The sequence below is a fragment of the Nicotiana sylvestris genome, chromosome 9 (assembly GCF_000393655.2).
Source record: "Nicotiana sylvestris chromosome 9, ASM39365v2, whole genome shotgun sequence".
Classification (NCBI taxonomy): domain Eukaryota; kingdom Viridiplantae; phylum Streptophyta; class Magnoliopsida; order Solanales; family Solanaceae; genus Nicotiana; species Nicotiana sylvestris.
Genome location: NC_091065.1, coordinates 110,731,994 through 110,804,082, shown reverse-complemented (window position 1 = coordinate 110,804,082; position 72,089 = coordinate 110,731,994). Strand labels below are relative to the sequence as shown.

Here is a 72,089-nt window from a genome sequence, read left to right as displayed (position 1 = left end):
GGTGAAAAGAAACAATTTTACATCAATGGAAGTAGGGAGGAGGGGTTCGGGCTGATCACCAAAGACATAAAATTACACTTTAAGATATTATCATGAAGTTTTACTCACAAAATTTTAAAAATTCGACCGATTATTTTTTTAAAGATTACAATAGTGACTAGTAGGCAATATTTCTACAATTAGGTGGGGTTCACCGTCCTCCCAAAGTTAAAAGTAAAGGACAAAAATCGTAAGGAATCAATTGGGGTATAACAACGTAAAGCAATTAACCTAAACATGGATCTCCCCAAATCTTGGCACATAATAAATAAATATGTCACCTATCACTCAATTGTAAGAGTCACAATTTGGTTATGGCCTTGCTACCACGTGACATTTTGGTCTTTATCCAAAAGACCTTAATTAACTACTAATTAATAATTAATCAATTACCTACATAATTAATAATTGTTTCAAATTACTTAAATTTTACTTATTTTTAATACACTTTATACATCCTACTATCATGGTCATATGGTACCACATAAAATAGATACATATACTATTATTTTTATTAAAATATCCATGAAAAAAATACATATATTTTCTCAACTTATAATTTTCCTAATCTCATATAAAGAGTAAAAATTCTCGTACGCTTAATTCTTAAAATGGTAAAAAGATAACCTTCTCGTCTTGTGAGAAAATAATTTCTATCTTTACAATAAAGAAAATCTCATAAAATTTCTTATATTATGTGTATAATTTATCATATCCGAAAATAGTAATAATGGTAACTATCCAAAATTATATTTATAAAATTTTTACTAAAATACTTCACTTAAATGAAAATACCATACTAACATAATATCTAGCCATATTAAGGTTGTAAACTTACAAGGTCTCATAATAATAATGATGTCTTAAACTCTCTATAACCTCCTAATAGACATAATCCTTTCGAACTCATATAGATTACTACGACTCATCCTAATATTAAAATACGGGATGTAACAAAAAGAGTCTTTAGGGCATGCCTTGTTCAAATCCTTATAATCTACACACATTCTAAGTTTGTTCTCTTTTTAGGGACTACGACTACATTAGCTAACCATTCGGGGTATTTTACCTATTTTGAGGACTTTATTTACCCCGTCCTTTATGAATGCATGCTTTACCTTGGATTGGGGCCTTCTATTTTGTTTCACAGTTTGAACCTGGGGTCAAGGCTTGGCTGATACATTGTTATCTCTGGTGGGATCCATGTCATGTCTAAATGGGACCAAACAAAATAATCCATGTCATCGATAAGAAATTGAATAAACTTTTTCCTGAGTTCGGGGGTTTACCCCGTTCCCAAGTATATCTTTCGCTTAGGTAGGTACTCGATCAATATAACCTCTTCCAGCTCCTCGACAGTTGATTTGGTAGCGTTGGAGTCTTCGGTAACAATGAAGGTTCGAGGGGTAAGAAAATCTTCCTCTTCTTCTTCTATCTCCTACTTCTCGATTCGGTCGAGGCTGGTGGCTGTGATTGCTATTTGGTTTCCTGTTTACCTTTGACGCCCGACCTTCTGTCGACACCGGTACTACCTAGTCAACTGCAAATATGTCCTTTGCAGCATGCTGCTCCCCGTACATTGTTTTTACACCGTCTGACGACGGGAATTTCATCATTTGGTGGAGAGTTGATGGGACTGCTCTCATATTGTGTATTCGGGGCCTTTCGAGTCGGGCATTGTATCTCATGTCGCCCTCGATCACATGGAACTTGGTATCTTGAAGGCTTCCGGCCACGTTCACCGGTAGAGTGATCTCCCCTTTAGTGGTTTCACTGACCATGTTGAAGCCGTTCAAGATCCGAGCCACAGGCACAATTTGATCTTGTAGGCCGAGTGTCACGACCCTAAAATCGACCCGGTCGTGATGGCGGCTATCGTGAAACTAGGCCAGCCGACACAACTCCCAAATTAACCAATTATCAATAAGAATCATATTTAAGCCTTTAATTTAAACAAATGTTTCATAATATAAGTCTAAATGAACAGTGCGGAAATAATATAAAATCCCGACATTAGGGTGTCACAAGTCACGAGCATCTACTAAGGTCCGAATACAACAGAAAAATCTGAAAATGTACTAAATACAGTCTAATGAAAGAAAGAGGGAGAAAAGCTGGGCTGCGAACGCCGGACAACTACCTTGCTAAACTCCGATGACTCTGCCTCTGAGTAATTGACACCCGCTACCGGGTTCAGAAAATCCCTGAATCTGCACATAAGATGCAGGGAGAAATGTGAGTACTCCAACTAAGTAAGTAATAAAGGTAAATGAAAGCTGAGAAGTAAGAAACACGTAAACCACGCCAAAATGCTACAACAAAAGCAGGATATTTCCAACACGGTACAGAAATCATTTACTTCGTAAATCATGCTCAGTTTCGATAAACAAAACCCTCTTTAAAACAATTTTCAATCGTTTTCAAACGGGTGATAAAATAGTGAATAAACATGATAGAAACGTCAACAGCCCCTCGGGTAAAACATGTACCATAAACCGCCCCTCGGGCATAATATCAACAAAACTAGCCCCTCGGGCTACCTCACAATCACTCGTAATCAGCCCCTCGGGCATAACATAATCAAGAACCGCCTCTCGGGCAATAACAAGGAACAACATCAGCCCCTCGGGCTATATCACATAACACACTGGGTACCCACGCTCACTGGGGGTGTACAGACTCCAGGAGGGGCCCCTTACGGCCCAAGCGCATATCAAGCCACCTCGTGGCATAATCAATAGGCTCTCAGCCTCATATCAAGCCACCTTGTAGCGTACAACTCAGGCCCTCGGCCTTATAATCATAAATCAGTGTATTACTGCTGCGGCGTGCAGCCCGACCTAAAAGTATTCTCACAATACAAGCCCCCGACCTTACTCAATCAGAAATCTCTAAAAGTCACTCAGACTTAGTAAAATATGATGCTCAGCCCAAAATATCATTTAACGTATTAAAAAAGAGTAAACATGGCCGAGTTATAAAAATAGTAGAACATAGCATGACTGAGTACAGATATAAAAAAAATCAAAACAGTGAGGAAATAGCAGTAAAAATTCCCTAAGGGTTCAAAACAGTTAGCACGAGGCCCAAATATGGCATTTAGCCCAAAACATTATGATAGCAAATAGTTTTCAATCAAATAAGTAGTAAAACAATTATTCGGGACGAACTAAGTCACAATCCCCAATGGTGCACGATCCCACGCCCGTCATTCAGTGTGTGCATCACCTCAAAGTAGCACAACGATGTGAAGTCCGGGGTTTCATACCCTCATGACGGACATTTACAATCATTACTTACCTCTATACGGTCCAAACTCTAGCCCGCGATGCCTTTGCCTCTCGACTCGGCCTCTGAATTCTCCAAATCTAGCCAAAAGCAAATTCATACCATCAAAATTTGCTAAGGGAACAAAGCCCGTTCAAAAATATCCAATTTATACCAAAAATCCCGAAATTGGCCAAACCCGCCCCCGGGCCCACATCTCGGAACTCGATAAAATTTATGCCAAAATGATCCTTATCCTCCCACGAGTCTATCCATATCAAGAACACTAAAATCGGAGTTCAATTGACCCCTAAAATACCCATTTTAAGGTCTCTTAATCTCAAGCCCTAATTACCCATTTTGCACTGATTTTCCCTAATTTTTTACCACTAATTAGACCTTTAATTACATATAAATGAGTTATTAAGTCAAGAATGTTACCTTTAAGTGATTCCCCTTTGGTTTTCTCAAAAGTCTCCCTCAAAAGCTTCAGTCACGATAAAAAATGGTGAAAAATGAAGAAGGGTCGCTGATTGACTATTTAAATACTGTCCAACTATTTAATCCTACGCGGTCGCAGAAACACCTATGCGATTGCGTAAGATAATTCCTCACAACAATGCGATCGCGACCAGCTCTATGCGATCGTATAGGGCAATTCCATCACCTCACTGCCACTCCAAGTCCTTCTACGTGAACGCAAAGGTCTTCACGCGAACGTTGTGACCAAGACTGCTCACCCTACGCGATCGCACTCCTACCGTCACGATCGTGATTCACAAAAATCTTCCTAGACTCAACTTACTCTATGCGATCGTGGATGAACTCACGCGATCGCGATGAACAAACCACTGCTGCTAAAACACTAGAAAACCAGCAATCTCCCAAAGACCAAAAGTGCCCGTTTGAGCATCCGAAATACACCCGAGGCCCCCGAGACCTCAACCAAACCTACCAACATATCCCATAACATTATTCAAACTTAGTCGAACCCTCAAAACACCAAAAAAATGCAAAAACACCGAAATCACATCAAATTCAAGCCTATGAACTTTGAATTTTCTAAATTCCATCAACGATGCCGAAACCATCCAAAACACCTCCGATTGACCTGAAAATTTGCACACACATACAAAATGAGATTACAAACCTGTTCCAACTTCCTGAATTCCATTCCTACCCCTATATCAAAATCTCACCTATCAACCGGAAAACGCCAAAATCTCAATTTCGCCAATTCAAGCCTAAACCTTCCGCGGACCTCCAAAATACATTCCTATCACGTTCCTAAGTCCCAAATCACCTAAAGGATCTAACCAAATCATAAAAATTTGAATCCGAGATCATATACTAACAACTCAAAACTTGGTCAAACCTTTCAAATTTTAAGCTTCAAACTGAGAACTGTTCTTCCAAATTCATTCTGATTACCTTGAAAAACCAAAACCGATGATTTACATAATTCATAATACACCATACGGGGCTAGTCATGACCAAGAATCAGCGAGCGAAGTGCAAAAGCTCAAAATTACCGGTCGGGTCGTTACACTGAGTTGCTCTGCGACCCTCGATCGGATGATATTTACCGAACTACCTAGATCCACTAAAACACTCTTAACTTGAACTTTATCCAATAATATAGAAATTACCAGAGCGTCATTGTGTGGTTGAGAAATTCCTTTTGATTCTTCATCGTTGAATGATAAGGAGCCCTCGGGCACGTAATCCCGGGTCTGCCTCTCCCTACTAATTGACACCTTAGTGCGCTTGAATACGGGACCTTGTGGAATATCGACCCCGCCGACGATCATATGAATGACATGTTGTGGTTTTTCCTGTTCATTTTTCATGTTAGCATCTCGGTCTCTGAAATGATTCTTGGTTTGATCGCTAAGGAACTCTCGAAGGTGGACCCCATTGAATATACGGGCTACCTCTTCCCTCAATTGCCTGCAATCCTCGGTCTTGTAACCATGAGTGCCATGATACTTGCACATCAAATATGGGTTTCTTTGGGAAGGATCAGTATGTATGGGTCTGGGCCACCTAATATCTTTGATCCTTCCGATTGCCGAGACAATGCCTGATGCATCGATGCTAAAGTTATATTCCGATAACCGAGGTGCCTCTATGGGATCAACATGCTTATCAAAACCACTTTTGCTCGTAAGGTCCCGAGAATTTTGTCGTCGATCGCTTCTTCGATCATTTCGAGAAGGATTGTGCCCCGAGCCACTATTTTTTCGATATGCGGTGTATGGTTGATATCGTTCTCTGTTTGACCTTGTCTCCCTGTCGATGTCTCTTGGGGTTTTAACTGCCAACCTTTTTGGATGTACTGAACTGGAAGGGGCTCCTAATTGATCATCCTTGAGCCTGATTTTTGATTGATATCGATTGTGCACATCTGCCCAAGTTACAGCTGGATACTCGACCAAATTTTGCTTCAACTGTCGTGATGCTATCGAACTACGCTCGTTCAACCCCTAGGTGAAAGCTTGAATAGCCCAATCGTCTGTGACCGGCAGTAACTCCATGCGTTCCATATGAAATCGAGATACGAACTCCCTCAACATTTCATTATCCCTTTGTCTTATCTTGAAAATGTCCAATTTTCTTCTTGCGACCTTTATGGCCCCGACGTGTGCCTTCCCAAAAGAATCTGCTAACATGGCAAACGAGTCGATGGAATTTGGTGGCAAATTGTGATACCAAATCATCGCTCCCTTTGATAGAGTTTCCCTAAATGTTTTCAACAAAATGGACTCGATCTTATCGTATTCGAATTCATTTCCCTTTATCCTGCATGTGTACGAAGGGATATGTTCATTAGGATCGGTGGTCCCATTGTATTTAGGTATATCCGACATACGGAACTTCTTAGGAATGGGCTTCAGAGCCGCACTCTGAGGAAAAGGCTTCTGCACGAACTTCTTTGAGTCCAAACCCTTTAAGATCGGGGGTGCCCCCAGTATCTGATCAACTCGGAAGTTGTATGTTTCCACTTTTTTTGTCATTATATTCGATTTTCTATTCTCCGGAATCAATTCTTTTGGTGTGTTCCTCGAGCATTTTCATAATTGTACGATTAGTCCCTGACCCATTACCATTCGACCTTTCCGGCACTGGCTCGGTACGACGAGTGATTTTCGGCTCGACCACACTCGGAGTTCTATGTTGACTCTGAAGCTGAACAATAGCGGCCTGTTGAGCCTATAGTATCTCGAATATTACCTGGAGACTAACTCCTCATCTCCTACGCCCTGTGTTCCTTGCTACTAGATCAGCCTTCCCTGCGCACACTCCCTTCGGGGTCCGTGCCTAAATCCACATTTAAAGTAATGTGTGAATTGATATCGACGACCGGTACTCCCCCGAGATTAGCCGGTGGCACCCCGGCTTCTGGAGCGATTACATTATCATTTTTCCCATGAACTCCAAGACCGTCATTGCCATATACGGGTGCGTTTTGTGAGTTTGACATGTTTTAACCTGAGAACAAAAATTCTTGACAAGAACAAGTGTAAAAATAACATGTATTATGAGAATCAGCATTGAAACAACTACTATTATCCTTATCCCCATAGTGGATGCCAAACTGTTTACCCTAAAATCTGAGTAACAATTAAACTTATATTGTGGTTTTAAGGATAGGTGATTTAATCCAATACCAATTGATAAAAAAGGAAATAAATATATAAATTGAAGAATAAAATAAGTCAAACCAGTGCGCAAGCCAAATCTCGACCTCGAGCTATGACAACCTCGAGGTGGATAGTGGGAATAGCAAGTTACAAAGCAACTCTGATGAACAATGAATAAAATAGCTAGAGAATAAAGTGTATGTGTTATCTTATTAGTCAAAATGTCTCTTAAAAATGAATGGGATCCCTATTATATAATAGGGGAATCCTAAATAAGGTACACTTCTAATTACAATAAGAAATCATATTTGACAGCTGTCTAACCGCCAAGGGTCAATCCATTCCACAATTTACGCCGTGATCTTTGGGCCGTTGCGGGTATCTAGCTTTTTCTGTTACTGAATCATAATGGTATTATCTCGAGGTATGCCCTCTTCCGACCTCAGCAAATGATTTCGAACTCGACCTCGATATTGGAAAGGAACTTCAACCCGAGCTCGGCGTCCTGGCCTCTCGACGTGGTATCACCTTTTTCATCAAAGAATGAAATCGGGTAGCCCCGATTTGCACCGTATACAATTCTTTAGGTTGACTTGAAGGAGACAACAAATCAAATTGTATGCGAAGTCAAGGGATTTATTTTTTTCAGTGCAAGATTTATGGACTCACAGAAATTTACGTATTCAATCTTCAGAAATATTTGAGTAAAAATTTGGGTGTTTATTAACTAAATATTATGTAATACAAATGCAGTAATTAAAAACTAACTATAAACTGGTTGTAAGCAAGAATGAGAATGGTCTAAGGTTATAATTTCCCCTCTTATCGGAATCATTTCTGCTATGTTTGCTATAAATTTGCCTAAGTCTTCTCTATTGATCATGAGCACTCTGACTATCGTAACTCTCTCCTGAGTAATTACAACAATATACTAGATATATTCTCCCGAATTACGCTAACTGACCTTACTTACAACTCACTTAGATCGCACTCAAGGTTTTGTTATCCCTAATCCCACTTTTAAACCCTTCGTATTGATCCCTCATATATGTTAGGAGTGATGTTGTTCAACAACTACCTAAATATACACTCTCTCCCGAGTACTGCATACTAAATAGGAACAACCGATTGAGGGCCCTTTAATCAACAACAATCACAATATAGTTGAACAAACAGAGAAATTATTAAGGCAAATCTATATTAACATATCAAAAATTCATCCTCCAAGAGGTTCCATCAAAGCCCTAGACTAAATGTTTAGCTACGCATAATCGTTTTCACAATCATAAGAGTAGAATTTATCATTAATGATCAAAACAAGAGGAAGAAAGGTAAAATTCTATGCCGAATCTTCTGTCTTGCCTCTTACCTCTTCTTGCCTTCAATAATCCTTCAAAAACCTTGATACCTTCTTTTTGGGCGAGCTGGACTTCTTATAGGTTAAGGAGAATTGCCCTAGAACTTACAAAATTACCCCTGAAAATAATGTTCCTCAAAGTGATGAGTGCGGTCGTGCTTGGACCACGCTTGGGCTGCGCATACCGCATTCTATTCTACCTGACGAGCGCGACTTGAGTGCGGCCGCGCTTGGCCCGCGCTCATGGAGTTTGTCCCACCTCCTTTTTCCGCCCCGCGAGGGTACAAGGAGTTTTTTCCAATTGAAGGACAATCGAAACGGGATTTATTTAATTATTTCAGAGTCGCCACTTGGGAGATTTAGGGTGTCCCAAGTCACCAATTTTAATCCCGAACCGAGGAAAAGCATGACTCTGTATTACAGTCAGCGAACCAGAAATCCGGATAAGGAATTCTGTTAACCCGGGAGAAGGTGTTAGGCATTCCCGAGTTCCGTGGTTCTAGCACGGTCGCTCAACTGTTATATTCGGCTTGATTATCTAATATAATACGTATTATAAACTTATGTGCAAAATTTATCCCTTAGCCGCTTTTATTATTATTATTATTATTATTTTATTTATTGTTATTATTTTACGAAGAATTGCAACATTGTGAAAACGTATTTCAAATCACGTCGCAATCAATGCACCCGTGATTATCGACACATTTCGACTCCGTTGAGATTTAGATTTGGGTTACATAAATGCACACCCGTATTTAAGAAAATAACATTATTAAATACGCGCCTAGAGCGACTAGCGTATCATTATTTTGGGTAGGGCCGTGAAATTTGCTAAAACGGCTCCTCCCTAATTCTAAGCAATTAAATGTACATTTATTGAGGGCCCCGCAATCTATACATTTTATTAAGCGAGGCTCATCTCATTTATTTTAAATGGACAAATCTTAAAGCGACTACATTTTGCTATTTAAAATTAGTCTCTAAAATGAATAAAGAAAATCCTAATTAATTACGTTTATTTATTTATTATTATTAAGAAAACATGACATGCTAATTGCTTGATTAATACAAATATTGATGAAAAAGGAATTTTATTCTTAATTTCGAAATTATAAATAAAATAAAAGTTCAACAACTAATATCCAAAAGAATCAAATACAACTCAACATTGTTATATAAAAAAAACTATTGATATTAATTATTCACAACCATTTGACACTAGATTTAGCTATAATTACTAAAGCTTATTAGAAAGTTTATTAGACTTAAACGTTCTTCTAATCTTGCTTGAACTCAAATCATGTCTTAATGCCTAATTTACGAAATTTAATTTAAATTCATGCCTTAGCTAAATTTAGCTACTTATTCATGATTAACCTACTGTTGATAATCTTGAAACCTTCCTAACTAGTGAGTTAACCTGTTTTGCCAAATTGATTCATTAAAGACTAACTTATGTTATTATTTTTTTTTCTTATTCCAATTATTATTTAGTAATACATGAAATAGCTTAAATACAATCAACAAAAGAAACAAAGAAAAACGAAATTAAAACTTCAAATTTTCATTCTTTATATGTATTCATGCTTCATATTTCGGATTGCAATAACCAGCGTGTCAGTTGTGTACCTGATATTGGAAGCAAAAAAATGAAGATGAGAATTCAGCAGCAGTAATAACAGTATAGCACAGCAGCAACAACCCAGCAACAGTAACAACCCAGGAAAAGAGTTTGCAAACCAGTAGAGCAGTAATCCCAAAAACAAAAGCTTCAAGCTTTGATGAAACAACAATTAATTCTGATTTCAAACAATGAAAGAAAGCAGAATTTTTTTTTAGTTTTTTTTATTTGAAAGTTTAAACATTTTTCGGAATTTTCTCTCTCTTAAATGTTCAGCCCTTTTCTCTCTCTTGTTTTCAGATTCGTTTTCTCTCTCTCGTTCTTATTCTTTCTGTCTATCTGTCTGTGTTTTCTCTTCTGTCCTCTATTTTCTGTCTATAATCTTGTTTCAAGACTTCCTATATATAACCCATCCCATAAATCTTTCAATCAATTAAAATCAACCCATTTTCTCTACCAAACCCATTATCTTCCCACTCATCCCCATTACATTAAATAAATATATCACACCACTCCATTATATTTTGTCCCCCATGCCTAACATAAACAAATACAAGATTCCCCCACACTAAAATTTGTCTTGTCCCCCCTTTATATTAAATAACTATATCATAACCCACCCCATTTCATTTTGTTCCCCATGCTTCACATAAAAAATTACAAAATATACAATTCCTAAACTACCCCTCTGACCTTATTGCAATTACCATTTTTCCCTCGAACGTACTACAAATTATCAAACTACCCCATCAGCTATAACAATCAATTAATCAAACTTAACCAAAATATAGACAATATGATCAATTTCTAACAATGTTTAAACAACAAATCACATGAACATGATTTCTTCAATATTTCAACAACAAATCACATGAACATGATTTCTTCAACATTTCAACAACAAATCACATGAACACAAATTGAACAACAAAGAACAACTAAAATTTGATTGAACAATATTTTAGCAACAAACAATCCTATTTTCGGATTCAACAACAACAACAAACAAGTATATTTAGATTTCTAAATTCAATCATATTGAACTTAAAATTAACTCTAACAACATTACAACCAACAATTCCTATATTAAACTTAGACAAGATTATGAGACAAATTCAAGAAATAATCATAAATGATAAACAAGAAATCAAACTATACAAATTTCGGATTCAAGATCAACCAAACAAAGTATGAACATGAATGAATCTATATTTTTTTAAAACAACAAACATGACGGATTAAATGACTAAACCAACATATTTCCCTAACACAACTAAATTCTTTTAGACAAATAATAGATTGACGAAGAAACAATTATGAACTTAAACTTGAACTTAACAATATTAACAATTTCTAAAAATACATAAACACATGAAACAAATTGAAGAAACAATTAATTAAACTTCAATTTGTATCTCACCAACATTAGACTAACAACTTTTACCTAAACAATAAAACAAACATGAAATAAACATGAAAAACAATTAATTAACTTTCCATTTGAAATCTGAAAATTAATTCAATCAAAACACATGAACACACTAGAAAATTATTTCAACGATGAACAACGAACAAAACAAGAATCAAATATTTAACGATTTTAACTTTGAGAAATATAAAAACGAAATATGGACAAAAATAAAACTCAAAAACAACTAATCGGAGATGAATCAACGACGAACTCGATTGTAAACAAATCTGTCCGGGCTTCGACTCAACGAAAGAAACTCGACTTTTGACAAAACGAAGAAGACTAAGGGAAGATGAAGCAGTGTCCGGCAGCCCAATGGCGAAGAACAACGCAACAGCTGTTTGGACGACGAAGAAGAAAGCAGAAGCAGTTGCGTGAGCAGCAGCGGTTGCTGCGTGAGCTTGGCCGTGACGGGGTAACCATGGCTTGGGTTGTCGCGATGGACGTTCAGCCATGAACGACGAGGCAGAAGCTGGACGAGGCAGCTCGGGGCTTGAAGTTTGAACCACGAAGCAGCAGCAGTTGTCCGTCGAGTGAGAAATAAGAAGAAACATGAAGCAGTAGCAGCTGGAAGGAGGAAGATGAGCAGCATCGCGACAGCAGGAGAAAGACGATGAAACAGCGGCGATGGTGGCTTCGGACGGGCAACAGCGGGCGAGGTAGTAGAAGCAGTGAAGAAGGAGCTGAAGAAAGGGGTCGTTTGCAGTGGGGTTTCCACCATGGGAGGGCAGTTATGGCGATGGGGTGGCAGCCATAGTCGAGCAAGCTTTGAGCTTGACGAAAGAGATGAAGCTATGGTAGCGACAGTGTTATGGTGGGTCGTTGGAGATCGAGGGACTTGTGTCGTTTGGTCGAGGAAGAAGAAGGCGGAAGCAGCTGGTTGAGGGCAGCCATTGATGGAGCTTGGTGAAGCTTGAGGAAGAAGAAGAAGATATGGAAGGGGGGGGGGGGGGGATGACTTCTTAGTTTTTTTTAGGGTTTTTTCTTCTTTTTTGTTGTTTTGTTTTTGAAAAATGTAAGATAATAGGATGTTGGGTTATGGACTGGGTCGACCCAGTTCGAAATGGACTGGGTCGTTTGGGAAGATTGGGTCATTTTTTGGGCCTGTGGCTTGAAATCGAAGAAGAGGCCCAATTCCGACTTTCTTTATTTTTTGCTCTCTTTTCTTCTTTTATTTTTCTAAAACTAAATTATAAAAATACTTAAACTATTATTTAAGAACTAAATTAAGTTATAAAAGCGCATATTAACTCCCAATAACAATTAACGCGCAATTAAGTAATAATTAAGCATAAAATTGTATATTTGGACCTTAAATGCTAAAAATGCAAACGATGCCTATTTTTGTAATTTTTTTTTGTGAAACAAACTTAGTTACTAACAATTGTATAATTAAATCCTACATGCAAAATGCGACATATTTTTGTATTTTTAATAATTTAACAAATAAACATGCATAGACAAACATACAAATAATTATTCAAAATATCACAAAATTGCACACCAAGAAAAATTATTTTATTTTTGAATTTTTTGGGAGTAATTCTCATATAGGGTGAAAATCACGTACTTACAGAGTTCAGCTGTTTTCTATCTTTTTCCTTCTTCTTTCATGCGCATTCACCTCTAATTGGCTTTCCTTGCTTCAAATTAGCCCCAAACACTGTTCAATGTGCTCATAATCAAGACTTGCTCCTGCAAAGCACAAAATTCATAATTAGAGCCATTTGTTGTCATTTAACCTTCATATAATAATAAAGTATAGCTAAGTTGGGGCGTAAATGGTCTCTAAACTACATGAATATAGCCTATTATCAACACCCCACACTTAAACCATTGCTCGTCCCCGAGCAATCAACCATACTCTACAGAGGTTCCTTCGCTAAGCAACTTCTCTAACGTATCACACCAAGAACATACCACAAGGATTGAGTCCAGTAGTGTAACATCTTTTCCTCAAGAGTTGACTCTCACATGCCATGCAATATTTCTAACTTACTCACTTACTCTACACAGAGGTCAAGATGTATATTTCCTTCATGAATCAAGTGCCCTCACATCGCAAACGAGAGTAGTTCCACAAGCAATAGACATTAAGAACAATTAGGAACTCAAATAGACAAAATTCACTCACTCTCAGAAAGAACATTCATATGCCACAAAATATGCACCATAGGCTTGCCCGTAGTGTACTACTCTACTAATCGAACTCATTCAGTCTAGGATCAAGTAGGACTTTATTTGGTTGTAATGTAGGCTAAGGGACAGGTAGGATACATTTTGAATACAAGAGTGACTACACCTCCCTAAGCACTTTAATACATATACTTTTATATTCATAACCCCGCGCTTATGTCGAACCATGACTCCACCTTTTACATCAATATATTAACTCCCTGCTTCTTTAAGCACACTTAATCAAGAGCCACTACTTATCAAAGACTATTTTTCACAACAATATCACTATTTATTCTTTTTTTTTTCAAGTGGCTCTTACTTATTCAAAACCGTGCACCTTTCTCCTGATTTCATTAGTTCCACATAAAAGACAAACCAACTAATCCACACTTTAATTTTTAACAGTGCATCACAATGCAAGTGCTTATGGGAGGTGAAAAGGTTCAAACAGATGGTACATTCAAACAATTGGGTAAGCCTTGTAATGTGGTTGCCAAGGAAATATGATTACAGGCTCAAAGGGATTAACTATGGTACATAACAATTAGGCGGGTAAAATATACATATCTGGTTCAACAAAGAAACGCCTATATCACTTCCAAGACTGAATAAAACTAATATTTCGCTTTGCAAACACACAGGGCAAGTTCTAGGCATCAAATGCAGTGCACAGAATACAGTAAATCTCATACACACATGGCACATGACTAACTCCAGATTAGATGATCAAAAACTCGTCTGAGTACTTAAGTGAAGTTAAGAACATACAATTTAAGGCACTCTAACAAGAATCAACAACTGAGACTAAGCGTCACACTAAAGTGTCTACTATATTCAAGGCGTAACAACATTAAGAGATCCTCTTTCCATCTTAGCTCATAGCCCATAACTACCTAAAAAAAATAAAAAAACTAACTACACCCGGTTCAAATAAAACCATTAGAAAAGAACCGCGGTCCAAATAAAAACCAAGGGGAAATTGATACACTACCAACAAAAGAAAATCTTTTCTTGTATTTTTTTTATATATATCGACTTAGACCCTCAAGAAACCCGTCGAGTGATATCCATCGTCGGGACAAGTCGAATCACACATTTAGACAACTAACTAAAGACCAAAAATCAAGCTATGTTCCTATATATACAACATACAAACGAAGCATCCCCCACCCTACACTTAAAAAGATGGCATGTCCACATGTCATACAAAATAAATAAATGCGAGGTAAAGGAACTTCCCTGACAGATCAGTCCTGATCGGAGACTGATAAGTTGGTAATTTACCAACTTATCTTGTCTTTAAACCTATACTTTTGCTATGTTTGAGTGATAAAATCGTGTTTTTAATGTCATTTACTTCTGTTTTACAGGTTGTATGTGATTTAGAAGTAATGGTGAAGAAACCAAGCGAAAACAAGTCAAAAATGAGCTAAAATGGACAATGAGAACATGCCTAGTGATTTACTCTTCGCGAATGTGAAGAAGCACGAAACTAAACCTTCGCGAGCGCAAAGTACCTACCGCAAACACAAAGCAGCAAGACTCAAACCTTCGCGAACGCGAAGCTCAAGGAAAGCAAATCTTCGCGAACGCGAAGAAGAAAATGGGCGAGAAAACTGGGCAGTTCTGAAAATTCACATTTTTCACCCCAAACCATTTAATACCCAAACCCGCTCATTTGTAAATATCTTTTGGCATATTTTCAGTTCCAAACACTAGAGAGAACAAGGTTGGAAGCTAGGGTTTTGTACACACACTTTGGTCTTGAAGATTTGAAGCTTGTGGTTGAGAATTTCTTACCCATTTATGTTTATTTCTTCATTTCCTTGCTTTGTATTGTATATCTAAGTGTGTAGTATTTTATCCAACACTTGAATCTTATTTATGGGAATATTCATATTTAAAGTGTGGATTAAATACTTTGTTGTGCTTATGTATTGAATGATTTTTATCCTTTTATGAAGTGAGTTATTGTTTCTTTAATTATTCTCGTTCTTTAATGTTTCCAAAGAGATTAGCTAACCCTAGGACTCGCCCATTAACTCCGAATTAATTTTGGGAAAGATTATTTGGGGTTGGGAAAGATTAATTAACAAGAACTTGAGGCTTTAACCCTAATTTTATAGATTCTACCTAGGGATAGGATTGAACTACTTGTAGCCATATCCGGGTGTGCTAAATCTCTTAATTGTTTTAGGGACAATTCAATTAGGAAATCTTGTTAGTCTTTGGAAGAAGCTAATATAGAATTATTACCCGTGGCTATTAACATAAACTCGCTCATATTTGTAAAATCGTGAAATACATTGGATCGTTACTTGAGTGTAATTCCCGATGCATTCATCCTTGTAGCCATTGATCATTTTACATGATTTCTAGGTTAGTTTACATTTCCGCATTTAAGTATAAATCTTTTCTCAAACTAATTCTTAGTGTTTGGCATTGGATAACAAGTGGTAATTCTCTTACATTCCTAATCACCTACATATTGTTCTCTGTGGGATTCGACCCCGACTCATAGTTGGGTATATTATATTGCATGCGACCGTGTCCATTTACTTTTTAGTGGTGGATTTGGACGTCATCAAAGACAGTGCCAGGGTCAAGGTGACATGCCCGACCCAAAGCACGTAGCCAGCCCATGATCTTCTTATCTGATTTAGCATTCTGGGTGGCCAAAGCATCAACTCTCATCCCCAAGTCAGTGACCGTAGTACGCAACCCTGCCATCTCCTGCTCTAAGGCTGCTAACCGAGTAATCCGACCGACCCTAGATGGTCCTGCAGCTTCCGCAACATGCTCATGGGTAGGCGACTTAGCTCCCACTTCCTCCTGCTCATCCTCCACCTCCTCAGGTGCATCCGAGTCATCACTATTATCACCACCAGGTGCCACAGGCTCCTTCCCAATAGTCACCTTATCTGCTCGAAACTTTGCCTTTCGGCACTTTTCCATCTACGCTCAAGTTTTCCGACACCTGAGTTGTGCGGCATAACCTAGTGACTAGGGAAGGGAAGAAGAAACCATACCTCTTCACCGGACAACGAGTAAACATCTCCTCGTGAATAAGCTTGGCCACGTCAAAATTGTGGCCATTCATAAAATACCAAATCAATGCATCTCGAGGAGCATTTACTTCCGTGGTGTTGGAGGACGGGAGCAGACGGTTGTTGATGACATACAACCAACACTTCCCTTCAAAGGTTAGTGTCGCCGAATGGAACTTACGCCCATGTTTCATCCACACAATTTCCTTGCTAGGCACATATATGGTTTCAAATAATACCTCCTACAAGGTCCATCGTCTACCATAGGCTTCATAGTAGTCGTCTGCCTCTGCCACAGGTGCGGCCAGTCGGTATGCTCTCTGAATGGCCTCAACAGAGACGTCTACATTCTTCTTGCGCAGCGTGCATACACCATTCACATGTTCTTTAACTTTTGCATAAAATTCGCGCACAACCATCAGATTTGCGTCATTCGGTTCTTTAAAGAAAATCTCCAACCCATGTCGGACCAACTTATTGTAAAAGTTGGGACAGCCATATTGGAGTGACCTTATATCCATGTCCCTCTCCGGTATGGGCTTCTTGGCTGCCTTGTCAGCAAAACGGTCCTAAGCTGCGGCGAAGACAAACTTGTTACTATCATAAGGACGAGCAAGAGTTGAAGCGCGTGCTCTGGAGGATCCAACTTGGCCGCTGGATGAATCACCGGTGGTTCGGTGTTTCTTGGAAGGTGCCATACTACCTTAAATAAAGAACATTATCAGTGAAACACAAAAGATGTGAATCAAAGGCGGTTACTCAAACTTCATCCGCATAATTGGTCACAATTAACATTAACAACTCATTGAAGCATTTTAACAAACACTTTGTATGCACCATTCACCGGAGTCCCCAATTGACAAAGTTATAAGCCAAACACAACCACAACTACCCCAATGTGACCCACAGATGTCAAGAGATACATCTACAACAACCTCAACAAACCCACTAACATACAAGAATATACAACAAAAAAAATCTACTAAAGAAAAGAAAGAAAAACTACTACCTCACCAAGAACTCAAATATCCCAACAAGAATTGAAACAATGGATCTTACCTGGTAGAGATGTGGTTAGGGTAGGTGAAGGGGCTGTCAAAAAAGAAAAGAGAGTGGATTGCGTGTGATTTGAGAGTAAAGGGGGATTATGAGGGTTGGGGTTCTTTGGGGAGAAGGGGAAGGGTTGTGAGTTATTTTTTTGATTTGTAAAAGAGGGTTTAGGTGTTTAGGTGTGAATAGATTAAGAGGGAGATGGAGGGGATATCAAGTTGGGGGAGGGGGGTAGGTTAGAGTGTTATAATTAAAATAACAAAACAAAACAAAAAAAAATAAAAAATAAATAACAAAACTAAAGTGGCAGGCGGAGCGGTACAAGCGCGGTCCGAGCGCGGCCGCGCTTGCAAGGCAAAACACTTGGCGATATGCGTGGTCTGAGCGCGGTCGTGCTCCTGGGAGAAAACCTGAGATAGAATACTTTGCATTTTGCACGGTCTAAGCACGACCACACACCTAGACCTCGAGATTTATCAAATTGTTACCTATCCCTTTAGCGTCTAATGGACTTATCAATCACCCAAGCTCACCTACACTTGTTAGTACTTACAAAAATCAAAATAACAAATTCTAACTACACTAAAATCACTACACATTGGGTTGCCTCCCAACCAGCGCCTTAGTTAATGTCGTGGCACGACAAATACAACAAATCAATGGGTTGCCTCCCATGAAGCGCCTGATTTAATATCGCAGCACAACGTAGATAAGCGCATTTAAGGTACGCTCAACTTTGGTGGCTCGATCAAATGGGTCACTGACACTTTCTTTACTTCCTCCATGCCTACATAATATTTCACTCTATGCCCGCTGACTCTAAATGTGTGAGAGAAATTACTCGCAGTAATCTCTACTGCTCCCGAGGGGTGAATTTCAACCACACAAAAAGGGCCTGACCATCGTGATTTTAATTTGCCCGGAAACAACCTCAGACGAGAATTGTATAGCAATACCATATCTCCAGGTTTAAAATTCCGCTCAATAATATTCCTATAATCTTCGTTCTTTCCTTGTATAATCTTGTGTTCTCAAAAGTGTGATATCTAAACTCATCCAGCTCATGCAATTCTATTACTCTACTTGTTCCAGCTGCTTCACTATCAAGATTTAACTGTCTCAATGCCCACCAAGCTCTATGTTCTAACTCTACAGGTAAATGAAACGCTTTTCTAAACACCAATTTGTATGGAGACATGCCAATTAGAGTTTTGAAAGCTGTTAGATACGCCCAAAGTGCATCATCGAACTTCCTTGCCCAATCTATTCTAGTTGCATTCCTAGTTTTTGTCAGCACATTCTTTATTTCTCTATTCGAAACTTCCACTTGCCCGCTTGTTTGTGGATGATATGGGGTGGCCACCTTGTGGAATACATCATACTTCTCCAACAACTTTGTAAAGGCTCGATTGCAAAAGTGAGTGTCTCTGTCACTGATTATTGCCCTTGGGGTGCCAAATCGGGTGAAAATGTTCTTTCTCAAAAAACCAATTTCCCCCTTGCATCATTTGTAGGGAGTGTTGCAGCTTCTACCCATTTGGCCACTCATTCCACATCGACGAGTATGTACTTGTTGCCATATGAGCTGACGAATGGCCCCATGAAGTCGATCCCCCATACATCAAACACTTCTACCTCTTGAATTGGGTTCATGGGCATCTCATGTCTGCGGGAAATGTTCCTGGTTCGTTCTCATTCATCACACCCTTTATCCATAGATGTGCATCTTTGAATAGTGTTGGCCAATAGAACCCCGACTCAAAGACTTTCGCAGCTATCCTTACTCCCCCGAAATGCCCACCATATGGTAACACGTGACAAGCCTTGAAAATAGAAGACTGTTCTATCTCGGGGATACATCTCCGGATCATGTTATCAACACAAATCCTGAACAGATAAGGCTCATCCCAATAATACATGCGACAATCATGAAAGAACTTTTTCTTTTGAATAGAGGAAAGGTCATAAGGAACAATACCGCTCATCAGGTAGTTTGCAATGTCTGCATACCATAGAGTTTCCTCGAGACTCGTGGCTAGTAGTTGTTCATTTGGAAAAGTTTCAAGAATTTCTTCTACCTCAACCTTCTTTTCAGCTCCTTCTAGCCTGGATAAATGGTTAGCTACTTGGTTCTCCGTTCCCTTTCGGTCACGGATCTCCAAATCAAATTCTTGGAGCAGTAGCACCCATTGAATGAGGAGCGGTTTCTCAATTAAGTACCTGAGAGCAACATGGTCAGTATAAACAATTACCTTTGAGCCTATCAGGTATGACCTGAACTTGTCAAATATGAACACCATTGCCAGCATCTCCTTCTTGGTCACAGTGTAATTCAGCTAGGCTCCACTCAACATTCTACTTGCGTAGTATATTGGATGCATGATTTTATCTTTTCGTTGCCCAAGAACTGCTCCCACAACATAGTCACTAGCATCACACATCAACTCAAATAGTTTCTCCCAATTGGGGGCAACTATGATAGATGTTTTTACCAGTCTCTTTGTTAGTTCCTCAAAAGCTACCCTACAGTCATCAGAAAACACAAAAGGGTGATTTTTTTCAAGCAATTTGCACAAGGGGTTAGCAATTTTGGAAAAATCTTTTATAAATCTCCTATAGAAACAAGCGTGCCCCAGAAAACTTCTGATTGCTTTGACAGAGGTGGGTGTGGAAGCTTTTCTATCACATCAATATTTGCACGATCCACCTCAATACCTTTACTTGACACTAGGTGCCCCAAGACTATACTTTCCTGTACCATGAAATGACACTTTTCCCAATTGAGTATCGGATTTGTCTCGATACTCCTTTTCAAAACTCGCCTCAAGTTCATAAGGCAATCATCGAATGAATTCCCCACTACTAAGAAGTCATCCATGAAAACCTCCATTATCTCCTCTACCATATCTGTGAAGATGGCCATCATGCACCTTTGCAATGTGGCGGGTGCATTGCATAGGCCATATGGCATTCACCGAAAAACATAGATTTCATAAGGGCAGGTGAACAACGTTTTCTCCCGATCCTCAGGGGCAATGAAAATCTGATTATACCCTGAGTACCCATCCAGGAAGAAAAAGTGAGACCTCTTTGCCAATCTATCTAGCATCTGATCAATGAATGGCAGTGGGAAATGGTCCTTCCTGGTGGCCAAGTTCAATTTCCTGTAATCTATATAGATTCGCCAACCTGTGACTGTTCGGGTAGAGATCAACTCGTTCTTTTCATTTGTCACCACTGTCATACCTCCCTTTTTTGGCACATACTGCACTGGGCTAACCTAGTTGTTGTTAGAGATCGGGAATATGATTCCCGCATCTAACCATTTAATCACTTCCTTTTTCACCACTTCTTTCATGTTGGGGTTCAGTCTTCTTTGATGTTCTCTGGAAGGTTTGTGCCCATTTTTAGCAGAATCTTATGCATACAGAAGGCTGGGATGATCCTCTTAATGTCTGTAATGGTCCACCCAATTGCAGTCTTGCACTCAGTCAGTACCTGCAAAAGCTATTCTGCTTGCACATCTAACAAACTGGATGAGATAATAACTTCAGTTCCAACTTCGGTAGTTCTTCTATTGACGGCTTAGCTGGAGGAGTTTTTCTTTCCTCCAAGTGCAAAGGTTCAAATTCAAGCTCCCTTTTCCATAAACCTTGGCCTTCAATAGCCAGTACCCACTTTGCCAAGTCTTCACCATTAGCTTTTTCTAAGTTCATGAGACAAGCTGCTAAGGGATCTTTAACGTTCAATGCTTTATCGTCCTCCTCCAACACTACATCCACCGCATCTATTAGAGAGCAATTGGCAAATTCACTGGGTCTGCGCATATATTTCTGCACGTTGAATGTTATTTCTTCATCGTTTAATCTCATCTTGAGCTCTCTGGTTTCACAATCAATTAAAGCTCTCCAAGTGGTCAAGAATGGTCTTCCCAAAATTATGGGAATTTCCTTGTCAACCCGACAGTCAAGGATGACAAAATCTGCTGGGAACACAAACTTCCCAACCTGCACCAATACATCATCTAGAATCCTAGAGGGCCTCTTCACTGTTCGGTCAGCCAGCTATAATAGCATAGACGTAGGTCTAGCTCTTCCAATGCCTAGCCTTTTGTAGATAGCTAGGGGCATAAGATTTATGTTTGCTCCCAGATTACACAGTGCCTTAACAAATGCAAAGTTGCCTATTGTGCAAGGGATTGTGAAACTCCCTGGCTCAGACAGCTTCTCAACTATAGGTTTCATTACAACATCACTGCAGGTCTGAGTCAGTGTAACCGTGGCCAAGTATTGGAAGTCAAACTTGCGGGACATCAAGCCTTTAATCATCTTTGCATACCCAGGCATTTCTTTTAAAGCATCGATCAATGGAATATTTACCTGAATTTGCTTCAACATCTTCAAAAATTTCTTGTATTGCTCATCTTTTTGATACTTGGCCAATCTCTGTGGGAATGGTGCTAGAGGTTTCTTTTTCCTTGTAATTTGGTTTTTCTCTTGTTCAGGCACTGCTTCTACTGTCGGTTTCGGCGCACCTTTAGTCTCTTTCACAACCTCTTCTTCTTTGTTGGTGTTCTCTTGTGCACTCTGTACCGTCACCTCAGTTAAACCTGCCGAATCATCTATCTCAATGGGTACTTACACCAGTGTCTCAGCCGGCCTACTTTCGCAAGCAATTTCTTGCTCCAGATCTAAGTCCCTACCATTTCGGAGGCTTACTACCATCAGCTGCTTCGGGACCTGCTCTTTTGGATTGATTTGGGTGCCTGCAGGTAACGTCCTATGAGGACTTATTTAGGGCCATGGAAATCTGTCCTAACTGGATCTCAATATTCTTAATCGCTGACTCATGTGAGTCTACTCTGTCAGCTAGTTTTCTAGTGGACCCAATCACTTGTTCATCCTACCCTCGAGTTTAGCAAACCCATCTACATGTCTTACAATATGTTGTTGTAAAGGTTATTGATAGGCCTGCTGCTGATTTTGCTGGTTGTACCCTTGTTGCCTTTGGTAAGGCACCATTTGCCCCTGTGGTCGTATAGCCCCATGATTATTGTTGTTATTGTACTACTGCTGAGCTGGTCTGTATTGTTGATTTTGCTGACCCCAATTCTGATCACCTGGTTTTGGTCCCCCGTAGTTAGCCACATAATTCATGTTCTCCTAATATTGTTGACTATCACCTTTAGCACTCCATGAACAGACATATGGTTGATTAATGTATGATGTACAGAGATCCCCATTGGTTGCATCAACTATGTGTACCTGCTGCTTCTGGCCTGATTCTTTCACCATTTTGGTGAGGATCCTCATTTGCGTCAGTAGAGTGACCATATTTTCAGCCATGGAGTTAGCCAGATCTAGAGCTACTGAGTGCACCACATGAGTGATTGGAGCGTTCCTTGTTGTCCATCCTGAGTTTTGTTCCATCTTGCCAAGCAAGATCTTGCTCTCTCTGAATGTCTTGCTCAAAAATGCTCCACCTGCTGAAGCATCAATATTGGCTTTCAAAGTATCTGCTAAACCCATGTAAAATCTCTGCCCCAACATCTGCTCCGGAATACCATGATGTGGACATGTAACCATCAGACTCTTGAATCTCTCCCACGTTTCATGTAGCGTCTCAATTGGTCTCTGTTTGAGGCTCAATATCTCATCAATTTGCTGAACAGTATTCTTGGGCGGATGAAATTTGCTCAAATATTGCTTGACTAATTCCTCCCAAGTAGTGATGAAGTTGATAGGGAGTGAATTAAGCCAAGTCTGGGTTGCTCTTGTCACTGAGAATGGAAACAACAACAAACGTATTGCTTCTGGTGTGACATTGTGTTGTCTCTACGTGGCACAAATTGAGAGGAAGTTCTTTAGATGCTGCTGAGGATCTTCAACATATGATCCAGAGAATAATCCCTTGTTCTGCAACAGATGTAACGTGTTATTTGTGATCTGGAATGAGTCTGCTTGTATCGGAGGGACTACAATAGCAATTGCTAAGTTGTCAGTTGTGGGTTGTGCCCATTCATATAGTGTTGTTTCTAGCACAAGAGGTGCCACACCCTGATCATTTGGGTAATTTGCGTTGTTCCTATTGTTTGGATCATTCATGTTATCTCTATTGTTTAGATTATCGTCTTTCATGTCTGGTTCAATTCTTTCGGTTGAGTTCTGTTGTTGTACCTTTTCTGTTTGCACGGTTCAATGCCTTGAATACCTTCTCAGGATCTGATAATTCTTCGAATAATTCTCCAGTTCTTGAGAAGTTTCTAGGCATGCACCTGTAACAACCACGACTACAAATGTTAGAATTTCAATGATCAGTTTAAATTGAAGAAAATTGACTACACTAAAAATTTCTGCACTTCTTTTTAACTGCAATCAATAACACCGTTAATTCCCGGCAACGACGTCAAAATTTGATCACGCCTAACTATGCCTTATAGAAAGGATAAAGTGGTCATTGCAAAATATATTCCGGTTAACAAGTCCGGAGTCGAATCCCACAGGGAATTAACCTATCGATCGCATCTATTGGACTCACAGAAATTCACGTATTCAATCTTCAGAAATATTTGAGTAACAATTTGGGTGTTTATTAACTAAATGATATGTAATACAAATGCAGTAATTAAAAACTAGCTATAAACTGGTTGTAAGCAAGAATGAGAATGGCCTAAGATTATGATTTCCCCTCTTGTCGGAATCCTTTCCGCTATGTTTGCTATAAATTTTGTCTAAGTCTTCTCTATCGATCATGAACACTTTGACTGTCGTAACTCTCTCCCGAGTAATTACAATAATATACTAGATATATTCTCCTGAATTACGCTAGCTGGCCTTAGTTACAGCTCACTTAGATCGCACCCTAGGTTTCGTAATCCCTAATCCCACCTTTAAATCCTTTGTATTGATCCCTCATATACGTTAGGAGTGATGTTGTTCAACAACTACCTAAATAACACTCTCTCCCGAGTACTGCATTAAATAAGCACAGCCGATTGAGGGCCCTTTATTCAACAACAATCACAATATAGTTGAATAAATAGAGAAATTATTAAGGCAAATCTATATTAACATATCAGAAATTCATCCTCCAAGTGGTTCCATCAAAACCCTAGATTAAATGTTTAGCTATGCATAATCGTTTTCACAATCATAACAGTAGAATTCATCATTAATGATCAAAATAAGAAGAAGAAAGGTAAAACTCTATGCCGAATCTTCTTGCCTTCAATAATCCTTCAAAAACCTTGATACCTTCTTTTTGGGCGAGCTGGGCTTCTTATATGTTAAGGAGATTGCCCTAGAACTGACAAAATTACCCCTGAAAATAATGTTCCTCGAATTGATCATCGCGGCCGCGCTTGGACCGCGCTTGGGCCGCACATATCGCATTCTATTCTGTCTGACGAGCACGGCCGCGCTTGGCGCGCGCTCATGGAGTTAAGCTGTTTTCTATTTTTTTTTCCTTCTTCTTTCACCCGCATGTACCTCCGATTGGCTTTCCTTGCTTCAGATTAGCTCCAAACATTGTTCAATGTCCTCATAATCAAGACTTGCTCCAGCAAAACACAAAATTCATAATTAGAGCCATTGGTTGTCATTTAAACTTCATATAGCAATAAAGTATAGCTAAGTTGAGGCGTAAAAGATCGCTAAACTACATGAATATAGCCTATTATCACAGGGAAGACTCTGTTTCTCTAAAACAAATTTGATGTGGGTGCCAAATTATAATAATTACAAACACTAAGTGTTGGCATAACACAGAGATCGACCTCGATAGTTTCAGATTTTGACTTCTCAAAAACATCTTTTGAAAAAGTAGTATGAAACGTTGAAAAACAGTAGTCTCAAATATTACTACAGAACTCCGTGACTACTACTTAAAGCTTTACAGCTGTTTGTTTTCTGGAAAAAATCTTTAAATTTTTTTGATTGACAACTATTAACGGATGGTTCCAGGGTACCATATTCTTTTATAACTTACACAATTTAGTTGACTAACACAGAGATATATAGACTATAGTGGTTGATGCATTAATTAAGTTGACAGAAATTTCCAAAATAAAAAGGAATTAGGTTCAGTGATTTGGTACCTCAGACTTAAATATTCTTTCTAGTTACATATAGAGCTACAGTAAAGTTATCTTCGTGTGACCTATAGGTCAGAGGTTCGAGCCGTAGAAACAATCACTAATACATGCATTAGGGTATACTATCTACATCCAGTGCCGAAGCCAGGAAATTCAATAAGGGTGTTCAAAGTCTATTTTCTAATCAATAACAAATAATATTTTACCTTATATATAGTATAATTTTTCGGCGAAGGGTGTTCAGTTGACCACCCTGGGCCAACATAGTTTCTCCCCTGTCTACATCATCTTGTATTAGGGTATGCATCACACCCTTAGAAGTGCGATCATTCTCCAAATCCTGCGTGAATGCAGGATGTTTTGTGCCTCACGATGCCCTTTTTGCATATAGAACCATAGTAATGATTCAGTTAAAACTTACACGTACCGGGTATTTAATATGTGATATTCACAGTCTAAGTATCAAATGCCAGACAATCTTGTCATGAAAATTCTAGTTGCGTAAAATACTAAAATTGCGATATATTTCTTATATTTTGATTAACCTATTAAAAGATTAATACTTATGAGTAGTTAGTTACTTCTGCGGTTCCACCTCCACCACTAAACAATTCAGGAAGAAAATTGGGTAATTATAAACTCAGAAAGTCATAAGGGGACAAAAGGAGGGTTATCCGTGACTAAGACGCATTTCCACAAAAGTTTCTTTTAGAAAATCCCCTTCAAGGCTTTAAGGGGAACATCTTTTGGTTAACAGATAGATATGTTTCTCATTAATTAGGTTCTCATTTAATAACAGAATTTATTAACAAAAGACAGTAAAAAAAGAATGTAATTATTTCTCGGCTTATTATGCTTTTGCTAAGTTATATTATAAACAAAGTCAGTAAAAAGTCATAAATTGATTGTCCTTAATTAATTATGGCTTAAACTTATAAGTACTTTTAGTTTAACTAAGCCACAACCATTTTATTTCTAATATTTTTTGTAAGTTTCGAAATATAAAACATATCAATTATTTAATATGCATGTAACGACTTATTTATAACATCATGTTCACCATTTAAAAGAAAACTTTTTAGTTTTTAATTATTATCAACTACAATAGTTAATTAGCTAATCCAAACAAGCGCTAAATAAACCGAGTATCTGAACATGTACGTGAAATTTTGCAAGAAATAGCTCATAAAATAATCTTAGTCGACATATAAAGAGGGAAAAGTTAGAGGGAAGAATGGATTTAGAAAAAAAGTAGAAGTCAAAATCCGCGTATATAATTTCATGGAAATAGCAAGCAATTACGCGTCATTTATAACGTGTTGAACACAAGAATCCAATCAGAAGAAACAAATGGCCGCTGGCACACATTTTTAATTTGCTCTCAAATCAAATGTAAAACTCTCAGCAAAGCCAGGGGAGGGGTTGGCCCAAAATTTAATTGTCATCCCCTCACCTAATGCCGCCATTTGCCGCCCTTCCCCATCCTTACATTTTCCCACTCCCCTACCTATGGACACCATCCCCCTTCACTATTTTCCCCTATTCCCTCCCCCCACACACATTAATGGTTTTTTTAAATCATTTTGAATTGAGCGGGGATCATATATGAAGACGGAGCTAAGATTTGAAGCTTATGTATCCATATTTATTCCTTTTAAGTTACGAGTTATAAATTAATAATTTAAACTTATTTCACGAATTTCTTACAATAAATACAAAGTTTGAACTTTGGATACTACCTATGCTCTAGCTCCACCTTGACTATGTCGCTAGTAAAATAAGATTTATTGAGAGATGAGATTTGGTGCGATGAAATCTAATATTTTTTTTAATCAGACCATTCAATATTGAAAATTCACTAATCTGACTAATTTAAAATAATACAATATACTATACTTAACTCATTAAAGGGAAATATTTCCGAAGAGAAGTTTAATTTCTCCCTTCTCCAGGCTCGAATTCCTGTATCTAAATATATATTTAGGGTGTTGACTTCAAATTTTCGTCTTGTTAGTATTGGTCCTATTGGAGATGTGGAGGATATGTATTTTTTCATTTTCAAAGCACTAGACTGTTGTTTATTCTCTTTGATACACATGCGATACCATTGTCTTAAAAGTTAACTTATATAAGTTATGGGTGTTGGGGTCAATCGTTTTCCCTTGTCTTGAAGAAATTAAAGTTTGCCTAGAAATACATCAAATTTGAATGAAGAACAAAAGATAAGTTAGGTACAAGTTTTGCTGCGGACCACATTTAAAAAAAAATTGAATAATAGTGGAGTAGTAAATTAAATAAAGTTTGTCAAAGGTCGTGGCAACACCCCCACGCTCCCCTTCTCCTAGTCCTACGGCCCCCACCTCACCTTTTCTTGTTCCTCTCTTTTTTTAGTCCTTTAAACCCTTTCGAGGGTCCCTCTCCTAATTCCCTCGTTTCCATCTAGTCTAGCTATTTATAGGCGTGTCCGAGAGAGCTTAGAGCATTCTAGCTCAACTCTTCCATTCTATCACTCTTCAAAATCATATACTTATCCAAAGGCAACTTATTAAGCTTACAATACCACCCACACATTAAATATTCTAGCCATCATAAAAAATAACATGGTAGTGGCAACTCCAAATACGCTGAGGCGTGGTAACAAGAAAACCACAGCTTTCGGAATTCCAACAATTGACTTATCTGAGGAGAAGTCCAAGTCGTCTGAGATGATAGTGAAAGCATGCGAAGATTACGGTTTTTTTAAGGTAACAAACCACGGTGTTCCCAACAAGGTTATTGCAAGAATGGAAAGGGAAGCCGTCGACTTCTTTTCTCGTCCGGTTTCTCAGAAACGACGTGCTGGACCTGCAACTCCGTTTGGCTATGGTTGCAAAAATATTGGCTTCAATGGCGATAAAGGTGATCTTGAGTATATTCTCTTGGAAGCCAATCCTCTTTCGCTTTCTCAACGCTCCAAAACCATATCTAATGACCCTTCTACTTTCAGGTAATTTATTTATTTCTATCCGTCATCTTATCTAAAAGTTTAAGCATTTACTTAATTAATTATATCTTCTAATTTACATGATCTTGGACTTGATTTTTTAATGAGCCAAACACGTGAAAATTCTTCTCATAATGGGTGTTAGTGAGATTTGAATTTAGGACCTCTATCTAATTGATATCATATTGAATTGTCATCTAAAAATTTAAATGGTTAGAAAAAAATATTTTTATTACTTTATTAGCTGTTCCATAATCCAAATTGTAAGTGGTTCCTCATAATTAGCTCTAATATTTCGTACTTGATTGACAGCCACTTTGTTTTACGCCTTTGAATTTTATTTTTACCTCTTTTCCTTCAAGAATAACCACATTTCTGATCTGATTTTAGAAGACCTTGATATCACATATGCACATTAATTCAACGGGCACGTAGCTTTTACAGCTTTTGAACATTAGTCTAAGTCTAAGTCATGGAAACAAGCGTAATTTGTTCTTCTGATTAGCATGCTTGCCCCACTTAACTAAATCAAGTGGGTATTTATATAATAATACCTTTAGTGCATTAATGAATTTACGCCGCATTCGTATTGTTCATCTCATGTTCACGTAATACAATATTATACAATTTGGTCCGATTACATCATCAATGTGTAAGCTGGAGGGAAAGAATATTTACTTCTTTCTTGAAGATATTCTTCGAGGAGACATTAATAAGTCTTCTCAAACTGTAGCAAACTTTTCATCAAAACTATCTACAATTTTAAATATTGTAGCAAAAAGATAAAATGTCTGCATTGGGAATCTCATCAGCCGTATTATTAGTTATTCCGAGGCTAATGAAATTAATGGTTACTTCTTCGGTTCACAATAAATGATCTATTTATTTTTTTATTTTGGTTCAAAATGAGTGTCCAGTTAGGTAATTAAGAAAAAATTCAGTTTGTTTTTACTCTTTTACCCTTATGTGCATATCCCTAAAAAGTTTTCACACTCCTCACTGTAACTATGTGACCAATATTTAATAAGGGTAGTTTAGTCATACTAGGTATTTTTGTATAGAATTTAGCATTTTCTTAATGGGCGTGCTAAAAGGAAACTGATCACTTATTGTGAATCGTGCCGGCCTTCGGAATCAAACGAAGGTCGAAGGACCATTCGATTCATTAAGGGGCATAGCGACGCCCTCACCCGGCACCATTTCCGGACCTAGCAGCAGACGGGCGGGCCGTGCCTGAATTCAAACCGGGACAGACTCTTCTTTGTTTGAAGGCGTACCTGGAAACAGGCTCAAAAATATTTTTTAATAAGGATGGCAACTCCTTTTCAGAGGAACAGATAGGTTGTCAGGTATTAATTAAAATATCTATGTTACCTAATGCTTATTGTGTGCTAGCTAGCAGCTGACTATTGACCAGCCAAAGGCCATTGATAAGTCTTTATAATTCAAGTCAAATGGTATATGTTTACACGTACGTGCATGGACCCCCTTTTTAGGTCAATATGGTGACTTTAGTTGGATGGAAAAAACTTTTCAGATAGTAAGTACATAGACACGACCAGACCACCCTTTTTCGAATTTTAGGTGTATCAGATTATCATCTTCCTAATCCCCAAACAGTTGCACTGTCAATTGCAAACTTGTAGCATATGTTTCTTTTATATATATATATATATATATATATATATATATATATATATGTTAGACTACTAGGTTTCTCTAATAGAAAATTTTTATTATTAAAATATACTCCTACTTACAGTTTTTTCTTTTATTTTTTGGCGTTGACAAGCGTAATATATATATATATATATATATATAACGGCAAACAGGATAAGTCAATGCTAATAAAAATAATGTAATGAAGGAAAATTTCATATACGTCTGATGCCTAGGGCCACCTAACAAGAAAAAGTCAGAAGTCTTTATTTGATTTGGTTTTATTTGTTTAATACTTATAATCTCTAACTAATTAGCGATTTAGTAGAGGTAGCGCGCGGCTTGTTCTTGGGTACTTGCGCTGATGTCAATATCCAATTTGTCTTGTAAATTTTGCAGCTGCGTGGCAAATGATTACCTAAGTGCAGTTAAGAATCTGGCTTGCGACATTCTTGAATTGGTGGCGGAAGGTTTAAGGACCCAAGACAAGTCTATTTTTAGCAACCTCATAAGTGATTCCCAGAATGACTCTTGCTTCAGGATCAATCACTATCCACCACTCACTGCACCTAATCATCAACAAGAATTCAATCATAATTGGGACCCATCACCAGTAGAACAAGAACGACTCCACATCTCTCCTCCTCTCCCTACCGTTGGATCAAAATCAAGAATTGGATTTGGAGAGCATACTGACCCTCAGATATTGACCATCCTTCGATCAAATGACGTTAATGGTCTTCAAATCTGTTCCCATGACGGTTTCTGGATTCCCGTTCCTCCTGACCCCAATGAGTTCTTTGTTTTCGTCGGGGACTCCTTTCAGGTCTGTATCCAGTAATTATAATAAATAATTACTGATTAATGTGTGTTATACAAATTAATTTTATTACGTATCTGATTGTGTAAAAAAATTATTTTGTAATTAATGTTCATGTATATATCAAAACTAAAATTCAATGACTAATAATGGGAAAAATAATGGTTGCAGGCTTTGACGAATGGAAGATTTACAAGCGTGAGGCATAGGGTAGTGGCGATGAATTCATGGAAAACGAGAATGTCAATGATGTATTTTGCGGCTCCTGCACTTGACGCTTGGATAACTTCTCCTTCTCAAATCAAGAATAAGAGTATTATTTCTACAAATAATAGTAATATCTACAGGCCTTTCACGTGGGGTCAGTTAAAACAGATTGTATATTCCTTGCGTCTCGCTGATAGTCGTCTTGACCATTTCAAGAATCACACCCAATGACAATCCTCCTTGCTCGCCCAAGTTTTTTTTTTATGTGATTGGATTTGCACCAGGACGTTGGGTTAAAACACTTCCTCACAAAGACGACTTTATATTCAAGACTCGAAATCGTTAATTAAAGATGATGGAGTAATTATCACTTTATATACCACAATTCTTGTTGGTCTCGCCTGCTAGCTCTAGATATAATTCCCAACAGAATGCTAACTCGCTTGTCATGATCTTTTTTTTTTTTTTTTTTTTTTTTGCTTATTAACTTTTATATTTGCTCTCCATGAGTACCTAGCTATGGCGTACTCCAATGCGAGGAAAAGTCTTTTAGAGGGTTAGGAGGTATTGTAGTAATTTTTTAGATGCTGTATTAGTGTAAAAAATCTTTTGCACTTAGTCAATGTATAAAAGTTATATCATTTTCTTATTATAACCTTCCTCGGACCTTAATTTGTAGAATTATACTGAGTATGTTATTTTCTTATCATAACTTTGTTCTACCCGCAGTCCATTATTCTTATTCTGATAATTGATGGCAATTCTTTTTGGTGTCTTCAGCCAGCTAATAAAATGAAACCACCTAATCCTATATGTACCTCTTGTGGCACAATCTGGACTAAACAATTCAACCACAAATATGTTAAATCCACATTGCATCAAACACAATTAAGCTTAAAAGTGGAACTTGTCTATGTCAACCATCTCTTTGATATTACTTCTGCGCATGCTTATTGAAAGTCACATTCTATCCTGTCTAAGTGGCTATATATCACATCTTTAGTGATTAGTACGTTGGAAAGATTGTGCAAGATTAATTTAAGTGGAATGGAGAATTCCAGTTAAGCTAGCTAGCATTGTCTACCTCATATAGATTTCCTTTTGCGTGATGATTATGGACTCTCCAAATTAAGTTTAGTATGTAGGAATGAATCTGCTATAATGGCATAGCCAAAATGGATAGAAACTATATTAAAAAGACTTGGACTTATTCTTAAAAGAAATACAAAATTGAAGGGTAAATGTGTCGCAGTTCTACACACAAAGGTAATAATGCCAAGTGATGAAAATGACAAAAATACATGAAAAAATGAAATTTTATTGAAATCAAACCTAACAGCACAGATGGATATCTTGCTTAGGTGTCTTAATTTCTGTACAGCACTGCAGTCTAACACGTTAGGTGATCGAATTGGGTCTCCTGTCCTTATAGCTAATTGGGCTATTTTTGAAACTTTTTTTAATGCCTTTAGGCCGAAAAAGACTAATGAAATTGGGCTACTGATGGGTTGTTCAACTCCCATTGACTCATATATCTCACGTTATACGTGAACAGACCAACTATCTTAGAAACTACCATTACAGCTTCAAAGGTAAGATTTGCATGAAACCAAATTGTTGCCACTTTCATGCTTTGATTTTTATTAATTTTCTCTTGAAGTTTATATGAAATAAATAAAAAACGGCACTTCAACCTCCATATAATTTTTGTTTGGGTACATTGGAAATACTAAATAAAGTTGTTAAAATCTTCATAAGCCACACAACTCAAATCTGACAGGAGAAGAAATTCCATTCAACTGTAATAATATTTTACAAGCTCCGTTTTCTAGGTTATCAATAAATGATTACCTATAATAGATTTATAGCATAAAACTTATTTACATTGTGAAAGTATAAATGTAAACTCTCCTCACAGCATACAGAGAATTAATGTGAGAAGGGCCGGGCTAGGACGAAGTCTCAACTCTGATATGGGGCTATTGCAAATTACTACTAGCTTATTAATAAGTTGTTTACAGACACAGAACTTGCATTTAAGTAGGTAAAGAAACGTATACTTTGAAAGTTCAAATTTTTTTCGTGTTGCTAAATGAGTAGTTGGGGATCAACTCATTAATATGGTAAAGGCAGGCTATATTGCATTTTATAGGTATTTTTGTTGGGAAAAGGAGATTAAAGCACTTCTCCATTGGAAGAAATAGTACTCCCCCAAAAACCCCCTTCTATTTTCTGTCTTTTGTTACAGCAATTTGTTGGTAAATTAAAGAATGGCTTCGTTAGTGTTGCTTCTGGAAGCACTAATTGTCAGATCTCATGAGGACACCAATTTGCAAGGAACAGATGATGTGCTATTTTCCGATGATGCAGAAGCAGGCAACAATAATAGCAACATTAGTTTGGTTTCTGGCAACAAGGATTACTATTACTATTGTGGCTGGATATTTGAGGCTGAGGATGTTCCTAGTTGGAAGATCATATCTCAGGCCTGTATTTGGCCCTAAGAAAGAATCCCAAATACACACATTTCCAAGTGTATATAGCACTAGTATATGTTATGTAAGTTGTTGCTTTATCCATGCATTAATCATAGTGTCAATATCTAATGTCATTGTCAAGAAATGGAAGTCGGATCCTAGTGTCCAACTTAGTCCATAACTCCCCTGCAGCAAGCATTAAAATAGGGCCAATTGTTATGATATGAATTTGAATGTGATGTTAGTTGAAAGGGCAGTCTAAAATAAAAACAAATCCACTACTTGCTTGCTTCTCAGCTGTATACTAGTCTCCTATGCCTCCTCTTTTAATTTGAACTTCTTCTTGCATTGGGTTCTCTATCTATCTATCTATCTTTCTGTAAATTTTATTAATTGTGATTGACAATTGAGCACAATATTATTTGTTTTGGTTCAGAAGGTTGATATCAAATACTATATGATTGAGCCCAAATTAAGGAGATTAAAAACTTACAAGCGCAGTAACTAAGCCAAGAAGTCAGCTCGATACAACAATCAAACTGCAAAAACTAAGATTCTGATTAAAACAACTATACTAGAACTATTGGTACTCAATGTAACCCCTTCAGAAACAATATGGTAAGGACACCTCAAAGAATTAATACTCCAACAACATGTATATCTACAGCAAAAAAGTAAACTTGGAAGAACAACATATATCATACGAATAGCAGGGCAGGACAGGGGATACAACGAGGCTAACATTTTGGAGAAAATAATCAAACTATAAGATGCATCTTTTAAACTAAAAAGCAGTAGATAATGTATTCGTTATTCAAATTAATAAATTCGTTATTTGCCTGGCAACAACATCAACAACGGAGACAAGAACGGGTATATGCAATAAGAAAGTTCATACGTGATGCACACAATAGAGGTACTACTTAAAATTTAAGGTGGATACATATATAGAGGATACGTTAAATTTATTACTAGGGATGTATGAGCCAAGAATTGCCATCAATATAATAGGTGCCAATAAAAGGCATTGCCTCTTCATCGGTGAGTATTCGCGCCCACGGCACTCTTCCTGTCATGTTAGCTCCTGGTCCACTGCACCTGTACTCTCCGTAGTAAACTCTCCTACATCCATTTTTCACATTGTTTTTTTAAACTTTGGTAAATCAATTTGCAATTTAAAAGACCAACAAAACCAAAAAAAGACTTACGAGTCTCGACTTGTTTTGCCCCAATCGCTCCATCCTAGAGGAAGAACAATCTCGTCCATGTAAGTGTAAGAAAAAATTACTCTGGAATAATCACCCCAGGCTCTTCCCAAGTAAACCGAACCGGTCCCTGTTATGGTGCTGTTCTTGAACGAGAATCCACTTAATATTGACGAATTAGTTCGCTTCTGGGCTGTCAGGGACGCTACTTTCTTTGCCACCGAGTTCAAGTGGCAGTTCTATTCATATCATTAAAAAAATAAAAATAATATTGAGTAATTAATACTAAGTTTGGACCAGTGTTTTAAAAGGCGTGGGCGTAAACGAGCCGTTATACATATGCCTCAGCGAGGCGTAAGCCCCAAGGGCACGGGGCATAAGCCCCATAGGTATTTAATTTTTAATATTTTATAAAATTAATATAATTACAGTAAATATTTATAAACATGTAAAATTGCATAAAAATTGATTTTTTTTTTATAAATATGTGAAATATATATTTTTCATACACACACACGTTACTAATACGCTACTCACAAAACACTCTATGATACGCTACTTACAAGCACAAGTAACTTGAGTCTAAAAGAATAAAATTTTCTACATAGAGGAACAAAAATGATGACTAACCTGCAATTTGAACTTTAAACTTGCTGCTATGAAGGAGAATAGAGTTTTCTTTGTATTTGTAAAAACAAAATTGAATATTCATTGCTTTTAGGAGATATTAGCAGACTAGCGGACATGATAAAGAATTGGGAAAGACCATGAATTAGGGTTTTAATCAATTAAAAAGGTCTTGATTTTTAAATTTAATACATTTCAATTTCTTTTTAAAACTTTTGTGTAATTACCAAGATGACTTTTGAGAATTTGGGTATTATATGAAGGACTTATTCAATAAATTTTGTTTTAATTTGAAAAATCTCTGGGGTTTACGCCAAAATGTGCCTCAAACGCCGGGCATATGCCTTTAATGCCCGGGTGTACGTCCCGAATTGCTAGGGGTACGCCTCTTGAGATTTTTACTCCACAGCATCGCCTCGAGGCGTTTTTGGTGCGCCTTGCCCCAAGACTCACCCGAAAACGCCTTTTAAAACATTGGTTTAGACTTATGGTAAAAAAAGATGGTGAGCATTACATAACATGTGACTTAAAATCCTAGATCTGTTTTTGCTAATAATTAGTGGTGGTGTTTTTGTTCAAAATTGAGGTGAATGAGAAATTGAGGGAAAAATTAATTTTGATTTTCCCTCCTTTACAAATGTAACGAGTCGGCCGGTCGTTTTGAGAGTTGTAACCCCGTTCTCCCATTTCCTACTTCTTTTGTATTCTACAACTATATTATGATATACCAGGTTAATTGGTTCGGGTCTAGAGTGGTTTCAGAGTGAATTGAGACACATAGTCTCTTAATTGAAAGCTTAAGTTGGAAAAGTTGATAGGATGTTGACTTATGTGTAAATGGCCTCGGATTTGAATTTTGATGGTTCTGTTAGCTCCGTCAGGTGATTTTGGACATAGGAGCGCGTCCAGAATGTGATTTGGAGGTCCATAGTAGAATTAGGCTCGAATTGACGAAAGTTAGAATTTTGGCGATTTTGGCCGGTAGTGAAAATTTTGATATTGGGGTCGGATTAGATTTTAGGAAGTTGGAGTAGGTTCGTGGGGTCATTTATGACTTAGGTGCAAAATTTGAGGTCAATCAGACGTGGTTTAGTAGGTTTCAGCGTCGTTTGTGGAATTCAGAAGTTTAGAAGTTCTTTAGGCTTGAATCCGAGTGTACTTGGTATTTTGATATTGTTTTGAGTGATGCGAAGATTCGACTAAGTTTGTATAATGTTATATGATCTGTTGGTATGTTTGGTTGTGGTCCCGAGGGCCTCGGGGTGATTTCGAGTAGTTATCGGATTATTTTGAGTTAAAGAAGTGCAGCTGAAGCTGCTGTTTCTGGTGTGACCGCACCTGCGGAGGGGGAACCGCAGGTGCGAGGCCGCATAAGCGAAGGAGGAGTCGCAAGTGCAGCTAAGAAAAACTTAGGCAGAGGATGTAGGTGCGATGACATTTTCGCACCTGCGGTGGTCACAGAAGCTGACCCAGGGGCGCAGGTGCGTGTTTGGAGAGTGAGATGGTTTCCGCACCTGCGTAAGGCACAGATGCTGTCTTGAGGCCGCAGGAGAGAGGTCAGGATTTTAAGTGAAATCCGCACCGCAATGGAATTTCCGCAGGTGCGGCGTCGCAGAAGCGAAAAATGGACCGCAGGTGCGGTATTGCCAGGCAGAAAAACACCAGCTCGAGGTTTTGTGTTTCATTTTCGATTTTGGACTTGAGAAGCTCGGGAAGAGGCAATGTTTTCGAGGAATTTCAAGAAAAACTTTGGGGTAGGTAATTCTAACCCGTAATGGTCTAAATTTCGTGAATTCATGGCTTTATTCATCACCTAATTAGAGATTTGAGTTGGAAATTTGGGGTTAGGGCTTGAGAATTTGGAGAATGTATTTTGGGGATTTAAGTGACCAAATGAGGTCGGATTTTGATAAATTTAGCATGGTTAGACTCGTGAGTGAATGGGCTTTCGGGTTTTGTGACTTTTGTCGAATTTCGAGACATGGGCCCGGGGGTCGGGTTTGAGCCGATTTTGGATCTTTGGCTATAATTTGATATTTTCTTATGGAATTAATTCCTTTAGCTTATATTGATCGTATTGTATTGCTTGTGGCTAGATTCGGGACGTTTGGAGGTCGATTTAAGAGGCAAAGGCATTGCAGAGTAGGATTTTACTTGGTTTGAGGTGAGTAACGCTTCCAAACTTAGTTCTAAGGGTTCGAAATCCCTAATTATATGTTATGTAATTAGTATTGAGGTGACGCACATGCCAAGTGACGAGCGTGCGGGCATGCACCATGAGAATTGTGTCCTGGATGAGTCTATGGCACCGTTTAGTGACTCTACCTTGTTGATGTCCATGTTTTCATCATGGTGATAAAGTAATTAAGGTGTAAATCATGATAGATATCGTGTTTAGGCTTTATGCCGGTATTGTTGAGACCCTTAGTGGTCGTTTCTTGCTGTCATCTCACTATTTTTATTTATAATCTGTACTCAATCATGTTCATGTATTTTTATATCATATCTCAGTCTCAGTTATTTATTGATTCATCATATCATTGTTACGGGCTTGTTTTTATGATATTGTGAGCTTGTGGGTGAGACTGGAGAGGCTGATGACTGAGTGAGGCCGATAGCCTGGTTATGAGTGACAGTTATTGGATCGGGCTGCATGTCGCAGTGGTTATATTGATGATTATGATAGCGCTTGAGCTATAAGAGCCCCTCCAGAGTCTGTAACACACCCCTAGTGAGCGTAGATGATATTATTGAGGGATGGATTTCCCTGGACATGGATTTGTCCAAAGTACTTGATATATGGAGATGGATTTCTCCACAAGGTTGGATTGTCCTTTTTCCTCGGTAGTGGGTGGCTTACAGTCAGTGTTGTATATGTTTGAGGATGGATTTTCCTAGGCCGGATGGCCATATACAGTATCGAATGGTTGAGCACTTGAGAGTGAGATCACATGGTGCATTTCATACAGTTTGTGCATTGTCATGTAGATATAGCTGAGCTGTATACCTTACACTATTCAGATCTGTATTTACTTTATTGCCTTAAGCGGTCTATTTAACTTGAAAGCATGCCTACATTTATGTACAATTATTTCTATCATATCTGTTGCGGTTGAGTTCGTCACTACCTTTCAGTTCAAAGTTTGGACTTGTTACTTACTAAGTTGGTGTACTCACGTCACTCTTTGCATATTGTATGCAGATCCAGGCGATATCGGTCGCAACGACAGTTGCTGATTGAGGTTCCAGAGTTTGGAGACTATCAAGGTAGCTGCATGGCATTCGCGGGCCTTGACTCTCCTTCTTTATCTTTGTCATATTGTTAGTTTATTTCTCTAGACATTGTAGTCATTTACATAATAGCCGTTTTACGTGAACGATCATCTTGAAGAGTTGCACCTCTTCGTTTAAACCCAACCTGTTGGCTATAAATAGCAAGTCATTACCTCAGATTTTCCTTACGAAAATTCTGAATTCTCCTTCTTTCTTCTGCATTGTTTTAACTGAAAGAAAGCAACTGTAAGTGTGATTTGCTACCGATCATTTGTATTTGCTAAAACAATGGGGTTTGAAGTACCGCTATACCAGTGTGTAATTCGTTCTATTCTGGGAGAAAATAATATATCACTTCGGATACTAAGAGGGGATTAAGTTCCTTAAGGAAACACTGTAAATTCAGTGGGCTCGCATCAATATCTACTTCTTCTGCATTTATGTTTTTACGTTATTTTATTTCCAGATTTACTTTGCAAATACAGATTACTAACAAGCTTAAGGACTTAATTATATTCTGTATTTGTATTGTATATATTGTTCTAGAGATTTAAACCTGTGATTTTCTACTCCCGGTTTAGAGGTTAAATCCTTTGTTTTACTAGTTGTTATTTGGATATTAAAATCCTAGTGATTTTCTACTTCGATGGAGATTAAAATCTACATGATTTTCTACTTCAGTTTTATTCGATTTGAAGATATAAAATCTTCATTGTAGATTAAACATTTGTTTATGCCATTTTTTTTTACAGAAATGACGAATGAGAACGGAAACCAGCCTGTTCCAATGGTGACTGCCAATGCATCGACAAGTAGAACAACACTGGCATTGGCACCGGTAGAAAAGCCCGAAAAATTTTCAGGGATTGATTTCAAGCGGTGGCAGCAGAAGATGTTCTTCTACTTGACGACTTTAAGTCTAAAAAAGTTCATTAAAGAAGATGTTCATGTTCTACCTGACAAAACTCTAGAAAATGGACGCTTCCTCGTGACTGAGGCGTAGAAGCATTCTGATTTTTTGTGTAAGAATTATATTATTAGAGGAATGGAGGACGATTTGTATAACATCTATAGTAATATAGAGATGTCAAAAGAAATGTGGATTGTGCTGGAAAATAAATATAAAACTGAGGATGCCTGGTTGAAGAAATTTGTTGCCGCAAAATCTTTGGACTACAAAATGGTAGATAGCAAGTTTGTTACTACCTAAGTCTAGGGATTGCAAGTGATTATTCATGATCTTCTTACTGAAGGTATACATCAAATTAGTACTTTTGTTGAAAGTATTAGTTATATTATTATTATTATTATTAGTATAATTTTTATTGAAGATCTTGTCATTAATGAAGTATTCCAAGTTGCGGTGATGATTGAGAAATTGCCTCCTTTGTGGAAGGGCTTCAAAAATTACTTGAAACACAAATGCAAGGATATGTTGCTCAAAGAACTCATTGTTCGGTTGAGGATCGAAGAGGACAACAATGCTCCTAAAAAGAAGGGTCATGGAAACGCAACAATAATGGGAGCAAACATTGTTGAGGATGTTCCACAAAATAAGTAAAAGAGAAAAAATCCCTCTGGACCAAAAAGTAACCAAAGCAAGAAGCAGTTCAAAGGAAATTGCTACAACTGCGGGAAAGCTGGACACAAATCTGCAGATTGTTGTGCTCCAAAGAAAGACAAGAAGAAGGGTCAAACAAACATGGTTGAAAAGCATGAGGATATTGATGACTTGTGTGCTATACTTTCAGAATACAACCTGGTGGAAAATTTCAAAGAATGATGGATTGATTTTGGAGCCACTCACCATGTTTGTGCTGTTATAGAAGTGTTTGCTACATATGCTCCCGTTAGAGCCGAAGAGACATTTTCTATGTGAAATTTTGCAACGGTCAAGATTCAAGGATGTGGCAAAATATTTCTGAAAATGACTTCTGGTAAGGTGGTGACTCTGAACAATGTCCTTCATGTTCCTGAAATTAGGAAGAACTTAGTCTATACTGCACTTCTTGTCAAGAACATGTTAAAGTGTGTTTTCGTATCTAATAAGGTTGTAATACAATGTTTGTAGGAAAAGACTACCTTACTGAGGGCCTTTGCAAACTGAATGATCGTTGAGAATTATAAAATTTCAGCTTCTTCTTCTTACTTGAGTCAAATGATTTATGGCATACACGTTTGAGACATGTCAATTATAAAATTTAATTTGAAAGTATTGCCAAAGTATGAGTGGGACAAATCAAAATTTTAAATATGTGTAAAATCTAAGTATGTTAAATATTATTATAAGTCTGTTGAAAGGAATTCAAATCTTTTATACTTAATTTACATAGATATTTGCTACATGAACTCAATACCGTCTCGCGGTGGAAAGAAGTATTTCATAATTTTATTGACGATTGTACTCGCTATTGCTATGTCTACTTACTTAGTAGTAAATAAAAAGCAATAGATACGTTCAAGCAATACAAAATTGAAGTTGAAACACAACCTAAAAAGAAAATCAAAATGATAAGAAGTGATAGGGGTGGTGAGTATGAATCCCCTTTTGAAGAAATATGTTTAGAATATGGAATTATTCATCAAACAACGACCCTTACAAGCCCAAATCTAATGGAATTGCGGAAAGAAATAATCAATCATTAAAGAAGATGATGAACACTTTGTTGATAAGTTTTGGTTTACCATAGAACTTGTGGGAGGAAGCTATTCTTACGACAAACTGGATACTAAATAGAGTACCTCATAACAAAACGCAATCCATTCCATGTGAAAAATGGAAAGGAAAGAAGCTCAACTTGAATTGTTTTAAGGTGTTTGACAAAAGTTCAAGTTCCTAAACTCAAAAGGGTAAAGATAGGACCGAAAATCGTTGATTGTGTTTTTATAGGATATGCAACCAATAGTAAAGCATATCGATTTCTGGTTCATAAATTAGAAAATCCCGACATTCATAAAAATTTGATTATAGAATCAAGTAATGCTGAATTCTACGTATATATATATATATATATATATATATATATATATATATATATATATATATATATATAACCGTGTAAAAAGGAATGTGAGTCGATTAGTGAAATATCTAAATGACTTCTGGAAGAAGCCAAAGAAAATGCATCTAATCAAGAGGACCAAGACATAGTAAACCTCAAAGAATGTCTACTTTATTTAAACCAGATTTTGTGACTTTCTTATTGAAAATGAGCCTCGAACATTTAAAGAAGCTTTGTCTTCTTCGGAATCATTATTTTGGAAAGAGGTAGTCAATAGTAAAATATAATCCATATTAAACAACCATATATGAGAATTGGTTGATCTTCCTCCTAGAAATAAACCGTTGGGTCCTAAATGGATTTTTAAGAGGAAAATGAAAGATGATGGCACTATTGATAAATATAAAGCAAGACTTGTGATCAAAGGGTATAGACAACGAGAAGGTCTTAACTATTTTGATACATACTCTCTAGTTACAAGAATTACGGTCATAAGAACATTAGTAGCATTAGCTGCGGTATATGATCTTGAAATTCATCAAATAGACGTTTAGACGGCCTTCTTAAATGGAGATTTGAAGGAAGAAAACTACATGGAATAACCAGAAGGGTTTGTAATTTCAGGTAAAGAAATAAAGGTATGTATACTCTTTAAGTCGCTTTACGGACTAAAATAAACACCCAAATAATGGCATGCGAAATTTGACCAAACAATGTTGTCAACATAAATGCGACTAAGCGTATGCTAACTAGCAATTTTGATATGAAAGATTTAGGAGTTGCCGATTTAATTCTGGTATTAAGATCCATAAGACTCCTCAAGGCCTGGCATTGTCATAATCTCATTAGACTAAAACAATACTTGAAAAATTCAAGCACTTAGATTTTAAAGATGCAAAGACTCCAACTGACGTGAATCTTGCACTAGCAAAGAACAAAGGCCAAAGCATATCACAATTGGATTATGCCCGTGTGTTGGGATGTTTAATATATATTATGAATTGTACACGACCAGATATAGCTTGTGCTATAAATAAGTAAATTGAGTCGATACACGAGTAATCCAGGTCAATCTCATCAGATGGTAATGAAAAGAGTTTTGGGATATTCAAAACATACCCAGGACTTTACTTTGCACTACATTAAATATCCTGCAGTAATTGAGGATTGTGATGTAAATTGGATTATCGGTTCAACCGATTTTAAGTACACAAGTGGATATATATTCACTATTAGTGGAGGAGTAGTATCTTGGAAGTCGTCCAAACAAACTTGTATTGCCCACTCTACAATGGAGGCTGAATTCATAACTTTAGACAAAGTCGGTGAAGAAGCTGAATGACTCCGAAAATTATTGGAAGATATTCCATTTTGGCCCAAACCGTTGGCCCCAATATGTATATATTGCGATAGTCAAGTGGCAATTGGAAGGGCTGTGAGTGTTATGTATAACGGTAAATCTCGTCATATACGGCGAAGACATAAAACCGTTAGGCAATTACTCTCTAGAGAAATTATCATAATTGACTACGTAAGTCCAAGTGATAATGTATCAGATTCACTTACAAAAGCCCTAACTAGCGAGACAGTTGAAAGAACATCGAGGGGAATGGGACTATGGCCAAGGACAAGTCTGTTACACCCCATATTTTTGTACGTGAAAGTATGTCGCAAGTCAATTGATGTAAGCTAGGAAATGAGATCTTCTTTGAAAGTATATAAAGTGATTTAATGTTGTTACACCCTGTACTTCAGATGTCACTGTCATTATAGGATTATCTAATGTAAACTCAAAAAGGATGAAATCCTTCTACAAGGATAAGAAAGGTTTACTGATGTCTTAAGCAAGTTAAGATGAATATGAGACTTATTAATTATGATTTAAATGCATTTAAAGTCAAGATATAACTATATATGATGTTTGTATATGAAATATAAAGTTTGGGAAAAATCGGATTTAAGTAGCGGAAAAACCGACTAAGGATTTGCCTTGTAATGAAGCATTTTGAGCAATATATTTCATGTGTCATATGAGGTCGTTTTGGGACATATTATATACCAAAATGAAGGTCTTGGAACCTAGTTTTCAATAGTCTAAACCATTTATTCATATGACATCGGGGTAGCGAAATATTAATTTATATAGTAGGGTCGCCAAGTCATGTCGCCGCGCTTCAGAGAAATTGGCAGTTTTATAGGCCAGTTGCGATGCCGTTTTCTCCCAATCTATTGAGATTTACATGGAGATATTTATATGGAATTAAAGCCCTATGTGTCTAGTTTCCAACTCTTCAAACCATTTATCAATACGATATTGTATTAGAGAGATACACGCGTTTCAAGTTGCACTGCTCAAGCTACCAAGTAGGTAGCTTACCCACCTACTTAGAGAATTGAGGCGGTGGGCTTATAAGTTATCTTCTTCCTTGTATATCTCGTCATTATACATAGAAAACATACACCAAAACACTCTCAATTCTCTCTAAGAGCTGGTCCAATATCCCAAGAACCAAACTAAAGGGAAATCAACTCAAATCATCATCAAAGGTGTTAAAGACTACAATAGAATGCTTCAATGAGGTTGTGGTGTGATTGAGGGCTGTTGTGAGCTAAGTTGAGATAGAGTTTCGAGTTTTAGATGCTATCAAAGATATGCATAACATCTTCTTGATTGTGCCTTAGGCTAATCTTGTGTTGGTTGTGTTGTTTGAGTGAAAAACCATAAGATAGCACTTGAAAGAACATGAGATATGGTGTTCTCTTTGGTTGGGCTATTTTTTTGCTAAATATATGGTTTGTAGTGGCTGGAAATTGTGAGAAATAATTTGATAATGTTGCGGCTGCTGTTTTAAAGCTTTTCTATGTGTTAATTAAGTTGATTGAAGAAGAAAAGATGAAAAACAAGTGATTGGCGGTAAAAATTTAGGGTGCTAGACGTATGGGGTTGTTTTGGAAGGCATTTTGTGGATGTTTTAAACTAGAAATAATATGATACATATAAGTATGTTGTTATGAAGGATGTAAACTAATTTATGAAATAAGAGTTGGATTCAATTCATATCTTGTTATGAGTAAAAGCGAGCTTGCCGCTCAATATGATTGTTAAGATAATAAGAGAAACTCATATTGGATTGCATTGTTGTTGTTGCTATTTTTGGTTATAGTTGTTGTAGTTGGGATGTTGATGACCCTTAGTGGTCTTTGGGATGTATTAAAAATAGGGGAGGTTCTACCCGATTTTTCTTAAGCCATACGACTAGCCAAATACGATGGTACGACATTATATGTTAACGACAATATCATTTCACTTGTTGAAGATGCAGGACATTATGTCGAGCTTGGTTGAGTAATAAGGAAGATGTCATGCAGGTATGTTAAGGCTATCCCTTATTTCTTTTGGCATGATCCATACGAAGCAAACGAAACGAGCAAATACACAACTTCCATAAATGACTCTATTCATAGAAATGCTAGAGATGCTTATGTTCTTGATTCTCCGTGTGTTATATTATTCTTTCATCTGTTCATGTGTCTCAGAAAAATATATAAGTTGAAAGAGTTCACTTCATGATATTATGGTCTTATGACATTCCAAGAGATTTTATTAATGTACTTCTCATGCATTGCATTCATGTATATTGACCCATGACCAGATGAAGTTATATATGCGTATATATATATATATATATATATGTATATGAGATATGGGAAAAGATTATGGCGTTATATACGCACCACCACCTGATCAGTTAGTATACATTGATGATTTGCTCACAGTGGCCAAGATGATACAATGGGATGCCCTAAGAGGCTTGATGATGTTATTAACACATATACCCATGCACGATATGACATTTATACACATATGCACGGCATTATAATACTAAATGATTCACAGAGTTATTTAGATATACATGTTGAGTCGTTTACTCCATGTTTCTCTCATGTCTACTAGTTACTGATTTTCATTCCTTAATACTCGGTACATTATTTATACTGACGTCCCTTTTGCCCGGGGACGCTGCATTTCATGCCTGCAGGTCCTGATAGATAGGTGGAGAGTCCTCCAAGTACGCTATTAGCTCAACATAAGGTATTGGTGCACTCCATTTGCTTCAGAGTTGCTTCTTTGGTCAGTATGATTAGTACATATATAGATTGGTATGGCGGGACCCTGTCCCGACATTTATGATATTATGTATTCTTAGATGCTTGTAGACAGATGTCATGTATATGGATACTTGTATGGCCTTGTCGGCCTATGCTTTGAGTATATAAAGAATCATGCCGACCTTATAGGCCTGTACTTTATATGTGTAAGTTTGTATTTTCTCATGCTTTACTCCGGTTCATTTACCTATGATAGAATGATATGAAAGATACGTTATGTTGGTACTCGATTGAGTAAGGTACCGGGTGCCCGTCGCGGCCCATCGGGTTGGGTCGTGATAAAAGTGGTATCAGAGCAGTTCTATCCTAGGGAGTCTACAAGCCGTGTCTAGTAGAGTCTTATTTATGGGTGTGTTGTGCACCACACTTATAAGTAGGAGGCTACATGGCATTTAGGACTGTCACTCATTCTTCTTACTCTAGATCGTGTGGTAGAGCTCAGTTGTAAGAATTCAAACTTCTAGTTTCTATTTTATTTGTAATACAACGATATCTACATTCAGAAAGATAGCTGGTAAGAGATTGAAGGTGGCTGCGGAAGAGTTGAGTTAGAGGAACTCGATTTTGCATCATGCTTATGATGAGTAAATGTGAGGTCTTCAGCAAATCATGTGTGTACTAAGATGTTTAAGCTTCTTAATAATAAGCCCTAAGGCAAGAATATCTATTCACTCGTATGGTAAAAAAGAATAAAAGAATTAGAAGGTAGACACAAGTTTCAAGAAGTAAAAGATGCAAAGTGAAAAAGGGTACGAGGTACCTAGTTAATGAAGATTAACAATATTTACAATTCTAGCAGAGAAATATAAGCATTATGAGTTGCTTTCAACAGTAACAGAGATATATACAATTAGTCATACCCATCTCAATTATGGCATATGGGAGCTGACAAATATAGTTTAAGAGAAGGATGAGATATCAGGATCAAGTTGGGGCTAGATTAACCCAAAATTATGGATGGATTGTTAGCATTAGTTGATATTTCCGAAGGATAGTGCAAATGTGGTAATAGATATCCTTGTGAGACACCTAGATAGTGAACTCTAAAATAGTATAATCAGATATGAATACTACAATATTTAGAAACTTCAGAAAATAAGCAGTGGATCCTAGAAGGGATTAATATTTACCTTAGTATGACTCCAGCCCCGAGTAAAAAAAAAAGAAAGGGAGAATGTTAGGCATTCCGAAGAGCCAGTGAGATGAAGTAAGGGGAGCTAAAAGTGAAAGAATGTTTTGTTTAAGTTTTAGAATAAAGTGATGGACAAAAATATTAGCCCGAGAATAAAAAGAGAGTGAATGAAGCATTATGAGTAAGATGTGATAAATGGATGATAATTGTATATCAAAATATGACACAGTAACAAAGTCTATAGTCAGTGAGGGAAAAGACAAGATGTGACAGGCCTTGTGGCAATAAAAGAGTAAAAGCCATAAAGTCATATCCCCGTTTCAAAAAAAATGAGTTGGTGACTCCAACGTGATTACCAAAAGGAAAAGTTAGACCCCTAGAATAATAGAAATCATTATGGGCTAGTGAACAAGATAAGTTGAACATGAATTAGGGACCGAATAATTTGATAATAGTTGGCATCAAGAGAATTTCAGAGATTATGTTCCGACGATAATACAATGGACAATAGAAGAATAACCTTTCAAAGTCATTCAGGAAAATGCTTCCCTAAAGCGAGCATTATAAGCAAAGTTATGCTTAAGGGACTAAGTATTCTAGTTACACTAGGTGTCACCCTCGTGATTAAGGAATTCAATTATCCTTGGTACAGAAGGGTTACCGCAAGGTGAGTAAGAGTCCATGAAGATGTGAAAAGAATCCAAAGATTAAGATGTAACGATTGAATAGTAAAGAAAGAATGCGGTAAAAAGGTGAAAGGAATGGGATTGCATCTATTCAGATCCTACAGATAAGATACGACTCCAGAACATTATGCAAGCACGATGCTGGGGAGAGGCAGTAAGGGTTTCATCACAAGATGTTATTGATAGATAAGTGCAAATGAACACTTGATACGTAAGGATCCATTGCGGGAGGTAAGTTAAGACTAGTTGAGAAAATAAGGAAGTATGCTTCAACTTAAGCATAGTGACATAAAGAAGATATGATCTTGTAACAACATTATCACAACATTGTATGCACTCTATAAGAAAGTGGCACCTATGGTGGCTAATGAACGATAAGAATAAAGAAAATCAAAAGGTGATATTCAAGATCATATGAGTTGCATGGAATTTCAACATTTGAGGGCACTAAGATGAGCCAAGTATTAACGCAACAAGTGGCACAACGACCCAGAAAAGCTATTTCTTACATTTAAAGACAACTGAGAAGGCATGAAAGAAAATCTATGATGCCACCAAGTAAATGAAGGTTTTGAGTAGTATGAATCGATATGTGTAGGTTGCATGCTAAAGTATCCTATAGCGACAAGGTTTTAGGTAGATAGGAGTAAATGTGTGAAATGGTGAGTGAGAAGGTGACGAGAACAGGTAAGGCCTTGAGATTAAGCCCATCAAAACAAGAGAGCTGATGGTTTCCATAAGCTATAGAAAGCTCGGTACAGTCTAAATGAACTCAGAGGAGTCTAAGAATAGGAGCAATTAGAAGAGATGAAATGCTACCCTGCTAGTAGAATAATGGTGTAATTGTGATAAATAAGAGGATGCCGTTTGGGCCTTCGATTGAGTAATGATTTAAAGGAAAGGGATTTTATGGATGGCACGATATTAGAATACCCCCACAAAATGAATCACGTTGGGATGATATGAAGTGCAGTTATTCAAGTATAGTATCACCCCTAGGTGGATCAGGAAAATCACTTCAGATGTTCCCCAATGAGACGTGAGCCCTAGTGACAATATATTACGTCAAAGGCGATGGTTGGAGCTAGTGAAAAACTATGATGTTGATATTTTATACAGTCCAAGGAAGGCAAATGTAGTAGTCGACGCCCCCAGCCGTAGATCTATGGGTAGCTTATCATATTTACAGCCAGAGAAGAGTGACATAGATTGTGAGATTCATCAGCTAGATAACCTTGGAATTTGATTACTAGATTCAGATGGTACTGGAGTTACTATTTAGGAAATGGCAACATCCTCTTTAGTTACTGAAGTAAAGGAATGCAAGTATGAAGATCATGTTCTAGATCATTATAGAGATACAACCCCTCAAAATGAGAAGACACAATTTGAGATTACAGGAGATGGAGTCCTCAGATATCGGGGTCGATTATGTTTTCCTAATGTGGCAGAGTTGCGCCAGCAGGTTATGGGATAAGCAATAGAAAGTAACCAAGAGTTGTGTAGCACACCTCGGTAATAAACCTAAGTAAGTGTTATAGTAAGGTATGACATACTTAGATGCACTAAAGCCATAAGGACAAATAACCAAGACTAGGAAAAAAATATTGCAATATATGTAAGTTCGGCAAAGTACCAAGCGAAGAACTTCAGTACACCTATATACTCCAAGGGACATCTTGTTATAGTTCTGTATGTGTTCACAAAGTGAGGTAAAGAGATTGGCAAAAAGCTGGAAAAAAAAGAGAAGATCCGCATATAAAAGGACAGAGTCATAAATGCTGCAACACAGAAGGTAGTCAAAGTTACGGGATTGGATGAATTCCGATCACAAGTCGTGATGTGAGAAGAAGCCTAAAAAAGGGAATGCCCTGGTCTTTGAATTTATTCACAGAAAAATTGCCTAGATTGTGTACAATATTAAAATATTCATGAGATCTATAGGATATGAGACTAATAAGTACATACGTCAACATTCGAGGACGAATGTTCCAAAGGGGAGAATGATGTTACACCCCATGTTTTTGTACGTGAAAGTATGTTGTAAGTAAATTGATGTAAGCTCGGAAATGAGATCTTCTTTAAAAGTATATAAAGTGATTTAATGTTGTTACACCCCGTACTTCAGACGTCATTGTCATTACATGATTATCTAATGTAAACTCAAAAGGACGAAATCTTTCTACAAGGATAAGAAAGGTTTACTGAAGTTCTTAAGCAAGTTAAGATGAATATGAGACTTTTTAATCATGATTTAAATGAGTTTAAAGTCAAGATATAACTATATATGGTTTTTTGATATAAAATATAAAGTTTGGGAAAAATCGGATTTAAGTTGCGGAAAAACCGACTAAGGATTTGCCTTGTAATGAAGTATTTTGAGCAATATATTTCATGTGTCATATGAGGTTATTTTGGGACATATTATATACAAAATGAAGGTCTTGTAACCTAGTTTCCAATAGTCTAAATCATTTATTCATATGACATCGGATAGCAAAATATTAATTTATACAGTAGGGTCGCCAAGTCATGTCGCCGCACTTCGGAGAAACTGGCAGTTTTATAGGCCAGTTGCGATGCCGTTTTATCCCAATCTATTGAGAGTTACATGGAGATATTTATATGTAATTTAATCCCTATGTGTCTAGTTTCCAACTCTACAAATCGTTTGCTAATACGCTATTGGATTAGAGAGATACACGCGTCTGAAGTTGCACTGCTTAAGCTGCCAAGCAGGCAGCTTACCCACCTACTTGGAGAGTTGAGGCGGTGTGCTTATAAGTTATCTTCTTCCTTGTATATCTCGTCATTATACATAGAAAACATACACCAAAACACTCTCAATTCTCTCTAAGAGCTGGTCCAATATCCCAAGAACCAAACTAAAGGGAAATTAACTCAAATCATCATCAAAGGTGTTAAAGACTACAATAGAATGCTTCAATGAGGTTGTGGTGTGATTGAGGACTATTGTGAGCTAAGTTGAGATAGAGTTTCGAGTTGTAGATGCTATCGAAGATATGTATAACATCTTCTTGATTGTGCCTTAGGCTAATCTTGTGTTGGTTGTGTTGTTTGAGTGAAAAACCATAAGATAGCACTTGAAAGAACATGAGATATGGTGTTCTCTTTGGTTGGGCTGTTTTTTTGCTAAATATATGGTTTGTGGTGGCTAGAAATTGTGAGAAATAATTTGATAATGTTGCGGCTGCTGTTTTAAAGCTTTTCTATGTGTTAATTAAGTTGATTGAAGAAGAAAAGATGAAAAACAAGTGATTGACGGTAAACAATTAGGGTGCTAGATGTATGGGGCTGTTTTGGAAGGCATTTTGTGGATGTTTTAAACTAGAAATAATATGATACATATAAGTATGATATTCTGAAGGTTGTAAACTAATTTATGAAATAAGAGTTGGATTCAATTCATATCTTGTTATGAGTAAAAATGAGCTTGTCGCTCAATATGATTGTTAAGATAATTGGAAAAACTCATATTGGATTGCATTGTTGTTGTTGCTATTGTTGGTTATAGTTGTTGTTGTTAGGCTGTTGATGACCCTTAGTGTTCTTTGGGATGTATTAAAAATAGGGGAGGTTCTGCCCGATTTTTCTTAAGCCATATGACTAGCCAAATAAGATGGTACGACATTATAGGTTGACGACAATATCATTTCACTTGTTGAAGATGCAAGGCATTGTGTCGAGCTTGGTTGAGTAATAAGGAAGATGCCATGCAGGTATGTTAAGGCTATCCCTTATTTCTTTTGGCATGATCCATACGATGCAAATGAAACATGCAAATGCATAAATTCCATAAATGACTCTATTCATAAAAATGCTAGAGATGCTTATGTTCTTAATTCTCCATGTGTCATATTATTCTATCATCTGTTCTTGCGTCTCAGAAAAATACTTATGTTGAAAGAGTTCACTTCATGATATTACTCGAAGGCATAGTGGTCTTATGATATTCCAAGAGATTTTATTGACGTATTTCTCATGCATTGCATTCATGTACATTGACCCATGACCAGATGACGTTATATACGCGTATATATGTATATATATGTATATGGGATATGAGAAAATGTTATGGCGTTATGAACGCTCCACCACCTGATCAGCTGGTATATGTTGATGATTTGCCCATAGTGGCCGAGATGATATAATGGGATGCCCTCAGAGACTTGATGGTGTTATTAAACATATACCCATGCACAGTATGATATTTATATGCATAGGCATGACATTATAATACTAAATGATTCACAGAGTTATTCAGATATACATGTTGAGTCTTTTACTCCATGTTTCTCTAATGTCTACTAGTTACTGATTTTCATTCCTTACATACTCGGTACATTATTTGTACTGACTTCCCTTTTGCTTGGGGACACTGCATTTCATGCCCGTAGGTCCTGATAGACAGGTGGAGAGTCCTCTAAGTACGCTATCAGCTCAGCATAATGTGTTGGTGCGCTCCATTTGCTTCGGAGTTGCTTATTTGGTCAATATGATTAGTACATATATAGATTCGTATGGTGGGACCCTGTCTCGACCTTTATGATATTATGTATTCTTAAAGGCTTGTAGATAGATGTCATGTATACGGATACTTGTATGGCCTTATCGGCCTATGTTTTGAGTATATGAAGAATCATGCCGGCCTTATAGGCCTGTACTTTATATGTATAAGTTTGCATTCCCTCATGCTTTACTCCGGTTCATTTACCTATGATAGAATGATATGAAAGATATGTTATGTTGGTACTCAGTTGAGTAAGGTACCGGGTGCCCATCCCGGCCCATCGGTTTGGGTCGTGACAAAGTCATTGTGGCGGTAACTCTACCTAGAAGACTGGAGACCCCAAGATCTAGGTTTAGGGAGATAAAAAAAGTCATTAATGATGGTTCAACATTGTCAGCTAAATTTTTGGTCCATTCTGGTGATGAGACAATGTTTAAAACCAAAGATAAATCACTAAGGCTTTTTAATGGTTTCTAAATTTGATACGAGGTATATCAAAAGAGTGTATCTACGAGATGACACACTTAGGAATCACCAATGGAAGTGTGAAGTGTTAGCCACTTCAAGAAGAATTTTGTAAGGAGTTCTTTACGCACTTCTAAAACTAAGCGGTGTTCATGGATAAAACAAACATAACAATGAGAACCAAAGATGGTTAAGGATTAATTGTATGACTTATGGTTGTCTAGGTATATGATAAGCGGGGATTTTGATTGCTTATTAGCGTTTTTTAGTTTTAATTTTAGTCTAAAAGCATTGAATCATGTTCCCGAAACTAATAAAATTATGCAAATTGTAGAGATGGTGGAAGTTAATCTCTCGAGATGAAATCTGACTCAAAAAGGAGTAGTCTATGGAACAAGGCAATAAAGGGCGTAGGATCACAACTATGCCGTCCGCAGAAGAAATTGGGGACCGCAGATTTCCATCTACGGTTGCAAACAAAGAGGGAAACTTTAGCAGAAAATTGCGCAAATTGCGGACTGCACATGAATTGTGCGGCTGCAAAGCTAAGCTAGAAGCTGAAGATCAGAGAATGTGCAAAAAGACCAAGTGCAGGAGCTTTTGAGAATTGCGGACCGCACAAGAATTGTGCAGCCGCAGAAGAATGCCTTACGGTCGCAGTCCTAATTCTTTGGACCGCAGAAGAATTGCCTCGCGGATGCAGTTCTGAAATATGCAATCGCAGACCTCCAAATCCCGACAAGATAAAGAAATCTGCGGACCGCACACGTAATTGTGCGGCCGCAGAACCTCTCGGGGGGCATTTTTGTCCGAGATTTTCAACCTTGTACAAATAGAAGAGTTTCACAAAATTAGGTCAAGTTTTGAATATCTGAAGCACTATAGCCATTTTTCTTTGATGTTTTAGGAAACTTTAGCATATTTTGGTGTTTTAACATTAGATTTCTTTATTTTAATCTTTCAATATGAGTTTAATTATCTTTTTTTCTTTGTTTTCTTCTGCACCCACTATGAGAAACTAGACTTTTAATAGGGTTGTGACCAAACCCTAGTGTGTAAACCTTATGGGTGATTATGCTTGTTTATGATGGGGTATTTATTATTTAGCTTAGTTCATGCTTAATTTGTGGAATTGATGGTTGCAAACATCGATTCATGTCTATTGGCTTAGTTTCTTCTTGAGAAAGAGGGACCTAGTCTAGATTAACTTAGCTAACAAGGAATTGGGTCAATTGAGAGATTGATTATTCCAATTAAAGGGTTTAACCTAGAGATAGTAATAACCCGACTTGAGCTCTTATCAATTATTTTGGTTGATACCCATTTGGTCTTGAGAAAGCCAAATTGGAAAAAACCACTCTCTAACCTAGAGGTGTTGAGTGTATAACATAGAGTTGTGAGCTATAAAACAACCCAATCAAGAAAATGAGCATAAAAGTCTTTATCCCATTAGGCAAATACCTAGGTCATGGTCATGACCTTTTATATATTTGGAAAACCCTCCAAGACAATTATCTCTAGTCTTATATCTTTAATTTGCGTTCCTTATATTAATATTAGATATAGAAACAAATACCCTATTGTGGAAGTGCAATCTATATACTTCACTTGCTCATTCCAAACATATACTCCTAACTCCCATCTTAGCTCCTTGTGGATTCTACTCCGACTCTTTGTTGGTTTTATTATTGCATACAACCGTGTTATGCCTCTTATGAGGTGTGCATTTGGACGTGATCAATTTTTGGTGTCATTGTCGTGGAGTAAAAAACGATGTTAGCTATATATTTGGGTGTGTTTTTGGAATATCTTCTTTTCCTTCCATGTTACTAATGTGTTTGAAATATCGTAGGTAGAAATATTGTTTTGGGGGATGTGGACATCGAGGACGAGCAAGTTGATAAGGTTCCTTTGAATCTCTAGCCAATAGAGGAGGCCAAGTGTTTCATGACAACGTCCCCACTCCACCCCCACCTCCACCACGAGCGGCTCCACACCGGGTGTTACCTAATGAAGGTTATGCAAGTGCAATAGTCCCTTCTTGTATTAGGGCGGGCAACTTTCAAATCACCAACGTGATGCTCACTTTGCTAGAGCAACGAGGTTTCTTCACTAGTGCTCCAAGTCAAAATGCATACAAACATTTGAAGAGGTTTGTGGACACTTGTTGAGGGAGTAAACAAATGAATGTCTCTGTGGATATATTGATGCTAAGTTTTTTTCCCTTCTCTCTACAGGGAAAACTTTAGATTGGTTGGAACGTTTGCCGAACCATTCCATTTACACTTGGGATGAATTGGCGGAGAAATTTATTTCTAAGTTCTTCTTTCCGTGGCACATGGCTACACTTCGGGATGAGATTCTAGCATTCAATAAAGATCCCAATGAACCACTATATAAGATATGGGAGCGGTATAGAACAATGATCAAAGAATGTCCCAACAACGTTATGACAGAGAATATGATTCAACAAGCTTTCTATCGTGGGATTAATATGACCAACCAATGTATTGTGAATCAACTTGCCGGTGGAAATTTCATGACCGCACCTTATGTGGAGGGTTGTGAGATTTTGGATAAAATGATGGAAACTTCATCGGCGTGGAAATTCCAGGCTAATGTTCCACAAGGTGATCCCAACGTGATCCACCTTCACAAAGAGTTGCATGACTATGAGCAAGCCATTGCCGAATTGACTACCACCATGAATCAATTAGCAAAGTCTCAAATTCAACAAGTAGAAAATCCTAAGCAAGTCAATGCCATGGAAGGAGTGAACATGATGGTGAACAAAAGAAGGACCAACGGTCCGTAAGTGCAACATCGAGTAGAGAATTATGTGCAAGAGGATAGTGGCTTTGATCAAGATGATTCTTACAATAGACAAGAAGAGGAGGTACAATATGTGAACAACTTCCAAGGGCAACAAAACAATTTCCAAGGCCCAAATCAACAACAATGGCATCCTCAAAACAATCAAGGCAATTGGAATTCTAACAACCAAGGTAATTGGAGTGGTGGAAACAATCAAGGGAATTGACATAACAATAACAATCAAGGGAATTGGCATAACAATAACAATCAAGGAATTTAGAGTGGAAACAATCAAGGTAATAGTGGGGGGGGGAGGGGTAACAATCAAGGTAATAGTGGGGGGGGGGAGGGGGTAACAATCAAGGTAGATGGAACAATAATCAAGACAATCGGGGGTCAGGTTTTCAAAGGCCCCCGATGTTTTAACAATCGAGTAACCCGCCTTCTTATCCTTCCCATGGTCCAAGTTCTTACAACAACGAAATGGGGCGTATGGAGAATATGTTCAAGCAAATGATGGAAAAGAATGTCGATTCGGATGCCCAACTTGCCTCACACAACACATCGATCTGCAACTTAGAAGTTCAAATGGGGCAAATCTCTCAAGCTCTAAATACTGGTCCTAAGGGGGCACTACCAAGTGGCACAGTGGTAAACCCAAAGGGTGGGAATGCACCCACCTCGAGTCAAAAGCAACTTATGGATGATGAGCAAGTGGCGCAAGAAGAAGAGGTCCCGAGAAATATGGTGCAATCAAATGATGATGTTCGGATTGATATTGATGATAGAGTGGAAGAGACTTAAGAGGAGGTGAACCCGTATAGGGATCACATTATTGTCATACTGGAGCCAGTAGTGTAAAAGGCTAAGGTACCATTGCCTAAGCCTCTACCTTCATACCCTCAAAGACTTGCCAAACAAAATGGAGAAAACCAATTCAAGAAGTTTATTCAAATGATGAAGAGTCTCTCAATCAGTGTGCCATTAGTTGAAGCTTTGGAATAAATGACCGGTTATGTAAAGTTTATAAAGGATCTTGTGACAAAGAAGCGGCCAATGAATTTTGAAACTATCAAAGTCACTCATCAAGTGAGGGCAATTGCCTAGTTGGAAGATCCTGGTGCATTCACGATTCCTTGTAAAATTGGAAGTTCCGAGTTTGCTAAAGCTCTTTGTGATCTTGGGGCAAGTATCAATTTGATGCCCTATTCGGTTTTCAAGACATTGGGAATTGGGAAACCAAGTCCAACTTCTATGAGATTGCAAATGGTCGATCGTACTATGAAGAGACCTTTGGGAGTGATTGAGGATGTTTTGGTTCGTGTTGATATGTTCATTCTTCTTGCGGATTTTGTCATTCTCGATTGTGAAGTCAATTATGAGGTGCCGATTATTCTTGGAAAACCTTTTCTTGCTACGAGGAATGCTCTTTGTGATGTTGAAGCCGGAGAACTTACTTTCTAGGTTGGTGATGTAAAAGTGGTTTTCCATGTGTGTAAGTCCATGAAGCAACCCAATAGCACTGAGATGTGCTCTTTTGTGAACTTGGTGACCAATGTCATTGTTGATGAAACAAGTGCTATGATAAATGTTGGTGATATGTTGGAGGCCGTCTTTCTCAACTTTGATGATGACGAGATGGATGGCTTCACGGAATGTGTGAACTCTTTGCAAGGAATGGGGTCGTACAAATATACACCCCATAAATTATCTTTAGATCTTGAAAATAAGACAACTCCTACAAAACCTTCACTTGAAGAGCCTCCTACCTTGGCATTGAAGCTGTTGCCTCCACGTCTTCAGTATGAATTTCTTGGCCCTTATTCTATTTTACCGGTTATTCTTTCCTCTTATTTGTCTAACATGCAGGTAGAATCTATATTGGCGGTGCTACAAAAGAGGAAGAAGGCTATTGGGTAGACATTAGTGGATATTTTGGGGATAAGCCATGCATTTTGCACGCATAAGATAAACTTGGAGGAAGGTGCCAAACCATCTATTGAATATCAAAGGAGACTCAATGAAGCTATGCAAAATGTGGTCAAAAAGGAGATTATCAAGTGGTTGGATGACGGGGTTGTCTACCCTATTTCTGATAGTTCATGGACTTCTCCGGTTCAATGTGTCCCAAATCAGGGGGGCATGACGGTGGTCACCAATGAAAAGAATGAGTTGATTCCTACAAGAGTTGTGACCGTTTGGAGAGTGTGTATGGACTGTCGCAAGCTCAACAAAGTCACAAGGAAGGCTCATTTTGCACTTCCTTTCTTAGACTAAATGCTTGATAGGTTGGCCGACCGTGTTTTCTATTGATTTTTTGATAGGTATTCGGGCTACAACCAAATTCTTATTGCTCCAGAGGATCAAGAGAAAACAACCTTTACATGTCCCAATGGTACTTTCGCCTTCAAGCGTATGCCATTTGGTTTGTGCAATGCACCAACGAATTTTCAAAGGTGTATGATGGCTCTTTTCAAGGACATGGTGGAGGACTACCTTGAAGTTTTCATAGATGACTTCTCAGTGGTTGGAGATTCTTTTGATGATTGTCTTGCAAATTTGGACAAAGTATTGGCAAGATGTGAAGAAACAAATTTGGTTCTCAATTGGGAGAAGTGTCATTTCATGGTCAAGGAAGATATTGTCCTTGGCCATAAAATCTCAAAGAATGGAATTGAAATTGACAAGGAAAATATTGAGGTGATTTCTAAACTTCCACCTCCAACTTCGGTATAGGGTGTGCGAAGTTTCTTAGGCCATGCAGAGTCTTACTGGTGTTTTATCAAATATTTTTCTAAGGTGGTGAACCCGTTGTGCAAGCTCCTTGAGAAAGATGCTAAGTTTAACTTCAATGATGATTGCATGAGAGCCTTTGAATTGTTAAAGTTCAAGTTGATAACTACTCCCATTATCACCGCTCCAAATTGGAGTGTTCCTTTTGAGCTCATGTGCGATGCAAGTGACGTAGCGGTGAGGGTTGTTTTGGGGAAACACTTCAACAAGATTTTTAATCTGGTATACTATGCTAGTAAGACCATGAATATTGCCCAAGTCAACTATACCATTACGGAAAAAGAGCTCCTTGCCATTGCGTTTGCAATTGAGAAGTTCCGCCCGTACTTGATAGGTGCAAAGGTCATTGTCCACACGGATCATGCGTCATTTCGTTATATTATGAGTAAGAAGGAATCCAAAGCTCGGTTGATGATATGGGTGCTTTTGTTGCAAGAGTTTGATATTGACATCCAAGATCGAAAAGGGAGTGAAAATCAAGTGGCGGACTACTTGTCTTGTTTGGAGGAGGATGGGAGGCTACATGATGGCCTTGAAATCAATGACTCTTTCTCCGATGAGCAACTTTTGGCTATTTCAATGCAAGAGGTGCCATGGTTCACAGATCTATCAAATTTCTTTGTATATGGTATCATCCGGGATGAGTTCTCTTCAAACCAAAGAAAGAAGCTCAAACGGGATTGTCAAGATTATTATTGGGATGAACCGTACCTTTTCTGAATTTGTACGGATTAGGTGATTAGAAGATGTATACCGAAAGAAGAGCAATGTTAAAATTCTTGGGGCTTGTCATTCTTTGCCATATGATGGTCACCATGATGGAGCAAGAATGACGGCTAAAGTGCTAAGTTGTGGTTTCTATTGGCCCACTCTTTAAAAGGATGCAAGTGATTCGGTGAAAAGATGTGATGAATGTGAAAGGTCCAGTGGAATCTCAAAGAAAAATGAAATGCCCCTCACCACCATTTTGGAGATTGATATTTTCTATTTGTGGGGTATTGACTTCATGGGCCATTGCTCTACCCAACAATGAGGCGAGAAGTGTGGTGGCGTTCTTGAAGAAGAATATTTTCACAAGGCTTGATACTCTACGAGCTATTATAAGCGATGGGGGGTCACATTTTTATAACAAGGCTTTCGACACCTTACTTAGCAAGTATGTTTTTACTCATAAAGTCACGAATCCCTATCATCCACAAGCAAGTGGTCAAGTGGAATTCTTCAATCAGGAGATAAAGAGTATTTTGTCCAAAATAGTGAATGCTAATCGGATGGATTGGTCCAAGAAACTTGATGATACATTATGGGCTTAAAGACGGCTTACAAAACACTTATCGGAATGTCTCCATACCGATTGGTGTTTGGAAAAGCTTGTCATCTTTCGGTGAAACTTGAGCACAAAGCCATGTGGGATCTAAAGAAGTTGAATCTTGATTAGGATGTAGCCGCTAATTTGAGGGTTGCACATTTGAATGAATTGGATGAGTTCCAATACCATGCTTATGCAAGTTCGTCCTTGTACAAATAAAAGATGAAATACCTTCATGATAAATAAATTTGGAACAAAGAGTTCAAGGTGGGCAATCTTGTGTTGTTGTTCAACTCACGATTGAGGATGTTTCCCGGGAAGTTAAAGTCTAAATGGAGTGGCCCTTTTGAAGTTATGGGTGTGACACCCTTTGGTGCATTGGACTTAAAGAACAAAAACAATGAGGTATTCCGAGTCAATGGGCACCGAGTGAAGCACTATTTGAGAAACGTTGGAGATGGCCATGTCATGGCGGCTATTCATTTCAACTGATGGTATTCTGTATCGTGCCGCATCGTTAAATTAGGTGCTTATTAGGAGGCAACGTATGTTCCTTTTTCTTTTTTTGTTACTTTTGTTGTTAAGTGTTAATTTGGTGCTAACTTGATTTGAAGTGTGTTGCAGGGATGAGTGTGCCTTACAGGAATTGTGGACAAAAATTGGGTTAAAAGTTGAAGGAATTGCGGACCGCAAGTGCATTGTGCGGACCACACAATTTTGGTTGCTGCAACAAAAGTGCTCTCCATCCGTACAAATGACTTTCGGACCGCATAACTGGAAGGTGGAAAATGACAAGTCTTTAAAGTTGGTTTGTCAGAGAAATGCTAGAACTGTGGCCACAACACAAAATCTGCGGTCCGCAATAGGGATTTGTGGTCGCGCACAAATTTCTGCATACCGCAGACAAAATGTTGGTTTAAGCTTAAAAGGTAATAGAGTGCGGTCTGCAATTGGAAATCTGCGGCCACACTCGGACTTCTTCTCTTATAAAAAATCTATAACTATAAATAAGAGGGCTAGGGCTACTATACCCTTTTCCCTCTCTGAGCATACACAAACTAAAAATTGAAATCTTCTGGTGAATTATCTACCCACACACAACACAATTGTTGATCACTCATTCTTTGCACTCATTCATATCTGGTATGCTTCAATTACTTGTTATATTTTTTCAATTTTTTAGTTTGAATTGTAGTTTTACAGTATTTTTAGGATATTTGTCAGTAGAACTCAATTATACAACCATGTGTGGGGGGGGGGAATTAAACTAGTAATGGGTCAACTAGTTCATGCTCTATGGGGACTGGGTAAATAGATTTTCATGCTTATATGTTGATACAATGTCAAAATTTGTGCAAAAATTGCAATCCCTAGATATTTGTTCGTAATTTTGAGTTCTGCGGCCGCACAATAAATTGTGTAGTCCGCAAAAGTTGAATCTAGGGTACTTTAGTAAAGAAGGGTTCTACGGCAACAAGAAAATTGTGATGACTGAAGAAATCCCATTGTGGCCGCAGAACAACCCTTTTCCTGTTATCAGAGAGTTGACAATTTGGTGACTAGCCTGTGCGGCCTCAATTCAAATTGTACGGACGTAGAAAACAATCTACGGCCGTGAAATAGCTAATTCTCTGTTATCAGAGAGTTGGCACATATCGAATTTCTGATGTGCGACCACAAAGAAAAATGTGTGGACCGCAATCCACATCTGTTGCCGCAAGAAAGAATTGTTCGGTCGGCAAGGCCAAATCTACGGCCACAAAGGAAAATGTACGGACCGCAGATCCTTAACCTACAGCATGTCTTAACTATGTTCTTCACTGTGTTTACTGGTGTGTCCGTGTATGTCTGAACTTGAATTGCAATTAACAACTGCCTTTGCTTGCTACAGAAAATGGTTCGATCTAGAGGCAAAGGCGACACTTCGAGAGAAAGGGGTGAACCTTCTAGGGGTCGAAGTAAGAGTGCCTTACCCCTCGGCCAGCAAAGAACCATCACAAAGAAGCCTACAACCGGCAGAGGGAGAGGTGCAAACCTCTCCGAGACCAGTTCTTATGTCCCATCTAGGGAAGCATCAGAGGCCAACTCAGCCTCTGTACAAGAGCAGCAGGATGCCCAGTCAAGACCGCCAGGAAGATATCAACTCAAGGACGAGTCCTCCTCATCTCATAGCACTTCCGAGGGATCAGACAGTGCCAGTCAAGCTTCTGAGCCTTCCATTACACCTGTCTCTGAGGCACTAGATACATCAATTCAGGACATCCCCGATGACGGCAGAGGGGGAGATGCTACAGTTGCTGGCCTTGAAAGGTCGAAGAAGAAAGAGGTATGGGAGGACCTGTTTGTCAACTTAGCAGCCTTCTCCAGTTTCCGTGAATGATGTCCAGTGAGGTCGCTCACTCTTGAGCGACAATTTCAGTTGAAGGATCTAGATAAGTATAACCCAACAATGCTGAAACAGTTCAAGGAACACAAAGGGTGGATGTGATTTACCCAATGCATGGTGGATGCTAAGGAGTACATTGTCACGGAATTCTACGCAATGTGGCGCATATCAAAAAAGGGACAAAGGTGACGAAAGTGAGAAACCTCAAGGTGTGATTTGATCAGCACACATTGAACACAGACTTGGGACTTGATGATGTCGAGCCCACAGAGTACTTAGAGAAGTATGCACTTGAGAAGGCAACTCGTCCTTGGTTAGTGGAGATTCTAGCAGCTCTTGGACCACCACCACCATGGATCACAGTATGGGTTCCTATTCAGAAGAACACTCTAAAATTTGAGATGAAGGGGTGGCAAACCTTTGTTTGCAGCAAACTAAACCCGTGCCAGAATGAGACCTATCTTTCAATTCCTCGGACAGTTTTAGTTGCTTTTATTATGGCCGGGTATCCAATCAATGTGGGTGCCTTGATGTCGGCCAACATCTCTGTGATCGCTAGGAAAGCTGACTCGTCCTACCCGTATCCCAATACTATTACAAAGTATCTCACAGATGCAGGTGTAGAGCTGAGAGATTATGATACGAAGGGGCAACCGAAAAGGCCTTTCTCATGGTGCTCTTTGATGGATGCTAAGAACCCAAAGAAGTAAGTTAAGCCTCCAACCACTGCGGGCCAATTTGACGAGCCAATTATGGTAGTTGCGGAAGCAGTTGATGGTCCATCCACTTCGGCCGAACCTTCTTCTAGTGTCGCAGCTATGCCTCCACCATAATTTTCAGTTCCCATTGCATTTCTTGCCACAGGTTCCACCTCAGCTTTGAAGCCGGTGCCCATGCCTACTACTCCACTTTCTGTGCTGCGAGTCTCCTAGATATTGGTGATCCTCAACAATTGGATGCAGACAGCCACAACAAAGCTATCTAACATATCTAGTACTATTGCAGCATAGTCTTCCGTTCAGGAACCTCAACTTCCCCCATTAGTTGAAGAAACATTGAAGAAGCTCCTGGAAAACCAGAACACTATCATGGAGACCTTGGTTCAGTGATCGAAGAGCTGGGTAAAGAAGTAAAGAAAATGAGAAAGTCCCAGGCTAGCAAGAAGTCAATGGATAAGCTCTGGAGATAGATGACCAAGCTTGCTGCAGTCGGAGATCTCCCTTTTGACATGCTGATTGACCCAAACCACCTAGGCCCAGATCCTATAGCACCATCAGCACTAGAGGCGCCAGTTGGCCAGTCTGAGGAGCCAGACTTTGCTGCAGACACTGCCGAGGCAGCGCGTCAGATGTTCACCAACCCAGTCACTCCCACAGTTGAAGATGATGATATCTAGTTGGATGAGAATGAGGGCGGTGATGTTGCTATGGACACAAAGATGTACAAGGATCTATATGGAGTTTTCTTCACTCTTTCCCTTCCTTTATTCTTATTTTGTTAAGCATTGGGGACAATGCTTATTTTTAATCGGGAGAGGAGGTGGAGTTTATTTGATCTTATTTGATGATTCTGAGACATTTGGCCTGTAATTAACTTCATGCTATTTTCTTTTTCTTTCTCATTATGTAAATATTCTGTCTCTTCTCTCATTATATATATTCATTCTATTTTCAATAGTTTTTGCTTTGTAGCTTCTTGATGTTTGTTTCCGTACAAGTTAGTGTTTGATTTAGTAGCTTCTTTTTTATGTTTTAGTAGATAATAAGCCTTTGGTTTTTTTAATGCCGTGGTTATTTCCAAAGGTAGTTGTTGTGTGAACCGGGTAACTTGTCCCAACAATGGATGGTGTGACACCCTTCTTAAGTGAATGAGTCCGTTTGTGTTTAGGTAATAATGGTAGTAGTAATGAATAAAAAGACCTAACAGAGTCATGCTCAAAGAGTCAATCGTGCTTCATTTGGTACCAACACACTTAACTATGTGCTTATGGTTAAAAATAGGATTTTTGAAAGAAATAGCTCTAGTTAGTGACTTTGTGACTCTTGTGTTGACTTTGACAACCGTCGAGTGATTTAATTGAACCATAGTGATTTTCAAACTTGAATGTGGTTGTTGTGGGCCCTCAACTCTATCCTCTTTAACCAGTCGTGTGAGAGGTGAATTGCTTTTTCATTAGTCCAAATACTTGTGCAAAAGGTCTAAAACTTACCCCGAATGTATTTCAAGGAAAAATCGTAAGTCGTGCTTAGCTTGAGAAGTGATTATAGGATTTCCTTGGCCCGTTTGAATTTTATATTGCCTACAAATGATGTCATCCCTAGTTAATCCCTTCGAGCCTTTGGACTTACTCATTGGAAAATCACGTTACAAGCGTTTACCCGTTCTATTATGACCCTCTCTTGGCACCCGAGCTTTTCTTAACACTCACGTGAAACAAATGGCTAAAAATATAAGTTTAGGGGAGAGACAAGGAAATTGAAAAAGGTATCAAGGCATAAAAAGAGAAAAGAAACGATGAGAAGGAAAGGCAAAGAAAAGAAAAGAATAAAAAAAATACAAAAAAGTGAATAAGTAGAAGAGTTGAAGGGATTTAAAGAAAGACAATGATCCAAAACATGGAGAGTTATGAATGTAATAATCAAGAAATAGTGATGTTAAGTCTCTCTAGTCACCCAAGAGAAAGAAAATGCCTCAAGGAATAGGCACAGTGTGAGCCGAGAAATGAAAAATGGAGTGCTTAAGGAAGGTGTAACCACTTACCCATATTGAATCAATCCCTAATCCAAAAGTTTTCATTACATCCCGAAAGAAGTCCTACTTGATTTTGAGCCGAGTGAGCTTACATTAATGGTAATCTACATGAGGGGCAAGCCTATGGTACTTGAAGTCGTACTTGTGACATTCTCCTGGGAGAGATGACCGAACCTTTCATAAATCTTTGAATTGAGTGCTAAATTCTTAAGTGAGATTGGCAAATGGAAACTAGAGGAGGAAGAGTTTGGAATCCACCATGACCTACAAGATAGAGCGAGAGTCCTTGATGAGTTAAGTTAACTCTTGAAGCTCAAATGTCACATTAGAACTATATGTGTATGAATGTTTAACTTGTCGCCTTGTTGATAATTCATGAGTAGTGTGGGTAATTGTTGGTCCCAACTGATGTGTGGATGGCTCACCTTCGAGTCGTTGAAATGACCCTTAACTTTTGGAGGTAGGAACTAATTTATTCTCTTGAGGACAAGAAAAGACTTAAGTTTGAGGGAGTTGATAAGTGGGGATTTTGACTGCTTATTAGCGCCTTTTAACTTTAGTTTTAGTCTAAAAGCATTGAATTGTGTTCCCGATACTAATGAAATTATACAAATTGCAGGAATGATGGAAGTTAATCTCCCGAGATGAAATTTGACTCAAAAAGAAGTAGTCCGGGGCACAAAAAAATAAAGGGTGTAGGAGCACAACTGCGCGGTTCGCAGAAGGAATTCTGCGGCCACAGAAGAAATTGCGGCCGCAGATGGATAGGAATTCTGCGGCCACAGAAGAAATTTCGGACCGCAGATTTCCATCTGCGGCCGCAAACAAAGAGGGAAACTTTAGCAGACAATTGCGCAAATTGCAGACCGCACATGAATTTTGCGGCCGCAAAGCTGAGCTCTAAGCTGAAGATCAGAGGGTGTGAAAAAAGACCAAGTCCAGGAGCCACTAAGAATTGCAGACCGCACAAGAATTGTGTAGCCGCAGAAGAATACATTGCAGCCGCAGTCCTAATTCTGCGGACTACAGATAATTGCCTCGCGGCCGTAGTTCAGGAAAGTTTCCCTCAGATATTATTTTCCCGTTTTATTTTGCGTAAATAGCCATTTACATAATAGCCGTTGTACATGAATGATCATCTTGAAGAGTTGCGCCTCTTCGTTTAAATCTAACCTGTTGGTTATAAATAGCAGGCCATTTCCTCAGATTTTCCTTACGAAAATTTTGAATTCTCCTTCTTTCTTCTGCATTGTTTTAACTGAAAGAAAGCAACAATAAGTGTGATTTGCTACCAATCATTTGTGTATGCTCAAACGCTGGGTTTGAAGTACCGCTACACCAGCGTGTAATCCATTCTATTTTGGCAGGAAATAATCCATCACCTCATATACTAGGAGGGGATTAAGTTCCTTAAGGAACACTGTGAATTCAGTGGACTCACATTAATATCTGCTTCTTTTATATTTATGTTTTTACGTTATTTTATTTCCAGAATTACTTTGCAAATATAGATTACTAACAATTAGTACGAACGTATAATTCGGATCACACGCATACTATGTTTTGAGCCTAAACAATTGAGCACCTTGTTCAAGGATAAATAACTTATGGTATGTTATGATCTAGTGTAATCATAAATTTTAATTAACTTCTTCAGAACGGCCTAATTAATAACAAGAAAATGTAAATTTTCATCTCATCTTTCAATAAGTAGAGGATGTACGGTGGGGTAATAAAATATGAGAATTGAGGAAAGATGAACTGACCTCATAGAGGGATCTGCCATAGCCGAAGATGAAATCAACAGAGCCTTGAACGAAGCAATTATTGAAATAGTGAAGTCCCTTGTGATCGTAAAGGGTGTCTTGACTTCCGTAGAAACTGCAGTCGTAAAATGCAGCCTTGTTCCCCGATATTCTCAGTGCCACTGCTTGTTCTCCCACCGACCCTACCACATGTGCTGCTGTATTCTACAAAACCAATGTTCTATCTCCTACGTATCTTAATTTTCTTTATCAAATGTAGTACATATATTGCCAATCTCCTTTATATAGTGACATTATATTGACGTTTCCAATATTATGACAAGTTAAATTTTATAGCGCTCCAATTACAAAGACACAAATACAGAGGACAATTTTGTCAGTGCACGACCTGCAAACTGCAATTTGCCTTGTCTTTGATTGAGACACTAATATATTCAAATATTAGCAATACTTATATATGCTAACGCTGTTTCAATTTTTGTTTTATCCTTTGGAATGTTTTGTATGGCAGTAGAATTTGCCTTCACCTACGAACTTGTAAAAAATTTGTTTGATATCTGAATAAAGATCTCACATTGGTACTTGAAAATATTGAAAAACTACATAAAAAGTGTAGGAATAATCTTAATGATTTAGAAAAGATCATGCAAGCTTGACAAAAACAGGCTAATTGAACAAAATCCATGTGATACCTTACAACAGAATCATGGACCTACTGGATGCATAGGGAATGTCTTAATTCATTTGCGTATTGGACTATTGGTCTAGTAAACAGCTTTTTAAAAACAGTACACCCCTAGACAAGAATATAGAGATTTACCTCAAAAATGACGTTAATGGCCACAAAATAATCAGCATCCACAGAAACAGTAGCACTTTGGAATGTCTTCAAAGGCCTGCCGTCGGTTCCAGCGGCCGCAGCTGTATCGTTGCCTGTGATCCTCGGCGGATCGCTGCTATCCCCCCGAAATGTCACGAATGGCAAACTTCTTGGAATGTTAATCTTTTCCCTATAAGTTGATAATATTCTAAAATTTCATCCGCATCACTAATATTCCTTTACTCCTCCCTCTCCCAAAATTACTGCTAGTAGTAACTATGTATGTTTTTAAATTTGATATATGCTGAGTGGTTAAAGATATTATATACTATAGTATAGTTTAATAGGTCATAGCAAGTTAATTTGTTTTTAAGATGGATTTATACTCTGCTAGTCTAAAAGAGTTTTTCACCATCAATATTATTATGGAGTACTATCATTAACAAATCAGTTATATATGTTACCACTTTATGCTTATTATCAAAAGTTATTTGCAATATTTAATTTTTAAGTGACGTAATATTTAAAAATTATTCACAGTTTCATATTACTAATCCATATTTTAGCTAGTGTATGCATGTGTGTATCTATCTGCAATTCAGTCATTAACCTGATCGTGTAAATATCTTCTATATTGTCGTCAGTGATGGAGTACTAGGAATTAGCAAATACATACCTATAAACTCCAGGTTTGATATCCAATATGACACGACGCTTGTTATAAACAGGAATGCTAGCAAGAGCTTCTTTAATGGTCTTGAAATTGCCAATTCCTTCTTGATTCACACTGATTAAAATTTTGTTCAACTCCGCATTTCTAAGCCTTGGATCCAGGCTACTAGACGATGGAACTTGTTGTTTCCTGTTTCTGACTGATTCTTGCATCCATTTCAAACTTGCTGCTCTCTTTCTGTTGTAGTGCTTCACATTCAAAGATATCCATTCCTCTAACTGCCCAATATTGTCTTTTTCTTGATTTTCAAGTGGGCTATAGCTACTGCTTTGTAAAGACAAGCTTCTCAAATATGGCAGTTGCACGGCAATGAGAAGCGACAGAATAAGCGCAGCTGATGCCATATTGGATAGCAGCTAGTAAGCTTATCTTTGGTTGGAACTGCTAGTGTGCAACAATATTATATCCACAATACTAGAAAAACTAAGCACTATCTTTATGTTTGCATGATCACATGCATATTTATTTACACAAGGAAAATACTGTGGTTAGGTGTGGCCTAATCTTGAGTTGCATTTACTAAACTGACCTTCAGGATATTATACTGTAAAAAAAAAAAAAATGCACTCTGCGATTATACTGGTTATTACAACTTCTCACATTATTAATCGGCGTATGATATGAAAATTAATCTATTGTTGTAAATCAGTTTTATCTGATTGTACGCGAGATTTATATACTTTAGCACTGAATTTATTCTGTATTGCAACAATTAGCAACGTCAAAAAAAAAAAAGAGGAAGTGTAGGGACATTTTTTATGAAATGAAGTATTCGTAGTGGTGGCATTATAAGCAGTTTAGGGGTCCCTACCCTCTCAAATCTATAAGGATTGGCACTTAGGAGTTGGGTCACGGTTGTGGTGTAAAGCCATGTTTCAATTTAGTGCCAAAAAATAGGATATCAGTGGGCACCAGAGGGATAAGACTATTGCGCATTGTACCTACCTAATTAGCTGTATCCCAATTGATTTTGTTTGTTCAGATAAATACCAATAGTATATATGGACAGTGTGTTGTTATAATTAGTTCTCTGGGAGCCTAATACATTAACAGAACAAAGGAGATAGAAATATCCAAACCCTAATTATATTTCACAGTTTCCGAGCCTCTCATTCGAGAGTTTGAAATTGCTATTAAATTTAAAAGTGGTCATTCAATTAGTAAACCGCTTTGCTTTTGTTTTGTTTTGTAATTTTTTTATATTATTTGTTGTGAGTGCTTGTTTTTTACTTTGTGAGATAACCAGACGCCTCATTGTATTAGTAAAAATAAGATTCGCCATGTGGGAATGACGATACGTGTCAATAAGTTTGAAGAAAAATGAAGAATGACATGTAAAGATGATATGTGAAACATCTCCGGGATCGAACATACTCATACCGTGTCTGTTCGCCCGGAACTGATCATCATGAAATAGCCCAGAACAGGCACGAGATTGACTCATTAATTAACAGAATTAACTCATCAGTTATGGAATTAACTCATCAGTTATAGAATTAACTTATCAGTTACGGAATTCCAGCATTTACACAACTATTACAAGTCTTCCAAAAGTAATGGATGGATTGAGTAAATGCTCATAATGGACCCATAATTCAAGGAGACTAGTTACTTAGATTTAGCCCTATAAATAGACATACTTTTACCACCATCAGGGGAATCTAATTTTCTTCTCTACAATTCTATACATTGTAATTTATAGCATATTGCTCTCAAGTTAGACATAATTCGGCCCTTCAAGCTCTGTTCGGCTCATTATCCTATCAAGGATCATTCAATAAGAATTCTTTCTTCTCTGCTTTATTTTTATTATATTATCTGTCATTGAATTTATTTTTTACTTCTCTATCACGTTGTATTAACGAAATTTTATATCTTTCGGATTGAATCGGTTGCTTGTGGCCCGTCCTATAAAATTATTGTTTTGATCTTGAAAACTATATTTTGGGTTAAACAGATTGGTTCCATTACCGGGAACTCAAACAAATTTGCTATTCATCCAAAGATAGTAACATTTTTGTTAATATTCGCTTGTTTTCAGTTTAAACCTTCATCATGGCCGAAATTTACCAATCAACACAACTGAGGATAACCAAGTTGGAGATGGCTTTACCATGCAAAATAAAAAGGGAATAATAGCCATGATAATGATATGTAAGCAACAAGCAGAGAAAAATAGAGAATGTACATCGATATATTGGTACCGCAACTATCAGTACCAGAACTGATTATAACGGATCTATACGAAACAGTTTCGGAATAGGAGGTTCAGATACACCAGGTAATTTTAATTTGCAAAATTTAGTTCTAACCTTACAGAAACAGATCAAGGAATAGAACGGGCGGATAGAACACCTCCGGGAATTCCTATCTATCCTGCGAGAATGATATGCATAACCATTGCAGCACCGAAATTTAAACAGAAGAAGACACGGTAAGTCGAATAGACACTAATAAGTGTCCAAAAACAGGTTCGAAAACCAAACCGAGGTGATTCCGGATATGATTGAAGAAGTCAGAAGAATAACGCCGGACCTTCCCGGAACTGAGGAGTAAAATTTACATTCGATATAATACAAAGCTTCGAATAGAGGAAGACATGTTCATTCAATTGAAAGTCAAAACAGGTCCGGAGATCAAGTGGATGTGATTCTTGGGTGATTCGAATCTAAATGCAAAAATCTAAAAAACAGGTCCGAGCAAAGAGATACGAGATTTTCTTCACGGGCTGAAAAGATCCGGCTCTACCTAAACAAGCAAGGAATTACCTTGCTAAATTGTAAAATTTCACAGGAGAAGAATGAAATTAGGAAGAACATGGGTAAAATACCCATGATATTGCTTACAAAGATACCACACCTAACAACTAAAAAGAAGAGATAGCTGCGGGATGGAATAGACACGAGGAAGGAAGGTTCATTAATAACCTTGGACAATTATACAGATATTTTCGGAAGCAATCATTGAACCGAAGGCATCAGAAGCCACGAGGTCAAATTCTGAAGAACTAGAAATTATCATTGACTTCTCAAATAGGATGGTTTACGTTGGTCGAGACTCGACACCGAATTTAAAGGTAATGTGATTAAACTTTTACATGCTAACAAAAATTGCTTTACTTTCCTCCAGCTAACATAGCAGGTGTACCACCGGAGGAAAAGTTTTATATGCTCAATATTGACCCGCGGTATAATCCGGTCAAGCAAAAGAACAAACTAGAGTTAAATAATAAAAGATAAAGTTACAGAACTTCGAAAGATCGGTTTGGTCCGAAAAGTAGAATCATTCGAACTTGCTATCTAACAACAACACATCATTACTTTCAAAATTCTGAGGAGAAAGATGATTGCCGGTACACCAAATTATCTTGGATGTGTAGGTAAATGTAATTTTAATTCAAGAAGATAAAGGTACACATTATCCTATCTATTATAAAATGCTCTTAGATACGGAAATTATATATCTACATTTTGATAAGTTGGCATTAATTGTAGTTTCCCTAAATCTAAGGCCTTATTTTCAATGTCATTCAATTTTCGTAGTCACTATATTTTCATTACGTAATATTTTGCATAAACATGAACTGTCAGGAAGGCTAGCTAAATGAGTAGTCGAACTACGTGAATATGATATTGTTTATCAGCCACGTACGACTATAAAATCACAAATTTAGTAGATTTCATGATTAATTTTAGCTCGAACATATTACCC

The 72,089-nt window shown here is 37.8% G+C and overlaps 3 protein-coding genes and 1 non-coding gene across 4 annotated transcripts; 2 read left to right on the top strand and 2 right to left on the bottom strand.

Annotated features, from left to right (window-relative positions):
• Positions 1-21,201: 21,201 nt before the first annotated feature.
• LOC138878051 (uncharacterized) lies at positions 21,202-23,814 on the bottom strand. Its single transcript, XM_070157706.1, has 4 exons — positions 23,523-23,814; positions 22,860-23,456; positions 21,834-22,286; positions 21,202-21,725 (listed from the first exon to the last, which is right to left on the bottom strand). The coding sequence occupies exons 1-4, from the start codon at positions 23,812-23,814 to the stop codon at positions 21,202-21,204; spliced, it is 1,866 nt and encodes a 621-aa protein (XP_070013807.1).
• LOC138878796 (small nucleolar RNA R71) lies at positions 23,237-23,342 on the top strand. Its single transcript, XR_011402572.1, has one exon. It is a non-coding gene; the product is annotated as a small nucleolar RNA R71 (small nucleolar RNA).
• A 4,423-nt stretch (positions 23,815-28,237) lies between the features above and the next one.
• On the top strand, positions 28,238-32,093 carry LOC104235849 (gibberellin 2-beta-dioxygenase 2). Its single transcript, XM_009789678.2, has 3 exons — positions 28,238-28,755; positions 30,811-31,237; positions 31,403-32,093. The coding sequence occupies exons 1-3, from the start codon at positions 28,370-28,372 to the stop codon at positions 31,667-31,669; spliced, it is 1,080 nt and encodes a 359-aa protein (XP_009787980.1). The 5' UTR covers positions 28,238-28,369; the 3' UTR covers positions 31,670-32,093.
• Positions 32,094-34,681: 2,588 nt separating this feature from the next.
• On the bottom strand, positions 34,682-68,809 carry LOC104235848 (probable pectinesterase 53). The gene is made up of 5 exons (XM_009789676.2): positions 68,322-68,809; positions 67,646-67,835; positions 66,826-67,029; positions 35,124-35,359; positions 34,682-35,037 (listed from the first exon to the last, which is right to left on the bottom strand). The coding sequence occupies exons 1-5, from the start codon at positions 68,720-68,722 to the stop codon at positions 34,887-34,889; spliced, it is 1,182 nt and encodes a 393-aa protein (XP_009787978.1). The 5' UTR covers positions 68,723-68,809; the 3' UTR covers positions 34,682-34,886.
• Positions 68,810-72,089: the final 3,280 nt, after the last annotated feature.

Coding starts and splice junctions, on each gene's coding strand:
- LOC138878051 (XM_070157706.1), bottom strand. CDS start 23,814: ATGAAAGACGATAATCTAAACAATAGAGATAACATGAATGATCCAAAC. Junction 22,287..22,859: donor CTGTTCATGGAGTGCTAAAG/GTGATAGTCAAC, acceptor ATGATTCGGCAG/GTTTAACTGAGGTGACGGTA. Junction 21,726..21,833: donor TGCATTTGTTAAGGCACTGT/GTAATCTGGGAG, acceptor CTGACCGAACAG/TGAAGAGGCCCTCTAGGATT.
- LOC104235849 (XM_009789678.2), top strand. CDS start 28,370: ATGGTAGTGGCAACTCCAAATACGCTGAGGCGTGGTAACAAGAAAACC. Junction 28,756..30,810: donor AATGACCCTTCTACTTTCAG/GTAATTTATTTA, acceptor TAAATTTTGCAG/CTGCGTGGCAAATGATTACC. Junction 31,238..31,402: donor TCGTCGGGGACTCCTTTCAG/GTCTGTATCCAG, acceptor TAATGGTTGCAG/GCTTTGACGAATGGAAGATT.
- LOC104235848 (XM_009789676.2), bottom strand. CDS start 68,722: ATGGCATCAGCTGCGCTTATTCTGTCGCTTCTCATTGCCGTGCAACTG. Junction 67,836..68,321: donor ATCAAACCTGGAGTTTATAG/GTATGTATTTGC, acceptor ATCAACTTATAG/GGAAAAGATTAACATTCCAA. Junction 67,030..67,645: donor CCATTAACGTCATTTTTGAG/GTAAATCTCTAT, acceptor TTGGTTTTGTAG/AATACAGCAGCACATGTGGT.